This window comes from Trachurus japonicus, chromosome 6 (assembly GCF_045865225.1).
Source record: "Trachurus japonicus isolate A0001 chromosome 6, Traja_1.0".
NCBI classification, from domain to species: domain Eukaryota; kingdom Metazoa; phylum Chordata; class Actinopteri; order Carangiformes; family Carangidae; genus Trachurus; species Trachurus japonicus.
The window spans coordinates 19,637,015-19,695,917 of NC_140912.1; the positions used below are offsets into that span (position 1 = coordinate 19,637,015).

The 58,903-nt window shown below is 41.6% G+C and overlaps 2 protein-coding genes across 3 annotated transcripts; one reads left to right on the forward strand and one right to left on the reverse strand.

Annotated features, from left to right (window-relative positions):
• Positions 1 to 8,543: 8,543 nt before the first annotated feature.
• pamr1b (peptidase domain containing associated with muscle regeneration 1b) lies at positions 8,544 to 58,160 on the reverse strand. Of its 2 annotated transcripts, none has more exons than XM_085779628.1 (14): positions 31,144 to 31,560; positions 23,688 to 23,864; positions 21,926 to 22,051; positions 21,289 to 21,403; positions 18,457 to 18,674; positions 17,648 to 17,755; positions 15,231 to 15,401; positions 14,853 to 15,044; positions 13,768 to 14,652; positions 13,497 to 13,673; positions 12,579 to 12,645; positions 12,206 to 12,435; positions 9,860 to 10,218; positions 8,544 to 9,597 (listed from the first exon to the last, which is right to left on the reverse strand). In XM_085779628.1, the coding sequence occupies exons 1-14, from the start codon at positions 31,301 to 31,303 to the stop codon at positions 9,016 to 9,018; spliced, it is 3,567 nt and encodes a 1,188-aa protein (XP_085635754.1). In that variant the 5' UTR covers positions 31,304 to 31,560; the 3' UTR covers positions 8,544 to 9,015. The 2 variants fall into 2 exon arrangements, with proteins under 2 accessions (XP_085635754.1, XP_085635755.1); XM_085779629.1 differs by lacking the exon at positions 31,144 to 31,560 and adding an exon at positions 58,034 to 58,160 and having other exon boundaries at positions 8,552 to 9,597.
• fjx1 (four-jointed box kinase 1) lies at positions 46,380 to 48,803 on the forward strand. The gene has a single exon (XM_085779622.1). The coding sequence runs from the start codon at positions 46,821 to 46,823 to the stop codon at positions 48,102 to 48,104; it is 1,284 nt and encodes a 427-aa protein (XP_085635748.1). The 5' UTR covers positions 46,380 to 46,820; the 3' UTR covers positions 48,105 to 48,803.
• Positions 58,161 to 58,903: the final 743 nt, after the last annotated feature.

Genomic DNA, 58,903 nt, shown 5'->3' on the forward strand with positions numbered 1-58,903 from the left:
TATGGATATTATTCTATAGTATTTCTCTAATCTTCTATGATGTCACATAACTTCATTTTAGCCTCTCTGACTTCCTGTAATAATGAATAGGAGCACCAAGCATGAGATCAATGCAAGTCAAAACCAGGGAGCATGGGAACATTTTCACACAAGTCTGTAGTGACTTGGCACTGATTCCTCTATATGCCTCACTTGTGACTCTGAGTGATAAAGATATGAGAGAAACTCTTGACTTCTTTACAATAATTGAGTAAACTGAACTTAAAATGATATGAGTAACAATTACTTGAGTGTCTTGCATTAACACTTAATTTCTGTATTCACTTTATTTCAAAATGTTGAAGCTCATTTATAACCTTTTGAATGTAACTTACGCTTGTAAGGGCAGTATAGCAAGTTTTCAAAATACGAGTCTGCACATGCACCATCTTTTACAACCTCACTTGATTTATTACTTTACCTGAGTTGAGTACAGTTTAAAAGAACCTGAATGTATCTGCCAAAGCGTCCAGGCAAACTGCCTGTTATTGTCCATGATAATTCCTTCATCAAAGATGATGGTCGTAAAAATGGGATGGAGGTGTATACCTTCTTAGGACTGTCTTCGTCCTAAGCAAGGGGTGCTGACTTGTCTTCTTCAGACAAGTCAGTACACCAACTGTATCTGATACTAGGGCCTCATCTCTTGCTGTGTCCTGCAAAAAAAACACACATAATATAGTAAAACACTTTGTTATCAAGACTGGAAGTATTTAGAAATTTACACACTACTTTGATTGATGTCTGTATTAGCACTGGATATATTTTTTGTGTAGTACTTACAAAGCATGTCTTTGGGTTGTCACCAACAGTGGGAAGGCCTTTGATGACAAGGCAGCACCATGCAGTCACTTCTGATGACTAATGAGACAGAGATGGAAAAGATCAGTTAAAATAAGAATTTATAAAGGTACAAGTCAGACAGGCAGTGAAATACGTTGGTCTTTATAAGTTATGCCATAGTGTGTTGGCGGGTGAGGATTCCTCCAAAAACTGTAATATACTTACAAAGTTGATGGGCTATAGTCTCTGCCCACCAGTTCCTTTTTTTAAATTTGAAGAGTTCAATGAAGCATGGGGTGTGCTGGTTCAGCACCTCATGCTTCCCTCAAAAGTCTTAATCACAGTTATACATACAGTATAACTCAGCAAAAAAAAAGTGGGGTTGGTGGGGGACATTGAGATGCCAAGGTAAGTTTGCTAAAAGTCTGACTGCATACTGATTTGTATCATTAAATCCTGAGTGTCAGAGTAAGATTTCCTTCAAAATGCATTGTCCATACATCAGATTTTCAAGTTCACACATTTCTAGTAGGAATTAAAAATAAGTCCCTAACATCTCAGCAGTATAAAAAACAAAGGTGATAGCCCATAATTTCTGTATAGGTCTACAAAATAACAGTAACAAATAACGTTTGAGTATGAGTGCATACGTCCCTGATATTCAGCAATGCAAACTAGTTTCAGGTAATCAGGTCACACCACTTGAAGAAAGAAAACAAGGCGAAACTTGTAAGTCATCATTATGAGTATGATACATAATATGCAGTCCCTTTTTTGGGATTGTACATCACTTCCCTCTTATTTTTCAGTTAAGGTTATATAAAACTGTCTCGCATCTTTCTTTTTCTCCCCTATCTCTCTCCGCCATCTACTCCTCCTCCTGTATCTGTCATTTCAAATTAAAAAGCCTCAGATGAAATTACAGCAGCAGCAATGTATGTTGAGGCAACACTGCACTTTCCTATTTTTATATGGCTGTCAGTTTACCAATTTCATTCTACTTAAAGCAGAAGTAAGCGATCCGGTCGTTTTGGCCAACTTCTTGTCAGCCGATGAAGTTAGCAGTCCCCGCCCTCGTCCCTACGTCACCACATTCACGTGCATCCCTTGGCTGCACACACAGAGAGGACCGCCCCTTTATGCCGTTCTCTCTCCTCATTGGATAAAGGTTGTAGGATACAAGGAAAGTTTTCTCCTCGGCTTACAGCAGAGCAGAGTGACTGACAGACCCGTGTTGCCGACCAAACACTCTATATAAGTGATTGCCGTCGGAAGATATAACTATTTAAGACTTATATTAACACAAACATTCCGCTTACTTCTGCTTTAATTTTCCACCTGTTAACCTACAATGTAGGCTACTTATATTACAACAAGTAGGGGAGACTGGGGACAGTTGCAACACTTTTCACATTTCTCAGTTACTCAGAAACTATTTGGACTAAGCTCACCAAACTTTGATGTGTTCACTGTCTACTAATTAGCCATGCCATTTTAATATGGTTACATAGGACATATCAATCACAATATTCATTTGAATGGAAGAATTTACAGTAGACGTTGCAACTGACCCCAAACCAGTTGCAACACGGATCAGGGACGGTTGCAACATATTAAAAACACATTAAATTTCACTGATTAACTTTTGCTTTTTGTCTCAATGAGCATAGTATTCCTAAAATATGCATTGTCTTACAATAATACTATAGTATTATTTATATTTATCAGAGAACAGTTGGAGTTTTGTTTTGTGTAGAACACAGGCCTTAGTCAATTTGCAGAGGTTACTAAAACTCAATAGCTTAGTGTGAGACAAGAAGAATGGAACAATTTCCAATACAAAAAACTTTTATTAAACATGTACTCTACTTTCTGATCATTTATTCACCATATGACATCAAATAAATTAACTTTTCTCCAATTTTCATAGGAAAATATATGTGGCTACTTTTGTCCCATAGAACAAGATACAACTAGGCTAGATAAAACCATAATTTCATATTTCATTATAGGAAATTATTTGGGGAATTATTTTGGTTATTTTTAGCATTATTTTAATATAATTGGCTGTTCTGTTCATCATGAGGAATAAAAGAGATAAATTGTGCCTATTTTAAGCTAAAAATGTTCAATTTCATACATCTGCATTTGCATTATGTACTTGGCAGTTGTTGCAACTGTCCCCACCATGATCCGTCCCTCAGCCATGACAAAATATCATGTACTAGCTAGACACAATGACATTGACACATGCTAATGTCATTTGATAGTCAACAAAACAGTGATTCAAACTCGGTAGGTTTGGATTAATTCATACAAAACAGTATGACAAAAATACAGCTCACGAAAAAAGCTACTTTCATACCTCTAAAACAACTTTGTCTCAGTACAAGCAGGAGCAGATGCTGAATGTCTTCAGTGTCAGTGTCATCACTCTAGCATGCTTCTGATTGGACAAACAGGTTGTTGTGACCATTGTTGAATCCCCTACTTACTGTAGTTATCACCTTGTTTAGTTTTAATATTAAATTGATGTCTTAAAACAGCCTGTGGAAGAAACAACGCTAAGCTAAGTTGGATGTCTCTTTCTCTATTTCTAACCAGCTGTGTCATAGAAAACACCAGGAGTTGACATTTCCACCTTTACATCGTACGTCATGTTAAAAAGTCACAGTGCGGGGCATCGAGTGGCGCATGGAGATTATGCAGGCGCCCTAGAGTCTACAGTCCTCGCTGCAGGCGGCCCCGGTTTGAATCCCGCATCGGTCTGAAATAATATGTTTTATGTTAAGACAAGAAAAAAGGGAAGGAGCAGGAGCAGTAACAAGTTACCTCACCTTTACTATGGTACTTACCTGTTTTACTCATTGGATTTGCAAGTTGTTGATGTTTTATCTCATCCTTTCATTGGCTGTGTCCTCCTAGTGACACAAACAGATTACAGATAAAACAGGGAAGCACATGTGTGGGGTCCATTCCTTTGGCTCAAGAAATGTAACATGCAGGTTGTGTAGATGTGTTGGTGCTTGGCAGGTCTACCTGTCTCTCTGCACAGATATTAGTTAATAATTTCGTGAAATTTGATGTATTTTAAAAATCTATATCAGCAAAAAATGATCTGAATTTGCACCTGCCCCAATACCCCTTAGGGCTTGGGGCAGTGGTGATGACCTCTAAGGAGAAAATGTGCAATAGAAATGTGTTACGAGGATGTTCAGGTCCAATAAAGCTGGCAAGTCTTCAGTAATACCCAAGGGAGGCGGGGACATTACCCTGGGGGGAGGAGGTTAATGCAAGTATTGAAGTGTGTGCTAAGCCTTGTATATTTGAAAGATTGGTTTTGGTGCTGGGGAATGGTACATGTTTACAAGATGAACTCAAGTAGAGAGAACATTATTGGCTATCCAAACGAGGGAACAACACCTGCACATGCACATACACTAAACACATTATTTCCTGTTGTGTCTTTCATTCACTCCCTGTCTATCTTTGCATTCATGCCCAAAGATTCTATCGCTCTATCTTTCTCTCAAATAAACACACTCTTTCTCAGTTCAGTAGCAGCAGCCGGATTTCATGCAGGCTTTCTTCAGCTGCTGTCGGAGTTAGACAATCACATCTATAATAAATCATACTGCCACTTCTGGCTGTGCAATTCAGCCCCACGCCTGCATATAGATGAAAACACAGCTGGGGCTTTGCATCGATACTGCAAAATTGCTTTGTATGTTGAAACATGAGTGTGTTGTATATTTATTCAGAGCTGTGTAGATGTGTTTAAATGACTGTCTTCCATTTTATACTGTCATATATGGCAGGTAATGACTGAATGATGCACTGCTCTGTTTAGGTCCATACTCTGTATTCAAGGGCTGAGGCTGTTGGAATAGGAATGTTTATGGGGGCAGCATGCATGGCAGGTTGCTAAAGCCACTAAAAATGTAAATGTATGGACATGCTTAAACAATGTAGTTTATGATAATCTATCATTTATTATTCACTCATCACAGCAAAAGATAAACATTATATATGAATTGATCTGTTTGAGTGGAAGCATGCTTTTATAATAAATGCTTGATATACAATGCGTTGCTTTTCTATGCCACAGACATCCATTAAAGCAGAAGTAAGCGATCCAGTCGTTTTCGCTAATGCTGCGTTCCAGGCAGGCTTTTGAAATCGTAAATTACAGCTTCAAGTCACAACTTATGATTTTGTAGCGTTCCAGGCAACCCACTCGTGTTTTTCCGACCTGTTTTACCTGTGAAAGTCACTATAACGGCCACTCGTAAATTCCGACCAAGGGGGCAGTTGTCGGTCTGAGAAGTGAAGCTCACTTCCGCGTTCAAAAAACTGCAATCCCCCCGGCTTCCTCTGGGGGCTGGTGTCAGAAGGGAGCATTCCCCATAGACCCCCATGTTAAAATCGCCGATTTTACATCCTCAATAAACATGTTAAAAGCCTGGTGTCAGAACGTTTTTTTGTCTCAATCGATAGTTTCTACCCCCGCACACACTCTGAGGGGGGTGAATTTTTTTTTAACTCTACCGTTTTACTGTTATTAGGTTAAAATTCTGGCCAATTAGGGCGCGGAAACGTTGAGTGACAGGTCCGAGCAGCTCCGTGGACAGCTGCTTCGAGGCCAGTGGGCGGGTTCTCGGCCGGCCAATCCAACATGGCGCTGTTCAGGCCGCCATATTTGAGTCACAAAAACGACTCCCCAAAACCAATGGGTGACGTCATGGGTGCTACGTCCATTCTTTTTACAGTCTATGCTTCCGACCCGTGAACTCGTACCAGATCGAACTGGTACAACTTCACAGGTCGGAAAAACAGGAGTTACGAGTTGCCTTGAACGCACCATAACAGTCCTCGTCCCTACGTCACCACATTCACGGCGTCCCTTGGCTGCACACACAGCCCTGCATGCCGTTCTCTCTCCTCATTGGATAAAAACTGTAGGATACGATAAATGTTTTCTCCTGGGCTCAGAGCAGAGCAGAGTGACTGACAGACCCGTGTTTCGGTCCAAACACTCTATGTAAGTGATTGCTGTCGGAAGATATAACTATTTAAGACTTATATTAACACAAATATATCACTTACTTCTGCTTTAAAAAAAATAATAATAATAAGCCACTCCATTGCGCCGCATGGGTGACATGCTACTTCAATACAATAAGTATTGGAACTGCAGATTACTTTACTAGCACAGCAAATGTGTATCAATCCATAGCTTAAAATAGTTAAGCTTAAAATGCACCACTTACCCCCACTGAAGTAGAATTTAAACAGTGCCCAACTTTGTCTTAAAAATTAGTGACTAATTACAATAATACCACATGTATCCCTTGAATGTAAATGGGAATTGCATTAGCAGTCACACTTTGTGATTTCGGACTAGAATACTAACAGCAGAGTTGTGTGCAGATCCTTGGTGCCAAGTTATTTTAGTTCAAAGGGCTTTTCTCTCCTCACACTGAGAACAAAGCACAGAGGGCCCATCAGCCGAACTGGGAAACTGGAATCAAACCTAAACATTTTTGTGTAAGTCTGGTGTTAAGTATTTTGCCCCTCCGCCTCTCCAGCATCAACTATGGAGTTCTCATGGTTGCATTTTCTCATCATTATCCAGGTACTTTGCTCAGGGTTACATCTCTATTCCCAGGCCAGTCAGCTTTCGGTTAAGTGCTGCCCATGTTTCTATTGATGATGCCCTGTGAGCTAACTGGGGCCTGTGAACAAGACAGTCTCCCAGACTGAGTGGACAGGACTCTCCTCTGGGAAACAAATCTATGCTGTTGTTCAACCTTAGTAAATGGGTGAAGGAAAGACAGAAAGTCTTTGATAGATATTGTTCCTGTGGAATGAAAAAAGCCACTGTAGCAGTTGAATTTCAATGCATTCCTATCTGATATTAGTGACACTAATTATTATAAGTGCTTGGATCTCTTTGCGATAATAATATGAAGCAAAGAAAAAGAACAATTATATTCTAAGGCACTTTATGAATCACATCTTACAAGGTGCTTATTGAAGAAATTATAAGAAACACAAAACAATTGTTTGGAAGTAACATTATAAAGTGAAATAGGCTTTAGAAGAAACGATTGACAATTAATTGGAGGAAGTACAATAAAAACAAATAACGCTTTGCAAAATGCCACTTTAAAATTTGAATCTTGAAAATACTGCTCTCCCAGTCGAAGGCTCTGACAGTGCGGATTGCCTCTGGTAAGAACATTAGATCAGGGAAAATGTTGAGCATGACCTCAGGCTATGCTCAGGCTCATAAGGTTTTTAAAAAAAAATGTATTATATATTCTGGGCGCAGTCCAAGTCATGCTTTTAGAAATAAATCACAGTTTGAAACTGAATGGAATATTTATGAGTGACAGGTGTAATGTGATACGTTTTGTGGCATATCTTTTAAAAAAAGTCACAGACCAGCTGTTTGCCCAGGGGAGACTGATCTAGACAGGTTTTCTCTGAAGAAAGACTTCACAAGAGACAAGAGTTTACATCGGTTTACTTTGGGGGTAAATATTATCGACAGAGCACTGTAAGTTTTCAGATGCACTGACGAAAGGCTTCAGTTGAGTGTGAGCACAGCCGCAATTTACAGTACATAGAAATGTCTACCTTTTCTTAATGTAGTTGCCCTTAACTGTGATGGCTTTAAAAGCTCTTAAGACCATCATTGCTACCTTAATGACATGTCTGGTGTCATGTAATGCTTTTTTTCTTTTTACAATCTCCACCAGTTATAGTTATGATAAAAATGATAGAGAACTTTCAGCATTATGTGAAGCGGTGAGCAGCAAAATGTAAAACATGGAATTGTGACACAAAAATTGCAGTGTGCCGCTGGATTGCTAGAGACAGCCCTGTAACTACACCAAAACAAAAAAATATTTGTAAGCATGGTCCTTGAAAACTGCTGTTTTTATGAGCCACTCCACCACAGGGATCTGAACAATTACACCCTTGCTTTTCTCTTTCTTACACACTTGATTTGGTCCCATTCTGTCGCTTAACCCTATCTGCAGAGATAGAAACATAATTGACCCATCAGAGATATGACAGCTAACAATGGCAACGTTTTTCCATGGGTCCATGATTTGCCTTCACATATGTTAAGGTTTTTACTTTCCTGCCTGAGGCTTGCTGACTTATATCTTCATAGGGTGTCTTCTCTGGGTTAGTGTATGTAATTGTTTCACTTTTGTTTTATTGTACTGTGTTTTGTTTTCCTTAATTGCTCACATAAAGCAATTTATAATTTCAGCTATTTTGAAATGAAAAATGAATGGACCAACAATCAGAGCCCAGCATCTCTAGTGACACTGCTAATCATAGTGAAATTATTCTTTATTGCCCCCTTTTGGAAGTTGATACAACCTGCACAGCTACTATGTAAACTCTCTTCTGAATAATGGAGGAGGGTCAGAATGAAAGTAATTGATTTAATTTGAGCACAGCAGAGAGAATTGATCTGTGAGTAACATGCTCCGCTTATGGTCTCTGGCGGTACTGATCTGACCTGGATTCATTTGCTTCACAGCGCAAACCCACTGTGCGCACCATGGAGCAAATATAAGGTGTGTCTTTTCACATCACACAACACATCTCACGATTCAATTTTGTTCCCATTTCAGTAAAAGTATTTGCACATGCTAAGTTTCTCACTATAATGAAAATCAATCACACTCATGACAAGATTTTACCCCCATATTTTCTTTAATTACAAACGTCTTCATTTTTCGGTATTTCAATACAATATATACATCTCTGGAGTCGTATGAAGTGATAGAATAACTCAGTACATTACAACATATATACAGACCAATGAGTTACAATACAAACCAGAGTCCGCCAGAGGACTGACATGGTTTTCTGGTCACTTTCAAGTCTGTAACCTCAGGCTGAGGGACCTGAAAAGAAGAGTTAAAGTCTTCTGATAAAAGGTTGATGCCCGGCACATCTGATGTGTTAGCACCCCCTTCAGTTAGAGCACTGCATTGTCCAGTGTTGCTTCTGCATTATGTAAGAAAATGCCCTTGTGCATGAAAAAAAAAAAAAAGCTTAGAGAGGACAAAAAGATTGAAAGCAGACAAACATAAGGGAGAGGACAATAAGATACAAAGGCTTTTAAATATTTTTGAAGTATAAGGTGAGTCAGACAGTAGATTTTTATTTCATATTATTCCCTATCCAGTCTTTGAAGTTGGCTACATGTGTGTAGACTGTGTAGAGGTCGGGGTCACACTCCCCTTGGTCATAACCAAAGCTCACCAGTCCCAGCAGCCTCCACAGCCCTTTGCTCTCCCTCTGCCCCTGTGCAAAGCCGAGAGAGGGATTTTGATTGCTGGTGGCTCGGTTGTCAGTTGTGGCAGAGAGGACGAGGATTCCCCCGGTATCAGACGGACATATGTTAGAGGATCCGTAGTCAGGCTTCTGGCTGGCACAGAGCATATTGTCTGTGACACTGACCGGCACGCCGTTACGAGCATACTGCTGCTCACACGGGACTATGTCGGCGAGTTGAACCACCCCGACCCTCGCTCTCTCATCGCCGCCTAAACTTGAATCAGGCAGCGGAGACCAGCCTGTTACAAGTCCCTGTCCAGAGGTCACCTCTTCTGCCTGGCTTTCTGAGAGGCAGAGGGGCAGCACCTTCTCCCCAACCCTCGCTTTGTCCAATAACTTGACCACAGCCATGTCAGAGTCCAGAATATTGGGGTCGTAGTTTGGATGAACTGCGATGGAGGCAACCTAAAAATGAAAGACACTGACTTAAATGTTTGATAAAGAGGAATATAAGAAAACAAGCTGAAAATGTGAGGAAGGACTAACTATTAAACCAGGAAATATTCAGCGTGTTTTAGCCTGCTTTTACATTACTTAGCTATAGCGTTTGCTATAGATAAAATGTAAAATGTGGGCTGTATAGTTTGGATTTGTCATATAGGTTGTATATATCATAAACTGCCTTCATCAGTAAACTAATAGGGAGACATCCAGTATAGTAGCTTACCCTCAGGTGCTGGAGACCTTTACTTTGCCTGCGATCATCACGATAATGCTTCCCCACCACCACCTTGATCTTTGCTGCATCCAGAGGATACACCTTCCCCAGCTCTGTCACACAGTGAGCTGCCACCACCACGCTCCGCTGGTTCACCAGAGCCCCGCTGCACACCAGCTGCCAGTCAGAAGCCTCATCGTGGTTGCCAGTTCCCGCACGGCCATCCTTCTTCAGGGACCCTGCCAGGCTGTCTGCCTTGGTCACCTTGGTCTCTATGCCGTTGGTGGAACGGCGGTAGATGGCTGCCAGCCAAGGCCAGTGAGCCTCTTCTGGCCTCTCTGGGTCAAAGGTGGGATGCTTCCCACACACTGCCAAAGAGGTGACAGGATGAGAGGGAGACCGTGATGAAGGGGAGGGCAGGATGATAGGAAAGAGACTTAGACTTGAACTGAGACTGTGTCAACATTTACTGCTGGGAGATTGTCTATGAATTGTTGAGCTTCTATTTTAAATTTGCACATAAGCTGCTATTTTAAAGATGGTTTGCCAAAATGCTAAGCAGTGGCAAAGATGTCAAATGCGAGAGTCTCTAATTCATGAAGGAAGCCTTAGTGCACTGAATCATTTTTTAAAGAAAATCTCTAAATGGTCCATCAGCATAGACATAGTATATTCGTTTACTTACCCTCCACAAAATGTGCATAAAATGTACAGAGGGAGGATTTGAACGTCTTATCCCTTTTAAGTACAGCCATGAATAAACAGACTTTTTTTTACTTCTAAGATGCCTTTGCTACTTTGTCCCTTAATACTATGAGCAGCTAGAATGTGACGACTCTACTGCAATTGTTTAGAGATTGTCCAAAGCTCCTTTATTAAAGCAGATATCAGTGGAATGTTTTTGTTAATATAAGTCCTAAATAGTCCTATTTTCCGTCAGCAATCACTTACATGAAGTATTTCAGCCTAAACACGAGTCTCTCCGTCACTCTGCTCTGCTGTAACCCGAGGAGAAAATTTTCCTTGTGGGATACAAGTGTTATCCAATGAGGAGAGAGAACGGCATGAAGGGCTGTGTGTGCAGCCAAGGGATGCGCGTGAATGTGGTGACGTAGCACGAGGACCAATTGATGCCTGACAAGGGCGGGGGCTGCTAACTCATGGTGCGTTCAAGGAAACTCGTACTTTGTGTTTTTCCTTCCTGTGAAGTCATACCAGTTCGATCTGGTACGAGTTCACGGGTCGGAAGTTACGAGTGGCCGTTATAGGGAACTTTCACAGACAACAGGACGGTAAAAACACGAGCTACGGGTTACCTGGAACGCTACCAAGTCGTAGTTGTGACTTGAAGCTGTAACTTACGGTTTCAAAAGCCTGCCTTGAACACAGCATTAGCCGAAACGGCCGTGCCGCTGTTATCTGCTTTAAAGTTGCCTACAGACACAACGTCTTTTCATGATGAGTCCATTCAATGATTCCTATATGTTAATTAAAGTGGCTGGTCCAGTTTTATTTCATTCCACTCAGAGATGCAAGTGTCTCTCACCTTGAGCTATAAGTCCTGGTGGTAAAAGACTTCATGCATAACAATCTGAGCAAAACAAGCTTATGCAGACTGCTGGTTTTATGGGATGATATTTATGTAACATTTCTTGATAGAGTGTTGACTCAATTCAGACACAGTATAATAAGCAGTATCATTAATTTGCTTTTTTTATACCAAGAAACCCAACAAATGAAGGCTTATGTAAACTGAGAACTCATGCTCCAAATATGTCAAACAAGTATGACCAACTCCACCTGTCTACTTGGTTCCCCTACAAGGATATCCTGTATCATCAAGTTACTTGAGTGAATCTTTCCATGCATGAATGGCTGCTTTGTCAACAAGGGCCTTCACAGAGGAATCAATGATACATTGACTGTGTTTAAACCTTTGACCAGAGGTGCTGTTGCTGTTCATGAATAAAGAGGAGACATGTGGTATAGCCAGGACAAAATCTCTTCTATTATCAAATATGCTTATGCTTTGAACTCTTCCCTCAGTCTCATATCTCTGCTGTACTAGACGGCTAATGGGACTTTCACTTAGTAATGAGAGAGCTACAGCTCTGTGGCTTAGTAAGAATTCCTAAGAGACGGGTGAAGAAGCTGACATGGTATTACTCAGTCTCAGCAATTAAAGGCAGTGAGTATATGTGTGGAGGGCGCTGCTTTATGTCTCCATTATGGACATTAATGTTGTATCTACATCCCACTGTAGATATGCGGATGTTAATTGAAATAAGTGTCAGCATGTTTATCCTGCTGTTACTCGCAGTAGTCATTTAAGTAATAGTCCTCTGCTGCCCTCACCTGGTGAACAGGAGACATGGCGCCCACTCCATTTTCCTGTTTTTAAACAAGTGCGACGAGAACTGCCAGAGTGCTGGTAGAACTGAGAGGCACACTCATACTCAATGTGTGTGTAAAGGTGGTGGAAGCCCGGTGACAACTGGGGGAGTACAGGGGGGCCCTTGGTGGGGCCGTCAGACTGGAGCTGTCGGCCCAGCATAGAGGAGTAGAACTTGTGCACGGGTGTCTTTCTGAGGAAAAGAAGAAACCAGGGGTGTGCACAGTAGACATACCCCTTAGGTTGAGTACATTCTTTTGAATGTGAGTGTAGAAAGACAAACACAGAAGAATTATTCAGCCACTTGGAACTTTCTATATGCATTTGTAAACTTACCTGGATGGTGTCTGAGGGGGCATAACTCTTTGTTTAACCAGTTCTGACACTTTGGGCTCCCGACATGCTGCAAATATAACATATATATATGAACATACACATACAGAACATTATACACATTGAATCTCATGTGTTCTGAATGGAGCTACTGGAAATTCAAGAAACAGAAAGAGTGGAACTGTGACTTGACTGAGGGGAATTGTAAAACATATTTAATGATACTACTGTCCTGTCTTGTAAGACATATGCTACTTTACAAGGGTTTTAGACACTGCCAATAATGGCTTTAATAATGATTAGTTTGACATTTGTGTATTTGCTTTCTTGCCAAGAATTAGATTGGTACCACTTTGATTTCTGTACGCTTAGTTTAGCATAAACTGGAAACAGGGTCAAACTGTTTGCTTGTTTCTTCACACATTCAGAGAGAGAGAAAGTTTGACATAATCTTTAAGACGTCATCTATAAAAGCTGTTTACCTTAAAAAAGTAAAAGCTTAATAAGAACAACTTCTGGGTTGCCAGGTTGAAAAAAAAACCCTTGGCTGCGTCATCCCTAGTTGTTAAATTCAAGCTAATAGACGGTTCAACCACTTACATTTTGGCACACTGAGCTGCAGTGCAGACAGGCCAAAATCCATTAAGAACTAATTAATATTTACAGCCCCAGGCTTGATGGATTACTGTACTGCAAGAAGGTTTTACTCTCCACCATTTAACATTAGCATTTAGCATTTATTTAACATTCAGTGCTTAAGAACTTTATACATATTAGCTAAAAAAAAAAAAAAGAAAAAGAAAAAAAGGCTGGTGGGATGTTATAATGCAGGTTGCTTCCACAGGTCTCCCAGCAGCCAGCTAATATGCTCATTAGTAATTAAGCAAATTAAAGAATCAGTGACAAAACAGATGGCAGTACCTCGGATACAGAGGGGTTGTTTGCCACTCCAGGTACCATCTGGCTGGCAGCTACGTCGGGTATCACCACTGAGAGCATAAGAGTGGTTACAGAAGAACTCCACTGTTTGAGGCTCCAACCCTGGCACCACCTGGTGGTAGCCGTGGTAGAGTCGCGGGAGAGGAGGGCAGCTTTTCTCTGCAGGAGGGGAACAGACGGTAGGTGAGGTAAACGGCAGGGAAAAGTTGGGGTACTGTGCATTTTAATTAGTTTTTCTAAATAAGCTTCTTACCACTGAAGCTTTGGTTCACTTCTTTCTCCTTTTCTTTGTCTTTCTCCTCTTTCTCTCTCTCCAACTCCTCCTCTGTTTTCTCAGCAGGATCCTTCTCTGTCTTATCCTCTTTAATTGTTGCTTTTTCCTTTGGTTTCCCGTCGTCTTCACCTCCCCCCCTGTACAGGATGTACTGTGTAATGTTGACTCTAGTGGGAATGATTTTCCTCCCAGGCTCTGGAGAACCAATGGTATTATTTTCTTTCTTTGTGTCCTTTGTATCATATGTAACAGTGTTATTTTTTGTCATTTCCAGTTCAAATATCTCTACTGTGTTTTCACCCTCAGATATGACAGTCCTCAGCTTGGTATCATTAGGGCCCACTTTGTCTGGATCCCTTTTTCCATTCACCTGACCCTCTTTTCTTCCCTGCTCTTCTTGCCCTTTGTCTTTTATCACAACTATCTCTGTGATATCAGTCTTTCCTGTGCCCACATTTATGTCTGGACTGTCTTCTTTTTTCTCAGGCGGCGTTACAGCCTCTGGTTCTTTCTTTTCAACTGTGTTCAGGCTGTTATCTGTGTCTTTACTATCCACTTTATCTTTGGTGCTTCCACCAGGTTTCTCTGATGGAGTATTTATTTCCTCTTCATTCCTATCCTCAGCCACAGGTTTTTCTGGAATGGTCCCAGTGTATTTATCTTCCCTGTCAACTGTTGTTGTATTCTCATGCTCAGTGTTTATATCTTTCCCTTTAGGACTTTCTTTTTCTCCAGCAGTGTTCTCTTGACTCTTCTCTTTAGGTGTGTTGATATCTTTGTCACTGTATGTTTTGGTTTCTTGGCCACTTTCAGTGCTTTTTGCTTTGTTGTTTTCCTTATCTGCTTCAGTGAGAGTGTTGTTCACTGTGAGTAGAGAGAAAAAAAAAGATTGTTGCTGAATTGTCAGATAGCTTTTTGTTCAAAGTTGTCCCGTGGCTCGATGTCTCAAGGCATTGATGATCCATTAAAAACTGATACCATCATTAAGGCAAAATCTAAATAAACTATTTGCAAAAGACTTAACAGTTTTATTTTCTGGAATAACAGCAATTTCAGAGTCTGACCTTTGGTGCAAACAGGAGGAATCCCGCTCCAAGTGTTGTTAGGAAGACAAGTTCTCTGGGAGATCCCACTGAGTTCATAGGGCTGGTCGCACAGGTACTGTAGCGCAATCAGGACGTCATTCGGTCCATAAACCAAGAAGTGATTCCCATGTGCTGGCTTGGGAGGTAGGGAACAGACTCTTTCCGCTGGCACTGGAAACCGGAAAGAAAATCAGACCTTTAGACGCTGAAAAGACATTTTCCACAATCTTTGCCATCTCAGGAGCAGCATACTGTAAATGGCATCCAAATACAAGCAAATGAGACACATATAACGTTCCCGAAACACAAGTTATTATCACGTGATAGAAAAAACAACAATTCGCATCATTGTCTTACCACACTCTGGGGCAGGTGCACTCCAAGTACCATCACTCAGGCAGATGGCAGTACGATAGCCCCGCAGCTCAAACCCAGGATCACAGCGGAAAGTGATCCGTGCCCCTGAGTAGTGAAACACACCCTCGGTGGATCCATGGGTAGGCACAGGAGGCCGGCGGCATCCCAGCACTGAGTGGAAAGACAGGCATGTATGTATGAACACAGGTTGCACTATTTTCCTTTCTTTCTTTTTTTTTTTTGGGCTGAATTACAAGATCAGGATGTGTAGAAGATTTAGGAGGCATGTCTAGTATTTCCTTCACATCAGTTTATTGTCCCTCTCTGCTGTAAAAGACCACACAAATAGACCCTCAATGAATTCAATGCCTTCTGGCGTTCGCAGGTCAGACAGGTAACCCACAAACTAGTCTCAGCTCTCACACTCATTACTCTAGATTTAAAGATGTCCTGAGCTTTAAACGCACTGCCTGATACCTTTGAGGCCTATTAATGAATAATTTCACCAATTGTGGTAAAGTGTGAACAGGTCACAGCAAGACTTTCACACACTGCTTGTAAATGAGGAAGAAATAGATGCAATAAAAGAGCTTTAGTCAAACTGTTCAATTTTCCAGTGCTGTAAAAGTGGGTTTTATGAAGTGGGATAGTAAAGATTGGTTATGTGGTTGTGGAATACCATGTGTAACTCTGTTATATGACAACCTAGTGCAAAAAAAAAACTATCTATGTCACAAATGGGGAATTTATTGTGTAATTGCTTTAGTATTTTGTGAATGAAGCATGTATTTCTATACTGAAGACAAACTGCAAGTGTGCTCACAAATGTGTTAGTTAGCAGAAGCTCAAACACACATGTTAACACCACATTCATCATACTATTACAGCATGTGACATGGTCCCTCGGGGGGGTTTCTGTGTTGTTGACTTTGAATTAGGTCAGATCTATGAAATGTAATGTTTGTGGTTTTATGGGTCCAAAACCATGGAACCCTCCCTATAATCTGGCATTTGGGCCTTACGGCATTTCCAACCTTTAGTCCCTTAGGCAATGGAGAATGCTGTTGGCTAACCAATAGTGGAAAAGTCAACTGTAGCTGACCTCCTTTGAATGTGTTTGTTTTGTTCAAAAAGAAAAAGAAAAAGAAAAAAAAAGAAGCACCCTGAGGTGATGTACGCATTCTTGTGTTTTGCTAAATGATCCATCTTCCATGTCAGATTGTGTCCACAGACAGAATGAGATGAGTCTGGGCTTATTATGGAGGAATGCTAACACTGTGTTTATCACACACATGCTGTAAGTGAATCTTCATTCCTTTCATAAATGCACTGGAAGCTACTGTACGTTGAATAATGCACTCCAAAACAGATTAGACTCAAAAATCGATTAAACTGTGCCGGAGCAAGAAAAAAAAAGACAACCTATTTCCTATTGTGAGTTTCTGCAATAATATGTCACATTCTCCCATACCTGATGAGATTTAACACAGCCTTACAGCAGATGACAGGTTGATTAGTGCAGATATAAAATACAGTTGATGTCAGGTTTGTACTTAAAATTCTCCATTGGCTGCAAACATGTTTCTATGTTTCCTCTTCAAAATCTGAGAGATTAGTGTTATTCCAGCTCTTTTCCATTAAAATTAACATCTGAGGATTCCTCATGGGAATATGAATGAATGCACACTGTGTGGAATGAAACGCCTGTCTTTTTATTGGGGGGTGCCTACTCCAATGGAAAAGCTGCCTTGTGTTATAGAAGTAGAATTGCTTCACCATTGGTTTCATAGACTCAAATTTAGCAGTAAAAACGACACCATCTGAAAAACAAAAACAGCGAATGGGTTTGCAGGATCTTGCAGAGGGTGTACTGTGAGTAGGGCATTTTAGGGTAGGGTAAAGTATTTTCAAAAAACACAATGTCATGCAAACATATTTGTTTGGTGGTAATCTGGATTTGCAGCCCTTCTGCTGAAAATTAGTTCATATTTCTTGAAAGGTGACTGGCCCAAACCAAAGATGGAGCTGACTATGGACAATGAGGCAGCTGGCCTGAACTCAGTCCAAACCACAGACCCCTCCCTCGTGACAGTGAATCACCGACAATCTCCGGATAGCAACAACAGGAAGAAGTCAATTCTCAGTAAGTTTACTGTAACTAGGTGTGTCTGATTTCAGAAGAAAACTAATAAAATAATTATGGGATTTCGTAAGTGTCAATAGAATTATGCATGTCTCTCTGATACTTCATGAGACGGAAAACCCAGGTCATGCCCACAGCATGCTGCACAAAGAAGAACCTGCCTGTTTTTTGTTTTTTTTGTCTTTCCTCACTTAGATTTTTCCCTAAAACATATAATATCAGTATTTTTCAAGGATGATCACACTGTAGGGATGTAGTCATGTTACAAACTCACCATTTTCACACCTCTTGCCTGTGTAGCCAGCCAGACAGGCACAGTGGTACGTGTAAGAAGTGTCCAGGATACAAGTCCCATCATGTAGGCAAGGAGAGGAACTGCAAGCTGTGACGGCACGTGTAAGGTATTAGGGTACAAAAAGAAAAAGAAAAAAATGAATGTATTATCAGCAATAGAATGACATTATCTGTATGCCAAAGGGAATGGCTGTTCACACCAAACTATATTAAGGGATTCATAGTCAAGCTGGTGCCATTTAAATGTCATTTCACACAGAAAGCCTCTGTTTACTTTTACTAGTTCTGGCTTTGCCACTGGTAAAGTGTGTGTGTGTGTGTGTGCATGTGTGTGCATGCGTACGTATGTGTGTGTGTGTGCGTGTGTGCATGTCCGCTTGTAAGTTTTAAACATTGAGAATGAGGACATTTCTGGAAAGTGCGGACATGTTGGTCAGACCTCATTTTTTTCAACGGCCCATTTAGGCATTTGCCAAATTGTGAAGGTGTCAGTCAAAGCCAAAGCTTATATATTTTTACACTGGAGTCTGACCAGTGGAAATAAGGAGGTGTGGAAACTTCTTTCGTCTACTGTTTGCATCTGTTGGCGCCTAGACCCCAAAAGGCCCCTTTGTTCATTGATTATACCTTTATGAGATGAGGTGTACTCTATAAAGCAACAAAGGGGGTGAGATTAGGGGTATGGAATGCGTCAGATCCTTGCGAGTGTGGAACTAAAAAAGATTTGTTATGGATATTACTAGTGGTACTTTTGTCATTGCTGTGACCTGATGCAGGAGTCTGACCTACCCGAGCTTTCTTGAAAAATGGCAAAGAATCCATCGAAGTTCTTGTAACCATCAGACACAAAGAGTATGTGCAAACTGTTGCCAGAGCTGTGGATAGGGGCAGGTCTGTTGTTTCCACAAAATCGTCCAATAACACCTGAGTTGATGTTGTCGCCATCTCGGACTTCCACGTAGTCATAACGACAAGAATGGTGATGCTCCAGACTGAGCATCATAAACCTGTTGATATGAAGAGGAGCATAAAAAAACAAGAAAAAAGCAGCCACAAACTAAAACATTCCCTAATTGTACAGTATACTACTCTTTATCCTGACCCGTTTTATGAATGTGATAGAGAAGAGAAGAAAAGTAACAATAGACTCTTTGTAGGATAAGGGTTGGGTATGTTTTACTGGATTATGAGAGCACCTGTGTTCCCTGGCAGTGCCACATCAACCCTGGCACCATGGCACTGAAGCTTTAAAATCTCCAGCCAGCAAACAAGTAATGAACAGTAATGACAGCAACTGAATATATTAACAGCTGCTAAAGGTGATTTGCCCACTATTACACGGATTACGGTTCTTAATGTTGTGTGAAATGTGTCTCATTTTTTACCACAGCAGTTATAGGAGTCAAAGATTTACATTTCTTCTTTTTTCTTCTGCTTTCAGTGCAACAAAGACTCATGGGAGCTAATTCATTTACAGCAGTAAAGAAGAAAAACACCTGAGATCATGGCTAAGGCAGGCATAGACAAGTAAGATCCTATAATTACTGTACTTACCAACTCTGTTCCAACATTATACAAGCAAAGATGAAATACCCAGTATGAAGTTTACTTGGCAGCCAAAATAAAATGGAAAAGACAAAAATAAACCAAAGACAAATTCCTATCTTTGGAGTTTTGACTTTAGCAAGCTTTGGTAACTTCTTCAAAAATATCTCACTCCCATAATAGGTGAGCTACCCATAACACTCTCAGTGTGCTTATCAAACAGCCTATGAGCACATGTGACTGCCATTACATTTATGTAACCTACCCTGGCAATAAAAAAATGTTGATAAACAGCACTGCTAATCCCAGTCTATAAACAGGATTCTCGTTATTTCAGATCTGCGGCCGGTAAATGTCTATAAAATATATTCATTACTCCTACTTAACATGTTGATTGCACAATCTTGTTTCCAAAACAAGTAGTAAGAGGGCCGAGGATTCCTGAACGAAACTTCTAGGTAACGTTTCCAAAACATCCTTTGTGTGCTTTCAACAGTCAGGACATCCAGAAGTTGTGGCCTGTTAACATATGTGACTATAATGACTTTTAGAGGACATTAAACAGACACTTTCAATTCATGAGCTGTTTGGTTTGGTTGCAGTGAGTGTGACATTGAGATGACTGCCAGCTGTATTAGGAAAAAACACAAAGGAGTCTTCGTTCCCCCTCCTGGGCCATTTCAGATGTAATCTCCCCAGCCGAACATTGCAACAGACATGAAGGACTGTTGAACTTTGTATAGGACAATGGCATGCACCCAAATCCTCTAATTTTATCCTTTATCATAGACCCTTGGGTCAGGGAAGCTTAGACTAATGGGATTTACGGAAATGCTTAATGGTGGCCTGAAGCAGCTCCAAATAATTAATGCCAGTTGTAATTCAGTAAATATGTTGCTTGTGATGAGAGTGTACAGTGAGCAACAGTAGTTAAAGACAGAAATATACAAGAGAAGCCTGCCAGGAATTCCCCAGTGGCACAAAGGTATAACTTTCCATTAGTCTATCTCTGAGCACAGCAGCGCTATTTCATTTAGAGGCTTTCTTGGATTTATGCCACATACTAAGTATATAAAATATGACATTTAAACATTAGCTGTGCCTATATTGGCATTTGTCCTGACAGAATAGATTTGGAGTTGCAGTCTAGCGTATGTCACAGTTCACGGTTGCTAAGTTTAATGCAAAGCTTTATAGAAAAAAAAAACATACTGAACACATGGAATCGTTAAATGTCTTTTATGCACACAACAAACCACTGCCATATGCACTGCATGCTCTGTCTGAATCTGACTGTATGGAGCTTTTGGTCTGTTAAAGCCCTGCACAAATGCTCATCTATAAAATGTGTTGTATGTAATGGAGAACATTACAGAAATAGAAAGCTATCACAGGACTGAAAAGTAATAACTTTCCTCAAAAAAGAGGTTGTGTGGTTTCCAAATTCTGTTGTAGACTTGCCACCGGTCCCCAACATACATCTTGCAGAAATATCTGAACAGAGGGAAAATATGACTTCAACGAGCTGGGCTTTTAATAACTATTGCAGATGGACAATGAGGATTGCAAAAACTCAAGCGTTAATATTGCCAGATTAAACTGTGCTGACTTGGACTTTATTAAGACAAAGTTTTGCTGTATTCTTTATTGTACACATTTAACCTATCTGCGTTTTTCTGTAAGCTGTGTATCCGCATCAACTATTGTCTTTTTACGTTTTGGCTGAAATTAAGAACTTGTCCACAATTTAAAATAGATTCCTCAGTAGAAAATAGCTCCAATGCAAACTGTTGACAGCAACGTCTGTGAATTATTCAGAATAACTTGTCTGCAGTCGACTCTTTTCTCTTTTAGCCTCATAAGTACTAGAGTGGCTTTTTCTATGGTAATGTCTTTTTCTCAGTCGATCCAGCATTTAGGTCTTGTTATAATTCTGCATAGATTGCTTTGAAATGTTGTATTAGTATTCATGATCCCAGAGAGGATGAATCCTAATAAAGTTGGTTATCCTTAACGTACTAACATGCTTTGCTTATTATTAATCTTACAGGAAACTCAGGACCTTGATGACTTTACCTGAGTTCGATGGTAAAGGGACGGTCCACCTGTATGGTCCACTCACACCGAGCATTGTTGGGATAACTCTCCAGCACCAAGTGGCCCTGTCGTTTACGGATCACTCCCCCACACTCTGAAAACACATGAGGAATTCCAATTTGGAAAGTTGTGTAGAAATAGGTTGCCACTTAAATTTCAGAGGATGTTAATTACAGCTTAATTATTATTCTGGGGGTCATTCAGCTGTTTGTGATGCCATTTAAACCAAAAGTAATTACACTTGACTTTCCAAAGACTCTTTAAAAGCCCCATGTTGTTCTCAACAGCATAAAGAAGTGTGAACACAATACACACAGGAGCAACAAAGACATTCAGCAGCCTTTTAATTAAATGTATGCCTCTTGTAGCCTTTGGTGGAGCATTTGCATATTGAGAAAGCTATAGTCGACGTCCAACTGTTATATATTAAATTGTTTTATGGGGTTCCTGAATCTTGGCTATAACGCCCCCTGGGCATGCAGCAGCTTTCCCAGTTGGCACAGAAGTTAAATAAACAGGAAAGCAAAACACATGTACAACACAGTATAGGGGAAACATACAAACATCTATAATGAAGCCATGTAGGATTTGTAATAAGGAGAATGAAGAGACCCACTCAGGCAATCTCCACCAGACCAGCCGGGTCGACACTCGGCGCAGTATTGGCCACTAATGAAGAAGTCATCCCTGGGGCCCCATGTCCCATTGTTGCAGCGCTTACAGTTCTCAAATACACTGCAACCTGAAAGAAACAGAGCCGGGAGAAATATTACAGGAAAGCAGGAGTCAGACTGAATACAAAGTACACAAACATCCCCCATCAAAGGGACAGCATTGTACTTTGGTGCTTCATCATTCTCAGCCGCTGAACGTCCGTATTCCTAAGGACAAGACTGTGTCACACCACAGCCGCAGATCAGCTGAGTGAATCAGAAAGAGCAAAACTTCTCTTTGTTTTCATGGGAAGATGAAGTGCTGAAAATAGTCTTATTGGAAAATGGATTGTTTTGGTGAAGGTCTTTTAAAAATGTAACCGCTCTGTGCCTGTGCTTCCGGTCGTTTCTCGTAAATCGTGGCGCACTGACCTAAATATACTGCAGGTGACACACTTACTGTGCCGGACTACCTCACACAACCCCAGGTCAAATAACCTGAACTGTCTCTTTAAATCTTTTAAAAGAGTTGTCAAAGTTGGGATGACGTTGATTTAATATGTGTTTTCTTTGGTTGGTAATCTCATTAAGATCATTTTTCACTGTAGCAGAAGGGACAGGAAGATGATTCATGTTCATTTGCAGAGGATGGACTGCTTTTTTTTTTTGTTTAACAGTAAAACTAAATGTACAGGTATACATTTAACTCTCAACAGCTGTTTTTCTCCAATAAAGGAAAACATGACCACATTCAAGCTGAGAGGAAAACATGACATCCTTCTATGAGTAAATGGTATGTGTGTAAGCTGCAGTACACATGTGCAGACATCTCTGATTTGTGGCCTCCTGAACTTTGCATACATGTTACACAGACATTGATGTGCTTATCTCAGAGAACAAACACACACACACACAGCTTCACAACCACTTCATTCACAAATCAAAGTTCCAAGTGTGTTCATACACTCCAGCACTCTGCCAAAACAAGAGGATTCAGCCAGTAAGTCTAGAAAGGGTGCCAATGTGAAGTTGGCCCAGAAACAAATTAGATCAGACACAAAAACAGAACTTATTTTCAGTCTTTCCATCTTAGTGTTTGTCGTGCTACAATACAAACAGCTGTGCAGCTGATAGGCAGCCCTTAGTATTGCACAAATGATATCATCATCATTAACATTGATTTAAATCCTCGGAAAACACATTACTGTAAGAGAAAATCATGAAGCGCAGATGTAAGCAATAAGACCAATAAATGATTAATACCATTAGAGGTATGAAAATCAAATTACAATTACAGTCAACTAAACCTTTGCATTGCGTCAGGCTGCACTAAAGAGATGAACTCGAAAATCTGTTTTTCCTCACTCAGTATGAATTTCCAGCAGTGTTTGTATTATGACTTTATAAGGCTGTGTTTTTAATTCTGCTGTGTTTTAATTTTACTTTAAAAGTAAAGTGTGTGTGCAAATGCGCATGTATGTGTATGTGTGTAAATGTCCTTTTTTGCTTATTATTTTACCATGTAAAGCATTCAGGGCTTTTTTGTATGAGAGGTGCTCTAGAAATAAAGTTTGATATACTGACTGATTGATAGGTAAATAAAATGATATGGATAATTTCAACAGATAATACTCAGTTCCAAGAACTTCTTCCTTTGGTAGAGTATAAGAGTACGTTCCAATGTTATCAAACTGGAGTAATTATGTCCATATCGACAGTGTCTACCTGGATGGATGATGCAGGGATCGCACTCATTGATGGCGTTCCGACAGCAGGGCACGGCATAGCCCACTGGAGTCCCCTGAAGTGGGCATTTACACCGGATCACGTCATACTCGCAGCAGCCCCTGCACATAACGTTCCACTCTGGGCCCGGGCAGTGGTTGTACAAGTGCCTGTAATCTAAAGAAGACAAGAGGTTGCAGTCAACAACTCAGTAATATCACACAACGAAGCAACCAGGAAATGTTTATTTATCAAAGCATTATTACATAAGCGGAGAGAGACAGGGAGGAGGATGAGTCAAGAGAGTATATCAAATGAAACATTGGGCCTTGTGGGAAAATGTGAGAAGACATGGGTTATGGTCAGCAGACGCCTGAACAACAGTGGAAGGATTCTGGCCAATTCAGTGTTTATCCAAGCTGCTGCTCTTTGCTGTGCTCTCTGGTTATTTTCACCACCATATGGCTGCAAGCTCCACTTTAAAAGACCGCAATTTTCCCAGTCGTTTACTTACCTCCTCTGTGTGCTCTGCTCTCATACTATTTTACTTCAGATGAGATGCCACAATAGTAAAGTCACCGTCAAGGAAAACAAAATTAAAATCATTAATCAGAAAAAGCTGTGCAAACCAAGAGTGTAAACACTGGCCTTCTTCTTTGTTAAGTCTCTGCCCAATAAATACAATGTTTGATTGGACTGGAAACCAGTGATTCAGGGACCTTTGAGTCTGAGTGGTTATGATTATGTAACAGTGGATTTAAAAGCTGAAACAGACAAGTGGAAATTCTCTTGTGGCAGATGTGAACAGAGAACTAACACAAGCTGCACTTTAAACTTGGCACCATATCGTTGCAGCAGATTGTCCGTACCCTCCCACCAGCCCTGCAATCATAATAACTTCTCTGCCTTCAATGCTCGAATCCCACCATTTATTGTTCCTGCTGGCTCCCCGCTGAAGACACACAGACACACTTGCATGCTGGTTTTATTTGTAAAGGCGTAGTTGCACACTAGATTTATTCACTGTTTATAGAAGTTTGGTGAAACCAAGAATTTAAAACACAGACGCGCACACAAATGCACTGACACACACACACAAGCTGTGGTAGTTTGCAGACGGTCAGCAAGAGAGAGGAAGAACAGATGTCTTGGAATGAAGACGGAGTCGTCCTGACGCCCTTCCACATTAATGATATCATAAATTGTATCTCGGTCCAGATTCAATCTGGCCTTCACCTCAGCTATTCGTCCTAGAAATATGACATACACATTCATTTATCAAACAGAGAGGTGGGTTTTGGAATGCCACTAGGTCAACTTTAATACAGGTTATTTAAGGACACGGTTTGTGCTTCACAAAGCTGCAGCAGGCTGTTTTATGATTCCCGTATAGGGTCATCTACTGTTTTGATAAAAATGGACTCAGCTTGATTTGTTCGCACTGACCTCAAACCAGATGCAGCATGTCTGTAACAACAAGGGTGTCATTCTGCTCTCTTTTTGCCATGGCCCTGTGGTAGATCTCAGGACTGACTGATATCATGTCACTGGCCTATTTAGTCGCTTAAACGGTGACCAGCCTGTCACGCTACCCAGCAGTGATAGATTCCCCCAGTTAAAAACGAAAGTAAACTTACGACCTCTTGGCTTTGTTATTGAAATTAAAGTTTTCTTTTGTTTAGTTTGGTCTGTCTCCATGTGGGAGAGAGAGAAAAAGAGAAGTTCATGGTTTCTATTCAGATTGTCATTTTTGTGGATTTACTTTGACCACGAGTGAGAACCACAAAAATCCACAGCATGGGCATGGCGTGCGTGTTTAGTCTGTTTTGACAAAAAAGGAAGACACAGAGCAAAGACTGGTTGGTATTATGCACCGTGCTGTGAGGAAAGTACAAATAGGCATAAATACAATCATGTTAGTATTTTTTTTTCAAAGTACATAAAAGCCTATAATCTTCTTTTTCTGTAATGTCAGTAAAAATCAATTATCAAAAGTCGCAATCCACTGAGGAGGGCCCATTTAGGAAATAATAATAATAATAATAATAATATTTAAATCAGTGCAACGACTCTGGGGATTATTTTGTTTATAAAGTTCGTAATTGTTACAGTAGCCTGACTGTTCTGCTTTCACTCACATGCATTAAAATGTAGTTGGAAGCAACTACCCTTCAAACAACTACGTCTGTTATGATTGCATTATGACCGAAATTACACAAGTCGGACTTGAATGTCAAACAAGAGACTCTGGATGGACCAAGGCCACTGTCAACAGTGTTTCTAGCCAAGTTTACTCCTCAGCCTGTAAACTGCTGCCACTCTTTGTGCTGCTGTGACCATTAGTGCAGGATGAAAACAGTGTTTTAAAAGGTGTGATGCCTGCCACATGGAGGATTAAGAGGTGCTGACCGGACTTCAATCCTTACGGGACAGCTTGCCTGCTTCCTCGCTGAGGCCTGTTAAGGACGCTGGCCGCAGAGACTGTGAAAAGCTGATTTATAGGACATAAACATGAAAGGGTCAAGAGACTTTACGTGCCGGTCTGGTATTGCCATTACATGGATCGCTGCTGTGTGTCTACTCCTTAGACAGAGAAGTGACTTCCTGTGGTTGCCCTCAGCACACTCAAGAAGATGATTCAGAGTGGAATAGGCAAGGCTGGAGAGTGATCTTTAGTTGGACCTCAGACAGTCAGTGACATGACAGCACATGCCTCCAGTATGTGATAGGATTAGTTTTCAGATTGCCATAATCTTATTTTTTCTATGCTCCTTGTAGAGGTAAATAAACACAAGCACCAGCTTTTTGCCTCTTTAAACACAGTGTACAGATTTTTGCTGACCTCGTGTTCTGCTGATAAAGCTGTTATGTTCTTCTCTGAAGCGTGACTCAGAGGTTTCTCCCCCAGTGCTGTGTGCATGTTGGAATGCATCTCTATTTTGCTGGACTAGTATCTCCACTCCTTAATGAGTGTTTACTGACTCACAACACACAACGCAACTGAGGATCTATTTTACATAACCGTGCTTTGGCTCACATCCGAGCAGTTTATTCATTTCTTCGAGTATAAAGTTTACTGCCATATAAAAATAAAAAATAAAAACACACACACATCTGTGAGCACACATCTGTACCTGCAGGTAACTACAGACTGGACAGGGCCGATTTCTCGTGGGATTTTACAGCAGTTTGGGGAAATTTCGAACAGGTGTGGGAATGCACATGCACAGGCCCAAACCCATAAGCGAAGGGGCGTTTGCGCAGAAGTTACGAGATGCACGATGTTGTGTTAAAAATAAAATTCTGAAAGCACAGGCACTGTGAAAACTATTTGAATGCGAGAGAGGAAAATGACACCGCCGTGCTCATGTCACACATCATCATTATTATCATTATCTTCTGTTTCACAAACCTGCAATTTACACAAAACTTCAGTTTGCGCTGTGTGCCCCTGGCCTGTATACTTAATCACAAGCTGGAAGTGTTGACAGTTGTCAGAAAGGTGACTCTCTTATCCGATAACAAAGTTTGCTTCTCTATTGCGCCTCATTTCTGTCTAGCACCCTTCCTATCCAACTATCTAACCTGTCTCGTTTCGGTGTTTTTGGTATGTGACTGTGTCTACATATTTCCACAGAGCACACATAACTTCTTGTAGTGTGTGTGTGTGTGTGTATGTGTGTGTGAAAAAGAGGGGGAAAGAGAGAAAGAGAGAAAGAGAGAGAGAGAGAGAGCACTGGCACTAAGCCACAAAAACAATTTAACAGCAGATCACAAACGTTTCTTTTCTTTTTTTTCCCCCCCTCCCCTTGATTTTGTATCTAAGCGTGCAGAGTTTTGTGTGGGTTTTTGGCTTTTCTGGTCTTATGTAAGTGGTATGTCCTTTTTTCCATTCCAGATGTTGGGCTCTTACATGTACACCTCAACATGAATGTCAAGAAGCCATAGACATGAAAGTCAAACATCATAACAGACACCCCGCTGCTCTGCTTGTTGGACACCACAATGTGTCACAAACTGCTTCCTTGTAATCAGAAAAAGCCGCAGGTCCAGTTTAGTAAAGGCCACATCTCGGCTGCAAACCATTGATGTGGCTAGTGGACATAATTATCACCTTGGATACAGAGGTCGTCATGGCAATTCAGATCTTGTGACCTAGAGTCTGACCTTATTACCCTGCTGACCCACGAAGAGCCACAACAAACCCTGGCTTCTGCTGAGCACAGGAAACATCCACATTATCGTTGTTATTTTTTTCTTTTCTGTTTTTTTAATGTACTTTTCAAATATCAAGCTTGCAGATATGCATTCGAAATGTGCTGCAGGAGCTGAATTTGACCTTGCATGTGCCTCATAAGCCTGCATCAGCTCCAGCCACTTTGTCATCATTTTCAGGAGGAAACTTCCTCTGAACTCAGCTCAGAATAAATCCCAAAGGTCGACATCTGCTTTTTTGTTTGTTATGATTTTTTGTCAGCGACCGCTTCTGACCAAGTTCACATTCACATCCAAGCGCTGCCTTCAGACTCTCAGATAACTTGTGAAATTAGGCTCTAATTTGATATCCATGTGTTATCAGAAATGCAGCCGTGCACACTGCTGTCTGTGGCATTTAAACCAATTATTCTCCTGGCTTGTCTTTGTCTCGCTCACTGCTCAGACACTGTATCTTATCAGCTTGTATATTGTCTTGTTTGACAGCACCAAGCTATTTTTAACTCCAAACAAAGCTGGACAGCCACATACAATGCAGTGGAGTCCAGCGAGAATTCTGGGATTAGTTCAATATGCTCAGAGTTGAGTATATGACTGGACTGCATCACAGGCTATTTGCATCCTAGTGTTGGCCAGTTTCAACCCTTTATCTGTTTGCAGCTCTCCTACTCTGTGCTCACAAATCCCAGTAAAGCTCTGGAAGCAAGGTGTAAGGCTGTTTTTTCCTGTTTATATTGATAGCCAATGGAATAAGTATGAAATGCTGACTTAAATGCATCTCATTAACACTGTTAACCAGCGGTCACATCTAACAGAGTCACCAGAAGCAACAGCTGCACTGTTTTTGGTTATATTTACTTGTAAAATGATCACTCAGAGAGAAAGTTGGAATCTCATTCACGTCAGCTGCCCTGTGGTCAGCACAGTAAGGTGTGCCAGTGGAGGGAAAGTCCACTGACGCACTCATGGGGGGAATTCTGGTGACTATCTTCATAGGGAAGTAGGTGAGGTTCATCCAGAGGATACTTTTTTGAAAACCTTGCTGAAGGTGTCTGAAAAGTCGATTAATGTAGCAACAAAGGTGGTGGAGTTGGCAACACTACTTGTTTAGGCCAAATAACCAGAGAGGAAATACAAACAGTTGGCTGGACAACCAATGGTGCAAGCTTATCATTGGCTAATGGTCTGACAACAATGTTCATGTTTTTGAGGCTGGGCTACTGGAGAGGTATGATCAAAAATATATCAATGAAAGAAATAAGCCATGGCTGCAAGCAAGTAAATATTTTTCATATTTTTCAAAAAAGTCAATGTTTTTCACATTCAGCTCACTCAAATTACATAAAAACACATTTTTCACTTATCCCTGGTGGTATCCAGTAAGTCAGACAATTTCACTTGGCCATTGTCACACATTAGATCATACTTGTGCTCTGCTGTAATGAAGTGACAACCCATGTGAGAAAATGTTTGGAAAGAGAGTGATGAAAATAACAAGTTTTAGTCCAGTACTGAATGAATAGTTTCCTCCTGACTACATGGTGCTTATTTCATGCTGTGTATCATGGAAACATAGTTGTTTTTACAGCAGCAGTGAGTGCATACGTGCACACGTATGGGCTACTGCCTACTGCCCACAGCAGCTGTCTGGTATTTTGAGGTTGAAGTGATTTAGCCATCATGGAAGAGGGAAACTCCCAGGGGAGCTCTGTGGGCAGCGCGTATCTGAGTGCAGTCCAACCCCAAGCACTGATCCCAAGTGTCCATCCTGCAGATTGCTTTAAATAAACCTTCATCCGGTAGGAAACCACAAACCCATTGAAATATCCTATCCACAAATTGTCCATACACAGACACATTATGTAGGTCAAACAGGAGTCTGAGCTGTGCACATTTGTTTTCAAGATATAGCCACTGAACTTGGAATGGACGGCTGGGTCCGGTGTCTGATACACTCGTTTTTCCTAATGTGGCCATGTTTTTTTTTTTGCTCGTAACAAAACTCTGTGCCAAGATTTCACTTTCTCCACTCTAATATCATTCTCTGACTGCTTCCCTGTGGACTTAAGTTAAATACACCATGAAGAGAGTGTCAGAAGACCAGAGGATCTCCGGAGTCATGTCGGTGGGGGAGCCTGAACAGGAAACCTTACATGGGTCAAAAAAAAAAAAAAAAGCCTCAAACATGCACAAATGGATATGAACACAGGCACACACAAAAACAGACATTTCCATAAAGGTAGGATTTGCATATAAACACCTTCGCTATAGGCTTTGAAAATGTAAAGTATTTTAGGTTGTGCCGTGGAAAAGATCTATCATCAGCTGATTATACAGTACAACAAAACAAGCTGTGCTGAGAGTAACTCAGCTGACAACGTAAGTAAGTAAATCTGCCGGAACTCTCTTAATCACGGAGGTTTAACACAGCTGCACTCTACCCAACACTTCGCCACATTCACCACCATTACAAATTGAAGGTATTACTACACGGTGTGGTAACCGTGCGGAGGGAAATCAGACAGAGGGCAGAGGTTGGGTTGGTTTGGGAGTCTTGGAGACGGGGTATGGTATACACATTACCACAGTCAACGTGATCGACTCAAACATGACTCATGTCTTCCTCCTGCAAGATCAAGTGGTCACTAAGGGTAAACAGGCAGAGTTCATGTTGATTTGTTAGTGAGTTCATCCACAACACTTAGGCACAAATGGGACTATGTGCCAAGATTCAACAGCCCCATTAGGACTCCAACCGCCTCATTTTACCTTAAGGAATGTGTGGCAGCATCCAAGGTTTTTCTTTTTTTAAAGAGAACAAAAACAACCTCACTTTGATTTCACAAAGAGAAAGTACAACTGCTATGAGATGAAAAAAGTGTGAAGATCATGAGTATCTTCTTTTATGGGACAATAAAAAAATCCACATGGGACAATCACATACTCTGTGTTTTAAGAATAAAAGTTGTAAAGACAAAAGCTGCACAAACTTGTCAGTGCTGTTTCTCTTTGCTGCCTCTGTAAGAGGAAAGGTTTTTACATCACTGCTTCTCTGTGGGTCTTCTTTCACAAGCCTTGCTGAGTGCTGTTATGCTCTTAAACGATAGAAGGGAAGAGGGGATGGAGAGAGAGTGCTGATGCCGGCTTTTTGAGAACAAAGGACATAAACCAAGAGGAGGTGAGGTACGGTGAGGGAGGAAAAATAAGATCAGTGAAGGTAAAGTCTTTGTCAGTGTCTTACCATAAGGCCAGGTTCTCGCTTGGGGTAAGGAGATGAGGATGAAGAGGGAGATGAAGAGGAACCAGCCCTCCTTCCCAGAGATAAAGGTGATGGTCCAGGGGACTGTGTTGGTGCCCCCGTGGGTTTGCCCCAGCTGCAGTTCCCGTCCCGCAGACAGCATGCTGCAGTCTGGAACTCTGTTTACTTTCTGAACTCAGCTGACATCACCTTCTCTCGGCCCTTCAGTCCTTCCCTCCCCCGCCCTCCATTTCTCCCTCTCTCTCTGCCTTCCTCCCTCAGCTTCTCTCTTTCTCTCTCTCTTTCTCTCTCTCTAACTTTTCTTTGGCTTCAAGTTACAGCCCAGCCTCGCAAGGAGTTCCACTTGCAGTGGTCTCCCAAAACTCCCTTCAGTCCGCTCGGAGGACGACGTCACCACTCTTGAATGAAAGCAGGCTCCAGCACTTTATGCTTAACTCATTATGGTGTCACACACACACACACACGGACACAGACATTCACACTCACGCACATACAGACATACACACACAATGAGGGAAAGAGCGTAACAATCAGTTCATGTTTGGCGAAATGTGCCAGCCACACTTTTGGTGCCAACGATGTGGTGATAGAATTTATGTGTGTTTCATTACTTTTTTTTTGCGATCAAATTTATGTGTGTTTCATTACTTATGGATTCATTGTCTTAAAAATCTTGAGGTCAGTGTTATTCAAGTTCACACCTAGCTAAGCTGGAAAACAGCAGATGTGTGAAGTCTGAGAAGGCATTGTGTGCTTAACAATAGCAATCTGAGAGAGGTCGTTGGAAGATATAAAGTAATATTCTGATATTTTGCAATAAGTGAAAATATTGGCACAGTAAAAAGAGACTTCTAGCTTAGGACAAATAATGAAAAATAGTTAAAACTGCACTAAAAAGAGTGAAAACAGAAAAACAAGGGTTGTGTGCCAGACTTTTTCTTTACTACAGGTATTTTGTAAAAAGGACTGAGCCATGCTAAGCTGTCTGATGTTGAAGGCTCCTTCAGTTGTGGCCCTCTTGTCCTAGGAAACAAAGACTCCAATAAGTGGATCCTTTGAGACAAATACAATTGCCTTGCCTTGCCTGTTAAAGCCCAAGCTATTCTGTAATAATATGGCAACAGAAAGCCCAAGAATTCACAAGAACACCTCATGATAAACCAACTGTTAAAACCTCATCTTTTTGTGGAAGAAGGTTACATCTTGTCAAGGTTGCTAAGCAGTAGGAACTCTGCTTTGTGACTTAACAGTAAGGGTGCATGGGCACAGCTGGTGACTCAAAGCAAAACTCCTTAATGGGCCAAAACATCTAATTTCGGTTCAGCCATTACACTGTCAATGACAGCTAAGAAAGCTCACATCTTAGTAGACAACATCCTTTCAAAGAATGAAACACCAAATTTGGACTTGGCATGACAAAGCAAATACTCTTCCCAAAGTGTATTTCCATTCCTGTTACCACTTTACAACATTATATACAAATATGGTATCAACAAAATATTGTGTTTTCCTGATGACTCTGTTCTCCTAACTTCCATCAGACATAAACTGAATTGTCATAGATTCATTCACATGCTCTACATAAACAAATTGCAACAAAATTAGAGTAGGAGTAAATTATTTTAAATAGTTTTACTCTTGATTGCAAACCTGCTTTCAAACTTGAAGACATTACAAAAACAACAGAGAAGTAGCCAGGGAAAACACAGTTGCTCAAGATACTTTTTTTTCCCTTTTGTTATTTCGTATGATCTCCTGGGTGTGTTTTATTTCAGCTGGATGCATCACTGGAATTAATTCATTTGTTATTCTTTGCCCACTGGGACTCAGAGCTGCATGCAAGAGCTAAAAGGGACTACAGATCAAACGACTGAGAGCAGGAGAATCAAATATCCCTGGCAGTTTCCTAAAACAGCAGGACTTAGACCATAGAAGGGGCACATGAGCAGACAGTTCTCCAGCCTGTGCATGTGTTTGGTAGGGAAACTGAAAAACAGACTGAAATCAAGGGTTTATTATGAAGATATGGGAATGGAGACACTGGGATGCAGGGGGAAAAAAGAAAAAAACAAGCAGGAGAGAGGGGAAAAGGAAATATTGCCTGCCATGCTGCAGCTTCTAGTCACCTTTCACCACCTCTCTACTGTTTGTCCAGATGCCTAATAGTTTATTATGTGAAACCCAAGACTAAAGGTTAATGCGGACAATGCTTTAGTATTTTCAGAGGAACAGCAGCTGCAGTCTACACAGTGTAGACTGCATGCATCCTTTGGTGTCTTTTTACACATTGTCTCACTATTTATGTAATTTCAGCGTTGCGTTTGTTGATTTTCTTCTACGCAGTGTCTTGAACAAGCTCCCAATTAATCATCTGAGATTGCAACAGCCTTCAGGTGCATGGGTTCCCTTTCTTGCACAGTGAAACCTATTCAAACAGTCCAGAATGCAGCTGCCCATCTGGTCTTTGATCAACCCAACAGGGCATGTGTCACTCCTCTCGCTCCTCATCAGTCTACATTGGCTACCCATCAAATTCACTAAGGCTTGGCTTCAGAGTAACTTCTGAGTGTGGTTTTCAATCATATTCAATCAGCCTTATGCTCCTTCTTGGCCACTGCGTTCCTCCAAGGAATGTCATCTTGTAATGCCATTTCTCCACACAAGGCAGTCGCAGTCAGAAATGCTCTTGTCTATGGTTCCTCACCAAATGCTACCAAAGAAGGGGTATCCCCCTTTATTCAATAATCGCTTGAAGACTAATCTCTTTTGAGATAACATCCTTTCCAGCACCCTTTAACACCCAAAGATGTCTACTTGGCTTTCTGTGCACATCTTTGTATATTTTTTTGGTCTATTTGTGAAATATTCTTTAAGATATTCATGTATGAAATAACTGAGTACTAACGCATTATTTCCTGTGGAGAGAGCAACTAAGTTTAACTAAATAGAACTTTGAGCCTAAGTAGCTTGACCTCCAGAAAATGTGTCCAGTGGGATTCTGTCTTTGATGGGAACCACAAGTCATGAAAGTGACCATTATACAGTAAAGAAGACAGTGAGAGAGTTGTTCATCTTTGAAGCCCCACAGCTATGTAAATCTGCACAACTACACAGTGATTATACTGGGGTTGGGTAAGAAAAATCTCAAGCATGCATAAAAATCACAAAGGACGAGGATACCAGGATTTGTGATCACAGTGTCCTCGTTGGCTGCAATTTTTCACCATTGGTTTCAAAAAATTAAAGTGACCAAATTATATGAATGCAAAGTGATGTCTAACAAAGGTCGTAGCATGTTGGATTCAATATATAACTCGATTCTCTCATGTTATTATCATCAGTATTTTTGCTCTATGGGAGAGTGTACTTTTGGTTACCTTGCCACACAAACACAAGCCTGCTGAGACCTTCATCCATCATGTTACTGTTATAGTGGCCACATTATCCCAAAGGGAAACATTTTCTCATGACCCACAGATCATGTTCATCATTGGCTGCATTATAGAGCTTTCTCATTTGGCACCACAGTGACTGTGGTTGGTCAAAAAGAATGGCCCCCCTGCCCACAGTGCACAGTAAAATCTCATTACCTAGTACATGAGGGGAGTGGTATTGCAGGGGCAAAACAAATTACCTAGGAGCCATTACACTTAACGGCGAGCAAGAATGAATCCACTGTTGACTGCACATTCGTTACAGAAGGTATTTCGGAGGCTATTTATAAAAGCAAGTAGCTACAAAACGTTGTCTGATCAGCTCATTATTAATAGCTTTGACTTGTTTGTGTTGTCTCTGAAATCCCAGGGTTCTTACAGAAAGGGGAATGAAGGTGTCTGACGATGGAGCCATGTGGTTTCAATACACCATCTAATCATGGCAACACATTCATTCCATTTCTATGGTTACACAGTGGACACAGAGTAAACATGTGAGCTCTTTTTTCCCCAAAAAAGTTAATGGTCTCACTCTATCATGGCACAACCTGCCGTCTCCATTAGGTGCAGCGGATGGAAACTAGGCCGTCTGCTTTCACAGGTAAGACAGATGCCTGCAGCAGCTTTTTTTTTTTTTTTTTCAAAGCCAAAGACAACTGTTGTTGCCAGATTTGCAGCAGAGTGCCATGACGATGTGCAGTTTAGTAACTTAATAGTGAAAGGAAGTGTCAAACTGGACGGCAAAAATGCTCTCATTTATGTGCAGCACTCTAAAGAGAGCACTCCACTCATGAAGACAGCTTGTTTTTATGAACTCTTTTTAAGGTTAACTACTTGCTCTGCACTCAGCCACTGTGTTTATGCATAATTATGTGTCCCTTAAGAGGAGCGGAGGCATGTCTGTCCTTTTTACCTCACCAGTCATTTTCTTTATTACTTGAAAGAGCAAGAGAAATGAAAAAGAGGCGAGATAGACATGGTGATAATTACACAATATAATATGAAACAGAAAATGAGTCCAAATGAGCCTGAATATGATAAAAGATGTACAGTACATTAAAATTGACTTAAGCATATAAGTCACTCTGAACGGTCTTGTTTACATATGATGATCAGACTTCTGCAAGACATTATCTATATGCCTATAGGTATGTCAGGCTAAATTAAAAGAGATGCAGTGCCTCTAGAATTGCATTACATTTTTGCAACAGCCCACCCAACTCCAAATACTTCAAAGCATTTCTCAATGCATAGTATATTCAAGTAATCAATTCAGAGACATCTAACATAGTTTGGCTTACATGTCCTTGCTCTTTGCTCTTTGCTTTTAAGCCACACTCTAAATTGTCCCTGCCTGTGTTTGATTTACCTAAATGTATAAAGTAAATCAGGTCAAATACATTTTACTTTGTATGATGCTCTAAATCTGTCCTTCTGGGTCCCCACCCAGTGAAGCTATGCAGCTATGGCTGCCCTGGCTGGACATGACAATGACTTGGATTTCACATCGTATTACAGCCTGTTAATCCCACAGCAAAAAGTCCATCTGCAGGAGATGGCAACATCAAGGAGCCACATTAAAGTAAAGATTATTATAGCACTCTCAAGGGCATCTATAGATAGGATGCAAGTGAAATGGTATGCATATCTGAGCATGTGTGACCTGGTGAGTTCAACACCCATATAATATCCAGCAGGCAGCATGAACTTGCCCATATGTACAGTACCTACCAGGAACACCCTATACAGTGCAATCAGTCTGCACAGCATGTAGTGTCAGTATAATGTAAACCGCCTGAAAATCTCTATCTGGAACTTTGAAGTTTTTTTTTCTTTTTCTGAATCAGACCATAGCTGATGATTGCCAGGGAAAGTTTTAATAGGAAACGGCCTCATCCAAATTACAGCATATGCAAAATATCTGCCAGCTCAGCTTTTCACGTGAACCCATGCTGAGCTCAATGTAAAATCAGCCAAATGTTTGCAAACTTCAGAAACATTACTACAGTACACATGTTACTTTGGTTTTCAACTGCTTGACTCAAAAGCTTGAACACAGAGAGCCCAATTACTTATTTCAATAGTTGTCTAATAAAACAAGTGACCTTTCTTTGAAGATAAATCAGAAACTGACCACAATGTGTTTGAACAAGGTCACCTTCTCTTTCAATGCTGTGAGAGGGATTTGTCTCAGAATAGTCTCATGCCGTCATCCCAACAGCTCTGAAGACCATAAATCTCATCTAGCCCATGCAAGTTAATAGGAAGACTGTAGTCTCCAGCTGTGAGGTCTATAAGCGTAGCTACAAACTCTGAAAATTAAATTGAGGAACTGGAGCTGGTTTCAGTAGCTCTGGAAGCTCCTTGAGTAATTGCTGACAAAGCTCCCTGCTCTGGAGACAGAACCACACTGGGCAAAAAAATAAATAAAAAAATGTCACAGTCATAATGGAAACCTCAGAAGGACATGGAAGAAGACACAGAGGAAAAGTATGGTATGCAGGAGGAAGGAGACTTTCCATCTACTTCTGATTCCAACAGGGAGTCATGAGGTCTCTGACATGAGATACAGAGTCTCTGCTTTTGTTTGTTGGGTAATTGCATTTCCTTCCCTTCATTTGTGTTTATCATAAACTAACCCTTGTCGTTGTGTCATTTGGACTGAGAGATAGTCACGCGGGCAATGAACCAGACCAAGCGTCTCACACAGAGAGTTTGTTGTGGGGTGCTCCATGGCAACAAGGTTTCTGTTTTGATCTTTTTCTTTTTTGTAGTTTATCCTTCCTATCATTATACACAGGGGAGAACCGAGGCTGTGCCACAGTGGTGGAAATAATTTGGTCAGAGAGATAGAGAAGAGGTGGGGAGAAAGGAGGAAAAAAGAATGAGAAAATTGGGCTTAGTGAGGTCAGTATAAGAGACCAAAATTGGAACCACTAAGCTACTTTCGAGTAGAAAACAGCCACCCCAAAGCCCATTAACAGAAACCCAACTTTGTACAGCACTTCACCTCCATGCTCCAATTCCCCCTCACCCCTGCAATTTTGCTGCTTGAGAGCAACCTCTCCTCTCTGATCTCTGTGTTGTGTTATTCATTTCTCTTGGTTATAGGTCTTGAGGAGTGTCCAGCCAGGAGCCGGTGATCTCAACTTGTTCTCCGGGACATTATGTGTGAGGAATGGAACACTTGACTCGGAGAACTCACAGTTTTATAGAACAGAGTCAGTTAATGAGGCTTTAAGGGGAAAACAAACAAGGAGAGAGGATCATGCTCATTGTGCTGCATGTCAGGATGTAGGGCGTGGACGTGGCGCTCCAACCTCCCGATGCTTGATCTGGCGTATTTATAGTCACATTAATTTTGGATTTAGTTTCATGGGAGGGTTTGTTGCTCTGCAGCCATCATAATAACACTGGATCTAGGGTGTTATTCTTCTTCTGTCATGCAAAATATTAAGCCTGACCACGTAGCATGACTGAGTGCAATTAAATGGGATAGAACAAGGACAATATCAAATACATTACTGTTTTTATATTGTATGTCCTTTATTAATAACAACATGACATGTGTATTGGATTTAAAATCACCAATGACATGAGTATGAGTTAAACCCCAAACTCTTGCAACATCTACATACTTGCATAATAATCGTGGTTTACAAGAAACTCAAATATGCGTCCATGTGATCCTGTTTTGAATATAACATTAATTCAGTCATAAAGATGACCTAAAAAAAACTCCATGTATTTTATTTTCCTCTTACACGACTACCAACTACAGTCTAAGCAGGATTATCACTGCTCTGATAGTAAACACTGAAAGAACTTTTAAAAACAAAAACATTCATGGCAGAGCTGTTGTATTGGATTGCATTAGTTTATGTTCTTTGTTGTCATGTGTTGTTTTTCATTTTCTTTCCTCTCCCACCCCCTGTCGCTTTAGTTTTAGTAGCATGTTTCGCCTTTATCTTTGCTCTGACAGTAAAAGCAAAAAGAGCATAAGCAGCAGCTGACATAAAACAGCTCTAAATGTTCTTTAAAGCAAAGTTCTACAAAGGGGAGATGACATGTGCATAGTGGCCTCTTGTGGCAAATAATGAAAAGGCATAAATGTCTGGTAAAGTGAGGAAAGATACACCAAACCAAGATGTCACAGGAGGTTGAAAGCATCCAGAATGTAATTATGGTAGGAGGAAAGTATGTGCATATTGTGTTGAATGTAACAAACGTCTTTTGTCAGATATCAAACAACACATTTTGAGTAAGTTTTAGTAGCAGTTTCCATCCCTTCTCAAAGGAAACACTTCATGTAAGAGTATTTTGCTGTAACATTTCCATGTGTGTGTGTGTGTGTGTGTGTGTGTGTATAGTTGTGCATGCGTGCCTGAGTCCATGAAAGACTCAGAAAGAAGGGGCAATTAGGACAAAAAAGGGACCAGAAAATTAAACTAAATAAGAACAGAGACTGTTCTGAAGCCCTTTAAATTGTTAACCATTTCTTAAAAAATTAAAAATGCACTCTCAGTATCAACATTACTGGCTCTGCGCTTGCAATTTTTGTTGGCATTTCATTACTTCATCAAAGATAAAGTTAATTTAACAAAAATAAAAAATAAAAAAAACACTTTGATCTTCAGAGATTCATGGTCCATATTCCAAACCTTTCAGTGTCAAAGCCATGATGTTGAAAGGCCTGGACTAAATTAGTAATAGTCAAAGGAAAGAGGGCAGTGGTCACTTATCTGGGATCAATCCTCAAGTAAAATATCCACAAAGCTGAAAAAATAATAATCTTATCTAAGATCAAAACCTGTTATGCCAAGATACTTAAAGACATTTGCCAGAAATAGCATCACGATCTCAAGTAACTGATAAATCCTCCTGATAGCTGAGGATGTTTCCATCTCTTATAAATTTACCCTTACAGATCTGTTACATCATGCATTGCTCACACTGATGTCTAACCTCCTACAGTGCACGCAGCTCAAGACAGAACTGGGGGGTGAACACGGAGACCTCCGCCTTCATCTGGAGATGCAAATGCATATTTTCATCCTCCCATCAGTAACTGGGAGAGACCTACATACATAAGTATGACCGTTAAAAAAACATTTTAACATTTTAAACATGAATACCCTCTGCCATAACTCTGCAGGCTGGATTACAGAGGTGGATGTGTTTGCGGAATATGATACTGACAGATCAGTGATTCATACAATAAATGAACATTCACACAGAAGTATAGTTGCATATTTCAACAGTGAGTACAGATTGCCAACAAATCTCATTTGGAACAAGAAGCCTGGGTTTGGACTTTAACAACCAATCTGTCTACTAATATTAATAAAAGAACAAAAAACATTTTGTATTCTCAAACTTGATCACTGAAACTCGGTGGAAGCTATAGGAATTCCAAAAAAAATCTATATATTTAAGTGATTGGGAATGTTTAGAGGGGGGAAACATGTTGTTTATCCTCTGTTGTGGACCCTTACTCCCTCTAGAGGGAGTCAGAGCCTACCAATCCATGAAACGCCTTTCAAAAGAGACATGAGATGAATCTTAAGCAGCTTCTGAAGACTTATTAAACAGGTCTGATGTGGATAAGAAGATGACTTTTTACTGTGGCCAAGACACAAAAACCTGTTCAGATCGAGGTGAAAATATGAAGTTTCTTTCTTTTCTTTTCTTTAATCATGCACTGCAGCACATCACTTTCTAGGATTCCACAGAAGCCACTCCCCATCCTTCCCACTTCCATCTCTTATGGAACATATCGATTTGCCATTGTGAGGGGCAAAGTGGAATCAAGTTGTCCACGGCGAGAATCTCAGTGGGAGAGGAATGTAAGTAGTAAGCACTGGACTGGAACAGGGCACCACGACTAATCCCTCTGATCTCATTTTATTATTTATATTCTCATAGCTGGGTGAGGGCTGGCTGTTTGATCAATTCTCCACTCCCTTCTTTTATCAGCGATGAGCCACTGCCACTACCGACTACTTAAATTATTCAATTGGACCTGCTTTGTTGTTAATAGCAGTGATCATTCTTGCTTAAACGGCATAATGTATGCGCTGACAGCCAACAGTGATACAAACCTGTCCCAAGGGACGCAAATCTATCAGTGGTGAGTGTCTATCTGCCACATTAGAGATTCCATGGACCAGTGAAGCATGGAAAAGTAAAATACACTCAACATCAAGGCCCGCAGAAAATGCTTGTTCCACAAGGCCACGGACATAAATGATCAGACTTTCGCTCTCTAGTCGACTTCCTGTGAAATAAAGCCGATATCAAATGGCCACAGCACTGAGCCGCTTCTCTCTGGCTTTTAAATGCTGAAATCTTACATGTAAACTCAACTGAGCTGAGTTTTGGCCTGAGAAGACAAGCAGGATGTTGATATTTAGTTCTGATAAATGAAGATTCAAATATATGAGTAAAGGAAGTAAAACTAAGTAAAACTTTTACAAAACCTGACAATTCTTTAAATCAGGTTGAGCTTGGTTACTTTTCACAAGGTCCAAGGAATGCAAACACTCTGTGCTGCCTGCTCAACTGCAGTGGGTTCTAAGTAAACTGAGGTTTTCTGAATTTTTGTTTGACTTGCAGCGGTTGCCTAGAAGTCTTTTCCATGTGGCTCGTTTGTTTACCCTTCCCCCACCAGGGTCCTGTCAACACACCAGGCTCATGGGTAGGAAAAGGTCAAGATGCCAAGGGGGTCACTCTCGTGTCCAGGGTTCTGCCCTTTTCCCTCCCTTCACCCTCCAACACCAGCTATTACTGCAGCTGAGCAGCTGTAAAATGGGGTTAAAGTAGCAGGAAGAAATGTGAGGGGTTAAAATAACAGAGGCATTTTCAGCCTCTAGCTGTTTTTTTTCTGTTAAAGATGTTTTAAATGTGTAATCAACCATTTAAATTTAATCAATGTACTATATGGGCAGCTCACATAGGCTGATAATTACTGCTGGCAAGCTGTGAACTGCTCTCTGTTGGCATATTGCATTTCTTTCTCCAACTAATGTCCATCTTGCATCTAAGCAGCATTTAACGCTTTGAAGCATCAAAGCCAAATAAAAGTAAAAAGAAGGATGCTATAGCTTAAAGTCGACTAATATGTGTTTGCAGTGCATCGCATATGACGAGCAGATATTAATATTGCACCGCACTGGCCTGTTAATCTGGATTTAGCCATGAGAAATACAGAGTCTTCATTCACACCACTACATTTACAATCTACACAGCAAATTTCCCAAAGCTTCAATGTTAACTCTAGCACAACATGCTGAAAAAGCTAAATGTTTTTCATTAGTGGTTGCTCAAACTGGTTTTGAAATCTGGAAAAGGGCGTGGACGAGCTGAGAAAGAAGATTCATGTAAACCGCACCGCTCCCTCCTCGCATGCAGAAGATTCAATCCAGCGTGGTGTGATGAGGGCAAGCACTTCACGCTGCTCGCCCATTAAACTTGAAGCTGCTAAATTTCTCGCTGAAACGTTAGGAGGACATTCAACCACCATCTCTAATCTTAACTGACCGTGTGACCCCCCTACGAGCGCTGTGGCAAATCCACAGCACGCGGCGTATTTCATCTGGAAAAACATACACTCGGGCTTTGAATGTCATGACTTTCCTAATAATGATCAGATGTTCTTAAGCTCTCCCTTTAGCCAATTTAAAGGCGAGCCTCACCACAAAGCACTGAGCACACTTGAGTCAATAAGCCAGTTAACAGATGGGAAAGTAAAAAGAATTCAATTCTTGACTTATTTAATAGGGGATTTGGTGTTGCAGGTCAGGGGGTGTAATCCAGGAGATTGGACACTGATTCTTTAATCGAGTGGCTCGGCAGTACATCTCCTTCCTCCCCTCCCGATTTCACTCTTCTAAGAGGGTCTCCCTTGTGTAGCACTGAATTTCAATGGCCCACTCCTCTGCTGGTTCAAACCCCCCCTATCTAACTGCTGTTACATGGAAACCAGATGGAAATGAGGTGTACAGTACATCAATAAGCCAGGCCTCCTGCCTTTTCTCCAGTTATACGGCATTCATTAACAATTACCCGTTCATTAGCAAATTGCAACCGACCAGTTGAGGCTCAAAAAAACCAAAGAACCTGCATATCAGGAAATTGGCAAAGACAGGCTAATGAAACCGCAGTGAATGGTGGAAAAAGGGCAGCAGTTTGGTGGCTCGGTGCCATGCTCAGGTCTTTGCAGTGCAGCGGATCTCTGCTTGTAGCAACGGCTTCGTTTTTTGATTTCCTCATAGGCTGCTGTTTCTTCTCCCTGCCTCTGAGGCCCCCGCTTTTTGTCTATAGATAAAGCCAGCAGGGCTTTTTAAAAAACTGCGTCACCCTGGAAATACTACGATTGAGGGTGAAACTGTGTAACGTCTCACAATCAACGGCAGCAATATCTGCCTGCTAATAGAAGCCAAAGAAACGAGTGTACCGCCTGTAAAGTCCATTTTATGCAATTTATGCCCTATTCCGGAGAGCTAGTGCTGCGATAAGTGCCGACAAGATTGTGTCTCTGTCACCAGTAGTTAAAAGAAATGTCTGGTCTGTCTCTGGAGTATTTATTGTAATGGTACATCCGCAACACTGCAAGTTTACCACAGCGACATTTTAGTGTTCTGTGTAGTGAGGAGTGCATGCTAGGTTTGTTGAGCAGATGGCAATATCCCAATTCCTGTATTCAAGGCAGGTATTGACAGTTCAGTGTGCATATATCCTCACTGCTAGAATACCAAATTAAATCACCATTTCCCCTTCTTATAACCTGCTGCTCCACTCACTTCTTTTTTTTTTTAGAGCATAAACACATACAAGCACACAAACATGTCCAAAGAACTCACACAGACTTACAGATATCTTTATCACACCCACAAACCAGGGGACGATGAATTCATCCCAATGGATCTCCCCCGCCCTGTCCCTGAGTCCCTCAGCATGAGTAATTGTCAGGCCCTGTGAAATAATCGTAGCTTTCAACGCTAATGGAAGCCCTGCACATTCATTATTCAGTCCAGGAAACAGAGTGCTGCAGAGTGTCAGGGGACCTATGAGTTATTGCTCAGCGTGAATTAACCTTAGACTACGAGGGATGTGACAGAAAGCCCACTGCACTTTCTCCTCTTCCGTCCCCCATCCCTTAACGTCTATACCTCTGCGTCCATTTGTCCATCTGCGCGGGGCAGACAGGCACCACACGGAGACACCGAGATTGTATCACAGCTGCGTCGTGGTCAGACGGCCAGTGACGGGGTGTACTGTGTCGCTGTGGACAGAATGACAGACGGGCTGGGCCTCTCCCGTGTCACTGCAGCGCTTGACCACAGACAGCCATGACCGGTGGAGGAAAGCTTTACGTGTTACAGCCCTCCCGGGACTGCTGTGGGATTTATGAGGAAAGCACAGGGAGGAATGCAGCAGTCAAAGGGGTGGGCTGGATCTGGTGGAGGGGGACTCAGGGGCTGGCTGACCTGCAGATAACACATGGCGAGAAACAGATAGGTTTGATATGTGAACATGCCCACACTTGCGCTCAGAGAAAGAGACACCACCACAGACTGAGCAGGTCAGTACTGTTACTCCTAAAAAGCAACACACATCAGAGAGAATTCCAGCAATGCACTTAAGCCGTCTTCATTTCCCATGTCTAGACGCCACAAGTTTTAAGTCTAGCCTTAAAGTGAAAGCAAAGCCACTACATAAGGGTGAACCAATTTTTTTGGAACACCCCTAGAGAAAAAAAAAACTGAGCAATGAGATGATAATAAATACAAAAGTTTGTTTCCATGCTTCCCTTGTAAGTATTTAGGAAGCCTGACTATCTGCATCTCTGCGAGATAAAACACGGCATGCAATTTGCAAAACCTAATTTGTTTTAAGCAGCATATGGTAAAACTCCGCCTCCACAAGGACTCACTCTTTTGTCTGCCGCGTTAGAAAAACATGCTCAGCCATGCACCGCTACACAAACCATTTCTGGAGATTTTTGGAGGACTTGTAAAAAATGCCTCTCAACTCGTACACAACCCGGAGATTTTTCTTTCCCTCTGCACTGCCACTGCTGTCAATCTGCATTTTCAGAATCAAAACACAGGCTGGGAATTGAACAAATTATTCTGCTGATGGCACACACAAAAAAAGAAAACCCTAAAAGATCCAATCTGACAAAGCAGAAGTGAAGGCTACATGAGCAATACGACCACATCAGAATCATTTCACCTGCCTGTCTGCGGGAAGTCATCTCTCCTCTATTTCTGCATGTTATCAGACAAACTAGTGTGGATGGGTTTTGTGCAGTTCTCTCTGCGAGCTATAAAATAACATGAATATCAACATGGAGATGACAGTGTCAGCGCTCTGGGCGTTCAAAGCATAAATGTGTGGACCTCTAGTTTACTGGGTGTAATTGAGTATTCTTGTCTGTGACTGTCTTTTCGACTCAGGCAATTTAGCATGCCAGTATGTTGCAATAAAAATGACCCAATTAATTTGATTAGGAAGCGAAGGTTCAAGATACAGAGTGTGAAAACACGAGGCGAATGGTAAAGAGTGCAAGCAGATGCTAATGAGGAATAACTTAATGAGTATAAAGGAGTTTGTGTGCATGCATGTTACATTTGGTTTAACAAAAGGGATGAAACAAGCAGGGGTTGACTTTGCTGAGCCTCAGGTGTTTGCAGGGAAATGATCAAATACTTAGCAGCAGGAACTAAGCTAACTATGGTCTTTATGAATACAAAATAGCAGAGTGAGTAAAAAATACTGAAACAAGGCACTTGTACCACTCTGCCATGGCTGTTTGGTGAAACAAATTGTTGAAAGAAAGACTATGTGGATCTTGAATTTTAAGCCTTACACCAACATCAGAGAGAATACAGAGAATACTGTATATATTTAAAACTAGTAGGCCTCCCTCAAATTTGGTGGACCCATAACATGCAAGCATAGCCTACAAATTAAAATGAACAAAATTAAAATAATCACATAATTAGTTGCATCTGTTTCAATTTAGGGACACGATGAAGTCTATAATAGATAAACTCCCTCATGTCCTGCTATAACTATCCCAAGTTCTTGCTTGTTTCAGGAGCTGTTTGCCCACAGTGTGATTTTAAGCAGTGAAACACATGACCAGTTAGACAGATGTCAGCTGACTGACTTGGCCAGGAACAATATTCCCATTATTTGGGATAAATGGTTGCATTGTCTGTATGTTTTGGATCACTCCTCAGTGTCCTAAAATTGGAAAGCATGAACTAGCCTACTCCTAACTGTGTCATAGCTGAAAGTAAGCACTATAACCCCACAGTTATACTTTCATCTCAAATCCAATGTGCTGCATCCCACACACAGTCAAAACTGTAAAAACTAGGCAGTGATGCTTCCTGTAATGCATAATGATCTTATATTGGGAAAATTAGCACACATGTAGAAAAATGTAGTTCAAGCAGGGTCACCCTTCATTCATCCCTTCCCCTCTGACATGGATACTCGGCTTTGTACACAGGCAAGAAATATAATTTGTTTAAAATGCTGACATTATTTCCAAAGTATTCCTGCCTAAGGTATCAATTATCATAATGGTTGTATATGCCAGCAGCACGCAATCCTCTCTCATCAGACACACACACACACACACACACACACACACACACACACACACACACAACGCGGTGCGGTGCACTTGCTCCGCTCCTCTCTGAACCCCCCTTCCCACGATCCGCCCACCATCTCGGGACTGGAGTCACGTGGCTCACCGCCTAGTGTCTCTCTGCGAACCGACACAACCACAAATCAAACTCACCCTGCGTACGGTGAAGAGAGAGAAAGGAGGATGAGACACGGTGGGGTGTGCGGGGACAGAAAGCCCCTACGACGCCAGTGGGCTGCAATGGAGAACGCTCAGTAGAGGGATATCTGCTGTGGCGCTACGAAACGCTCTCTCTGTTTCCCGCAGAGGAGGGGATATGACCAGACATCTGAACAGGACGGGAGATGAGATTCACACTGTTTCGGAGCCCCGCTTCATCCTGTGATCTCAAGCAGTCCTCCTGTGAGCCTCAGCCTCGGGCTTCGGGGGGTGGACGGGACACGGGGCGCACAGCCTCTCCAGCTCCAACTGTGGGTTCAAGAAATTTGCTTCTTTCTGTCTATTAATTGAATCTGCTGGAGCTCTGTGGGTCTCTGAGAGGAGAGGTGGTCTTCAGCATGAGGGCTGTTTCAGCAAACTTGTTCGCTCTGCTCTTCCTGTGCGCCCTTGGAAGTGTTTTCTACGTCTGGAGCGCACTGGAGAGCCGTTTGGAGCGGCACAAACGGAGGTTCTCAATACCGAGCGGAGGGGCTTTTCACCAAGGTCTCCCAGTAGACCTCTCCGCCAAAACTTTCCGGGCATTACTCGCTGTCCCGGCGCCACAAAGACCCCACTTGGGGGGCAGACTCGAGGCTCACAACCTCACCGATCAAACTGTCTCTGCAGGAAGTCGAGATTACCATATGAATGGGGATAACAAGAGGTCAACGCGGCGGGAGGGCCCGGTCAAGTTAGGCTCCCCGGTGGAGGATGGGATATTTTGGGGTGAATGGCTGGAAGATCTCCTCCCTGCGGGCTTCACGGAGGAATATGCTCAGGATTGGCGACAAAGAGCCCGGACATACCGGATAGTGAAGCTGGAGCCTGGATGCGGTAGGATATCCAATCAGCTCGCCACTTTTGCAGACGGGAGCAAAGCGTGTGTGCGTTACGGGATAAACGCGGATCAGGTGCAAGGAGAAACTTTGACATATTACCTTGCCAGTTTATTGGGCATCACAAACCTGCCACCTTTAATATTGTCACAGCTGAACAGCGACAGTGAGCAATGGGCGGCTGTGAGGACGCGGATAGATGGGTTACAGTGGAGTGACCGAGCCGTGGTTTCTCTCACCGAGTGGGTCTCCAACCTGACCGGGGTGGTCACACCTGCACCGCTCCGACAGGAGAGCAGCGGGCTGCATCCTGTGCTCGGAGAGCTCCGGAACAAGACGGCGGCGGAGCTGCTGGAGCTAATGCAGTGGACCGACCTGATCATATTCGACTACCTGACTGCAAACTTCGACAGGCTCGTCAGCAATCTGTTCAGCCTGCAGTGGGACTCGCGCGTAATGGAGAGGGACACAAACAACCTCCTCAAAACGTCTCATGGTGACCTTGTGTTCATCGATAACGAGGCCGGACTCGTGCACGGGTTTCGGGTGTTAAACATGTGGGAGAAATATCACAATACGGTGCTTAGCTCCGTGTGTGTGTTCAGAAAAAGGACCACGCAGCGCGTGGCGGAGCTGCACAGGCGCAGAGACTCCAGGAAAAGGCTGCTGGAGCTCTACAGAGACAGCGAGCCTTTGTCCCTGGAATTAGGATTTCTCTCAGATGAGCACGCCGGTGTTCTCCAGGACAGGATAGACAGATTATACAAACACATTTTGCATTGCAAAGGCAAGTACAGCCAGCTGTGAACGTTCAGCACGCACTGGTGATGGATTTGTTGTCTGCACAGTATAATGAGCTCTGCAAACGCGATTGGCACACCTGTGCCAAACTGATGCGCATTACACAGAACTGTCTTGAATATCCAGCTGAACTACCTCTTGTGAATAGAATGTGTTGCCTACTTTATGAATACGTAAATTTCACACGTTTATAAGCTCCTGCACATATTTTCACTGTATGCCTCACAGAGGAATGATTAAGGCCAGTTTATCCTCTTACTTCACTCCACTGATGCTCACCTGAATAAGAATCAATATTAAACAGTTAGGCTATTTGTGACTATAGGGTATGATAATGCAGCCTTTCATGTGTGTGTGTTTGGATCTTTGCCTTGTGTTGAGTAATCCTAATGACAAACTCCTAAGCCTTAACATAAGTTGACTCTTGAATACTGTATTTCTGTTGACATCTGGCTCGCTTTTTTATAGAGGATCATTTGCACAGTACATTGTCATAGCAGTACCTGCACTCTTGTAATTGTGTTTGCATTGCATATTCAGCCTTAAAGTCATCGGTGTATCATGCCCATTGTACATGTTGTAAGTATTTTGTAAATATTACCTGGCAATCTGTTTTGGATATTTGATGCTCCACTAATTTAACGTGCGTTGTAACATTCCAAAATCTTGTGTCCTTTTTGATAAATACACTGTAATATAATTGAACTGTTGTCAGACTGTGTTTTACATGCCGTTTGCACTAAACTGCCTTGTTAAGAGTGCATCAAATATTTACCCATGTATGGAGCACTGGGATTTCTCAAGGCCCTGTGCTTGCCCATTACACAGCCTTTCATTGTGCTATAGAAATATTTTGTTCTGGCACACTGTTCCCCAGGAGCCATTCTGTCAGCCACAGGCACGATACCACAGCAATCTCTAATCCCCTTTACAATCTCACCCAGAATGATGAACTGAAGGAGACAACTGACATAATTTGACATTTTCTGAAAAGGGTTTTACTGTTCCCTTGCTATATCAACACTTCATCCTTTTTTTAGACCCAAACGGCAGATTGCAGAATATTTGTCACACTTGTAATATAAACAGTCTTTGTACAGCCTGGGCTGGATGGCTTATTGGCTCAGTCTGTTCAGATGAAAAGTAAGGGAAGTCCCTTAGTGGGTGTCTGAGAAGCCGAACCCACAGTTAATGAGAACTGTGCTCTCAGAGTGGAGTCCGGTTTGCAACCGCTTCAAGGTTGAATAAGTAATTGTGAAAGGTAAGAAAGAAAAAGTGGAGATACATTCTCTGGAGTTCAGTTGTGTCTTACTCTTTCTCTTGACATCTGTGTTTAATTTGACCCTTTTGGAAGCGCCCTTTTCTTATTAGTTCCACCCGGGGACCAGCTCTGTGTCTCATTTATGGTTCTAGACTTATAACATCACAAAGAGAGTCTGTGATCAAAGTTTTCAAGGCCTAATTGTTTCCAGCCTTTGACTATCCTGCACCTCACCTGGTTTCTTTTATATATATTTTTTCTAATCACACAGCCCTTTCCAGGTCACACCACAACAGTTTGTACCACTCCACAGAGAGTGGGATGAGAGAATGAGTGTATCCTGTACAAATAGTGGCTCGATTTGTAGTCGCACTTCGTTTAATGGATTGCACCGCGTATGCATCTGTCAGTGATTTGTTCTTCTCGCAGCTAAGGCGCTACATAGTCGCAGATGAGCAGCAGACGTTGAAGCAGGTGTAACTGGAGGCTTTTTCCAGAGTAACTGCCTGATGCGGCTGTAATAGGGACTTGGGGATCAATATGTGCACTGGCTGTTGTATAGGGAAAAGCAGGTCATGTTAATGTGCTGGTTTGTGGGTGTAAGGTTAGTATATGAATATGTGTGATTCATGGGGGTTTGCATAGACCGAACCTGCAGCTGGACATGGTGCTCTTAGCATGTCTGTTAATGTCAAACCCTGCAAAAAGATTTACGACAGGCCGCTGCAGACACCAGGGATTAAACACAATGCTAAACTAGGGTCTGCATGTCTAAACCAGACTCACAGCCCTTCCTCCTTTCCTGCCTCACGCGCTCTCCCTCCCTCTGTAATTCACCCACATCTCCCTCTTCCTGTCGTGCATCTGTCTCCGCTGTTAACATCACTGTCAACTTCATTTGTTAGCTAAATGGAAAATGAAAGTTTCATTTTCCTAATGAGTTTTTTCGTGGATTCCTTTGCACAAGAAAGTAATTTTTAACCAGGGACCATGCCAGCTGTAATCACACTAATGGCGGATATCAAAGGGGTTGTTGAATCACCCTTTTAACTGTTTGCATATGTTCCTCTGCTCTCTCGCCCGGTTCATTTCAGATCATAACACAAATTCCTTCAAGTCCCCCCTTTTTTTTTTTCTCACCCGGAGGGAACCAAATCTTCATACACACACACACACACACATACCTCTGAGACATGGTCTAATGAAGGCAACTTGTCCTTGCTTGTTGCACCAGTCATACATGCCAGCGTTGTGGCTTCTTCAAGATATGCTCATTTTATGTGCCAGCAAACTGAATCACAAGCTTAGACAGCCGTACAGCCAGGGGCCCGCAGCAGGCCCCGGCACGGACCCCAGGTACTCGAGCTGATCTTCTTCTTTGTTCACATTGCAAACATTCCAGCGGAGCTGAGGGAGGCTCATCTCCATGGACACATTGCAGGGGAAGAGTAAGGAGTCCCAGCTGTGTACATAAACTCTTGTCAAAGTTGGCTCAGCTCATATATTTTAAAAACTATAATGAAGCCAGGATCATTTGGAGGTTATGTTAAAATAAAACAGTTATTATACTGTAGCTTTCTTGATAAGAGTTAGATGAGAAATCAGAATCATTTTTATTTTTGCCTGATCAAAACAAGGCTACTAGGTTATCTTAGCTTAGTGTAGAGACTGGAAACAGCTGGCTCTGCCCATAGATGGTGAAGTATTCCTACCAGCAACCACTCAACTCACAAATCTAATATGTTTATTTAATCCACACAAAAAATGAAATACAAAAATTACTCTGGTTTATGAGCCTGATGACTATTTATTGGCTGGGGTAATATCGCAAAGTCTTTCCTGGTTGCCCAGCAACATCATGGTGACGACAAGACTTCAGGAACTAACTGTTTGCACACACAATTAATTCAGCACACAAACAGTAAGAGCTGCTTGTTGTTATCTACCTGCTTATGAAACTGAGTTTTCACCTGTTAATTAGTTTTTAAATGTGCTTGCAGGTGGATATCTAGTTTCATTCCAACAGAAACAGGCTAATTATGTCCCCTGTTTACAGCTTTATAACAGCCTGTTAGCTTATAATAAGGTAAGCAAATAGGCTGTTATAGCGTTATATTGACTAGACGGACTCATCTAAATCTCATCAAAAAAACAAAAAAACAACCAAAAACAAATATATTTCCGTGTAAAACTCTTTAGGTACTTTGTAAAATCACCAAACAGTTGCTAAATTGCAACAAAAATATTGTTCATTATTTTAAATATTAAAAAGTAAAACTGGGTGTTTTGCCAGATATGAGGCTTGACTGACTGACTCGGACTGTCCCTTTCCAACGGACCTGCCATGTGTGAGGGGACGGACATAACCAGCATTCTTTCATGGCTACACAGTGCAGGGAACTTCCTGCGCATGACTGAATGATTTCATTATGAAACACGGTACACACTGGGGGGAGAGTCACTTAGTCACAGCTGAGTGCATACGGGCCATGAAGGGTAAACTGGGGGGGCCGGGGCAACAACTGGAAGGGGTTTGGCAGTGGTAAGGGCTGCGCATCCAGGCTGTGGTGTGCCTGGAGAGCTGGCATAGAGCCTGGCTTTGTCCAAACGGAGGTTGTAAGAACAAGGTCAGGGCCTCTGGGCATTCTTTCTCAAGACAAAGTAGAAGGTAATGAGTAACAGAGGCTGGCGAGAAGGGGGGATGCACATACCACAGCTAATAAGGAGAGAGAATGTGTTAAGTGTACTGGCCTCCTCTGTTTCGATCAGCATGTGCATGTCCACAAAGACTGAGTTAAATCTAAAGATGTCCTGTCCTTTCCTCTGCCTTTACCAATAAAGCTGATGTTCAAAAAAAGCTACACTCTCAGTTGGTGACTATCCATAGGTGTGAGATTTGGATTTGTCGTATATATGCAGCCATATTTCATCACACGCTGTGTGTTTAACAAGTCTGTGCACCTAAGAACATCACAAGGGACACCGAGCCCTGTTAATCACTGCCAAATGGATTTATGTTTAAAGTCATCAGCGATAGCATGCAAGTGTTTGATAAATGAGTGAATAAAGATGTTTAAAAAAAATGAGAGAGAAAAAAGTCAAATAAAAAGAGACGGTGACGTGATAAGATGTGTGTTTGTGTGTGCGCACGTGTGTGACCATCTAAAACTAAGACTCGGATGGGCAATGTCTTCAGCCAATAAACCTGCATCCTTGAGTGAGGAATTGTTTTTTGCAGGGCTCTGCCACAGCACATCAAACACAGGGAACAGACTAATACATCTGTCCAGCTGTTGTCTACGCGCTCAGGGCTGCCAGGCTTGCAGATTATGGAACAGATTACATCCTCCTTGTCCCTTTCCATCACAGAAGTCTGTTACTTTCATTGTGCCAGTTTATTTCATATTTTCTTTCCAGTCTACCATGACATCCAGTGAGTCAGATGCTTGATGTAGTTAATGTTGGCAGAAATATTATGGCTAATACAGGCATTTTTGAATACCTCATTATATAATTTCATGATATTATTAGATATGGAGCAATAATATAGCCTATGGCATGTATACAAATAGACGCAGAAATCTGCATATAATCCATTAAACTGTTTTTGAAACAAGAACTGTTTAACCTCAGTTTGGATTCCCTCTATTTTCCCTTAATACGATTTGCTTCATGCCAGTCATTGCATACATAAAAATAAATCCTGATTAATTTCCCCACTTAATTCCATCCTATTTGTTATGCTTCGTCCCTCAAGCTCTGTCTCCGAAATGTCAGACCACAGCCTGCAGAAAGTCATAAGCCTCGTTTGATTTCATGTAAAACGTTTGCATTTTTGAGCACAAAGAGAGTAGGTCTATAGCTCTAATTCAGAATGAAAGAGACTTTTCTTAACTCAACTGTATAATGATGGCCCCACATCAACAACAAAAATGTCCTATTTGTAAGTCAAAAGCTCCAAATGAAATGTTTGTCAGAGAGCTAAATTCGGCGTGTGTTCTATTCCAGCATTCTAGCACGTCTTGAAAACTCTCTTTTGTTTATTTAATCTAGGATTACTCAGGCATGACATTAGCTCCCTCGTAAGGACCTTGTTGTGTTCAAGTGTTTTTGCCTTGCTTTTCCCCCTTCCTTACTTGAACTGAAATGTTGCACAGCATTTGATTGACATGCTTGATGGATTCTGATATTCCCCTATGCCTGTTGATTCATCAGTGCAGGGGACCTGTTTCAAGAACATGCCTTTTCACTCATTTGCATGTGGGTTCATCTCTATGTAAATGTGAATTAGTATGCTTATGGAAATGACAGTTTTTTTTGTTTGTTTTTTTTCCCGGATCTTTTTTTGTTTGGAAGAATCACTGATCACATTCATGGGGAGATAATCTATCATTTTGCTGTTGAATGTGTTCTCTCTCACTGCCACCTGCACCTAGCTGAGACTGCAGTCATAATTAAGATATTTATATGCAAATGTCATGAGGGCAGATTATGAATCAGCCCCAATGCCATTTGATCGGTCCAAATTAACTGGCTGGACATATGGTTATGTGCACCTAACGAGGATGAAAGGACGACTTCTGATTCTGAAAGGGTGTATGCAAATGCTGCACCACTTAGCAGGCTACTGTAAAACTTTTATATCTGTATGTATTTAATTAATTAGATTCAAAATTAGCATTTAAAAAACCCTTCTCCTATTCAACGGCATTAAAATGTCAGTTTTTGCCATACTTGCTGGCACAACGGAGTTTTGGGTTTATCGCTTTTTTTTCAGTGGGCTGTGTCATAAGAGCTTTGTCCTCTCCATGCCTGAAGTGCAGAGAGAATCGATACACAGAAGGGCAAGAGGACGTGTGATACTGGTGATGACAAAATACCTACAACCTGCTGAAACAGCACATTCCTTCCTGCTGGCTGACCACTTGCTTTCTGAATGTTAGTGTTGGCTGGAGGCTGTACCCTGTCAGGGACCTGCGTATGTGGTTACTTGCAGTAGTCTTTTTGAATTATAGCACCCAATGGCTGCACTGGGTATCAGTAATTTGGTCATTTCTATGTAAATTGCACTGTGTGCCGCCATCGTTGGCTGTTGTACCACACAAATGCTCCTGCATGCCTTAATGTTCCATAATGGTACACTGTTACAGTGAAATGATTAAAGCTAACTGTGAGAAAATGTCATGATGGTCAATCAGCAGATAAGTCAACAGGAGCAAAGATAGAAGAGCAGTGCACTCAGGCATGCGGCGATGAAGACGGGTCTAAGAGGCAGGCAGTCGTTTTGGGTTGAGTCCAGGTGCTGGCCTCACTCTTTAGAGGGTGGAAGATGGAAGAGCTCACTAGAGACAAATATTAGGGGGGTTTATGGCTGACTCTGCAGTATCATAGCCATTTGAAGAAGACCGGACGTGCCTTAGTGAAGGTGAGATGGGACTGCAGAGTATGGGATACAGAGGAATAGGGCAATGTATAAAAATTATATACATATAACCTAATGAAGCCTATGTGATTTCATGGCTATACTACTTCAGATTTTTATAAACTTAGACTGGAAATCTTGGCAGCACTGCAAGCCAGGTAATCTCAGATACTATTATCCTTTCTGTCCTTGACAACAATATCTCTCGATGGCATTGTTACACTGAATTATCCTAAAATAATCACGTTTCTGTGGATTTGAGGCGCACGTTTTTATCAGAAAAAATCTCTCACTTTTAACTGTGGAACACTGTCTGTGCCTGCAGAAACTTTACTTAAAGGTATCCTGGTGAGGTTTTGACTACTGGAGCAATATTTCGGATCCAAATAAAGAAATAGATGCGCACAACGTCAGCACAACACACATTCTACAGTCAGAGTATTTCACTAATCAACACTTTCTGGCGTGTGTAGCAATGCACCACAATGAAGGCTGGTGTAAACGTGGTGCATGGTGAGAAACTTTTATTAGTAATGAAATTGCCATCTAGGGAAAACAAAAAGTGTCTGTTAACACTTTCCTATGACATAAATCAGCTTCCACCCAAACAGGTCAACAGAATGGCTGACAAAGACAGGGAATATGGCAGAGACTAAACTGAGAAGAGCAAAAACAATAAAGGGGGAACTAAAAAGATCAGACACATTATGTTTTGCTCCTATTTTATAGATAGAAAATAGATGTGGAGAAATTTAATTATATGTTATGAACACTTGAAAGACATTCCTTTCCTTTCACACCTGTAACCTGACTCATCTCAAATAACAAGTCTGAGACGCCCAGGCCTCCCGCACCAGCAGCCACAGCAATTATACTGTGCTCTGACATGACTGCAGGGTGAGACTTAGTGTCTAGAACTTCATGACACCCTTGCATTACAACAACCAAAGGGGAAACAATACAGGGTGTAGTGGTTCACTTCCTCCCAGGTTAAGAGGCAATTCAAGCAGCAAACCTTTGTGTTTTAACCTTATACTTTTGGACAGCACACATCCGTTGGCAACACATCTGAAATGCGGAAGAATGTGGGAGGTTTGAATATCCACTCTAAACAATTTTTTAAAAAGCACTTGACAGACAAGGTGGGGTTACAGGAAATTCAGAGAGCCATATCATTTTATGAATCAGTGATGCTGAAGGCAACAAAACAAAGAGGCTTTGATTTAGTGATATGGCTCCTGTCCTTGTCTCGTTTTCTTTTCACCTCTCTTTTTTTCCCCTCGCACTTTTTTCCTTAATTTCCCATGCACATTCTGATTCTTCACATCTATTTGGCCTGTGCAAATATTGCCATTGTGAAATCCCCTAGGCATTGATTGATTGCATGGAGGGGGCAAATCATCCGGGCAAGTTACAAAGACATCTTCTGCAAAATCAATGCCACTGAAAGGGAGGCTAAATCTTTTTAAGGTTCCACAAGCCCTTGTAATATACCACTGTCTACCACAAGGGGAATATCTTTTTCTTTTCTATATCTTTTCTCTCATTTTGTTTCCTTTCATTTTTTTCTTCACCCACTTCGATTTTTGAACCACCTCATTTATTCCATATCATTTATCCTTAAAGAGAATAGAGGGGGTTTATTGGACACTTGAGCTTTCAAATGTGTCATTGAGATCAGCTACTGTATATGAGCCCATTTAATGGCAAAATATATTGCCTCCCATCAGGTAATGGAAAGGTATAAATACTGGCTGTGAGATGCACTAAGACAGAAAACAGACATCTCCGGCAAGGGCAAAGAGAGTGCAACAAAGTGATTTATTCATTTGTGTGTTGACTTTTATGTTCCTCCTACTTTGCCTGTCATGGAGAAGTAACAGGGAGCAATAGTAATGTCATTTTCATGGTTTCAGTCCAGACACACACACAAGAACACACACACTGAAATGATTAGTAGATTCTTTTTGGGCTACAGAAAATTAATTGCCACCAATTTTCCTCATTCTCTACATCCCTTCATCAATAAGTGATTATCCAATCACAGCTTAAACACAGCAACCCTGAAATGATAGACACAGCCTGCCTGTGGAAGTTTAAATTTTTCCACATGTCAAAGTGGGCTGCAGTAGTTTTGAGTGAGCATTTGAATAGTTTAAGAGGGTACTGGGTGCAAACTACAACTAAACTTTGTCAGAAGAAAGGTTTTTGTAAAAGAGGTAAGCACTTACTCAAACTAAGGCATGAAAGTTTAGCCTTGGTGCCTCTGAAGTCATGCAAGCAGTGTAGTTTGTTTAAAGCTTAACGTTAGGTTTTCTTTTCTGGTGACTGGATTTAGGCTTCAAAAATCAAAAAGGCGGTGTTCATTTGTGAAGTCTATCTGGATAAAATGTGGAAGTACTGTATGATACACTTCTGTTTGTCTCAGAGATGATACCTGCAAGAAGCTTATGTAAAAAAAAAAATCCATTGGTCTTGTGCTAAGGGTTTGAATATTGATTCACAAATTAAGAGTAGTATTGATTCACAAATATAAAAATTGTGAGATCTGGGGGAGACAAACTTTTTTTTATCTCAAATAAATAAATGAAAGATTAATAAGTGACGAATGCAGTGGCCATAACACACTGTACAGTACAGGTGCACAACATGTCGCAGGAGACCTTAAGTGATCCAAGGACACAGACATCTGGTAGACAGATAGAAACAAACCTCTGCTCACTGACACACAAACAAATGGAGGGCAAAGTAGTGACTAGGCTACGGCCAGGCAGACGCATGACTTTGAGTGTGCAGGGTTAAAGAATGCAAGCTCGCTGTGCAGGAACAACAGAGTCAGGCTTGGCCACGACCCCGGCCATGTTCTGTTTTTATAACCCTCAGTCTTCTCAAAAACATCCCCGCCTCTGCCATCCCTAAATTCTCTGATGTTTCTTTCTGTCTGAAGTAGCCGCTGAACACGCAAGCCCGCATTACACGCTAGGATATTCCCATCTTGTAAAAACAATAGGTGTGTGTGGGCGCTGCCACGTCGTCAGCGGGCTTGTATTCCATGCTTCTTCCATGAATCAAAGGCTGTGTTACCCACACCTCAGATAGTTGACCACCCGAACTAATCCATCTGCCTTGTTGGCTGTCAACATGTTGCCCTTCATAGATATTAGGAAGCCTGAACGATCCCCCCTGTCCTTCTCTTTTCTGTGCCCCCCCCCACCCCTCCCTTTACCCCTCCCAGGTGTTCCCATAACTCACCGGGCCTCAAATCCCACGCAAGCATTCCTGAACTTCAGAGGCACATCGGCAGATGAGAGGCAGGATTTATGGCTTGCTGATGGACAGTGGAGGGGAGGGGGGAGTGGAGCGTGAGAAGGTGATAGGGTCCACTTCAAAGAGGAGGAAGCGTTTGTTGTTGTTCTTTCCTGTGCTCAGTGGGGCACACATATGCACGGCCCTCTTCCCTCTGTGCCTGTGGACGGTTAGATTGCTCCAGTCACTAGTTTGCACACAGTTACACAAAAAGTAATCTGAGCCTTTTTTTTTTACTTTTTTTTTTTACATGACTAGATATGGGTGGTGGCGTCTTGAAAGTTTGACTCTCACACGTTGAAAGACACAGGGAGCTATTACAGACATGATTTAGCCTTTCATTTTTCATAATATCAAAGGTGACCCTTTGAAGATTGCCTCCAAGCTTTTCTTATTGTGCCTGGATAAAATATTCCCCCTTGTTCCTAAATGCCACCTCCGTCTGTGCGATTAGAATTTATTTGTGTGCCTTTGCATATAACTTCATAGGTCACACAAAATAGCATGAGCGTGTGTGCATCTGCGTGGGAGTGTTTGTATTTTGGTGTTATGACCGCACCTATACCCACAACCGGCTAGTGTTACACTGCAAGGGGCCCACGGTGTGTGGGGTTGATGGATGTGTGGAGTGGTATCGTTTCTCTGAGCCGGATGTGTAATGAACCTTGCTTTGCTTCTGTAACATTTGGGGTGATTGATTACAAACAAGGGCCATTTAACATGCAGGGGTGCTGCCTCTTAACAATGCAACATAGCTTTACAGATGAGATCACACATAGCGTGAGAGAAGACACCTCGCCTATGTCTACAGTACGC

What these genes read in the sequence shown, in the direction of transcription:
- pamr1b (XM_085779628.1), bottom strand. Translation starts at nt 31,303, where the DNA reads ATGCTGTCTGCGGGACGGGAACTGCAGCTGGGGCAAACCCACGGGGGC. An exon ending in AGGCAAGAGGTGTGAAAATG is followed by an intron (nt 15,402 to 17,647) that starts GTGAGTTTGTAA and finishes CTTTCCACTCAG; the next exon opens with TGCTGGGATGCCGCCGGCCT. An exon ending in TGCACCTGCCCCAGAGTGTG is followed by an intron (nt 15,045 to 15,230) that starts GTAAGACAATGA and finishes TCCGGTTTCCAG; the next exon opens with TGCCAGCGGAAAGAGTCTGT.
- fjx1 (XM_085779622.1), top strand. Translation starts at nt 46,821, where the DNA reads ATGAGGGCTGTTTCAGCAAACTTGTTCGCTCTGCTCTTCCTGTGCGCC.